Source organism: Cydia strobilella, chromosome 3 (genome assembly GCF_947568885.1).
Source record: "Cydia strobilella chromosome 3, ilCydStro3.1, whole genome shotgun sequence".
Classification (NCBI taxonomy): Eukaryota; Metazoa; Arthropoda; class Insecta; order Lepidoptera; family Tortricidae; genus Cydia; species Cydia strobilella.
The window spans coordinates 6,288,293-6,352,287 of record NC_086043.1 but is presented as its reverse complement, the minus strand read 5'-3'; the positions used below and the strand labels follow the sequence as shown (position 1 = coordinate 6,352,287).

Here is a 63,995-nt window from a genome sequence, read left to right as displayed (position 1 = left end):
TAACATACTTTCTGTGCATCTCGCTCGTACTGGCATATTAGTGCGAGCGAGATACAAAGTAAGTTACGCAGACGTTAGCGAATATGTCAGTTTGACACTGATAAGTCAGTCGTGGTAAGAAGGCTACTAATCAATTGTGCGGATTTTTTCAATATTATCGAGTACCTACATATATGTATGCTTTTATATCTAAGTCTTACAGAGTTCTAATCTGTACCTGTGCAAGACTGTGTACCAACCTGCACCGGTACCATGGTCGCGTTTTAGTCACTTGTCATATCATGCGTCACTTTCGCACTTACGTACTTGTTAGAGCGTAACAGGTATGATGACAAATGATAGACAGTCGTCTATCTTAGCCCCGCTGGAGGCGAACCCAAACTTACATTTAGGTGTCAAAATGATATTATGACATAATGTGCCCTTAGACATCAAACGGAGACCAATTCACATAATTAAAATTAATTAATGTCTGGGTGATTATTTAAGTACTAATTTCTCCATTAGGACGATTAATACACACGTGATTTCTCGTTTCCCATTCGTTATAAACACTTCTCCATTTAAAGCCCTCTTTCTCTTGAATTGCGATATATGTACTCAACGTTTGTTGTCGTGTGTAATTTATGTGTTTTATTGCTATAATTTTTAGCAAACCTCCATAGGGTTAACCATTTACCTAATCACACTGCCTTTCAGTTAGTTCTGTAGAAACTGGACACCACCGCCATGCTACGCCGGCTATTTTACCGCCCTCGCTTCTCAGATTAATTATTTTGTCGCTCAATAAAGACTAATAAACGTTTCTAGAACCTTCCGTGGATAAACGCCCGATAAAATTAGAAGTTGCAGCTAGTCTCAGCCCTGGAACAATGTAATTTTCATAATCTTAAATTAAATTTGAAATTCCTTAAATCCTGTTAGGTGAATCAAATATTAAAATCCGTTAGGCGTAATACTGATTATAATAACAGAATATAAATTTGAACTGAATAGGCGATATTACTGCAAATGTTCTGCCACCAGAGTGCAGCACTAGCCTTTTTAGTAAACCATAGAGTAACTTATACATACTGTATACATACTGTGTAAGTTACTCTATCAGTCCGCCGCCGGACGATATCAGCCTGACAGTTAAGGGGCCAACTGACTATCAGTCCGCCGGACTATATCGGCCTGTCAGTTGTTCGGAACTGTCAAATTTTTGTTCTAACTGACAGGCCGATATCGTCCGGCGGACTGATGGCGGCGGTCTCTCTAAACAAAAAGTTGACAGTTCCGAACAACTGACAGGCTGATATCGTCTGGCCAAAGATAGATATCTCCGTAATAGATGGATACAGTCTAAGGAAGAAACGTGCCTCGAAAATCACGAAAATTTGATTCTCGATCAGATGGCGCCACTACCTTTGGCCTACTCTCCTATAGAGGGCGTTGACGGTTTCGTTTGTTATTTAACAATTTTAACGCATATCAGTGAAATAACATGGGTAAAAATCATAAAAATAATTAATGCAAATAAAAAAAAATCATTTATCCATATTTAAATAAATTTTATCATATTTTTATAAATCTTCATTTTTAGTTTAAAAGTGTGTCGATAGATGGCAGTGAATTTACTGTGGTTACAAAATTTACTATGACAGTACCGCTCTATCCTATTATATCCTCTTTGGTCTGGCGGACTGATAATCAGTGGGCACCTTTACTCATGCATACTCGTCATTAAGTGACAAATTAGTTATCCAGCGATAAACCATAAAAATCCGTCCGCCTTATTCCGGGTGGTTGGTCTGACGCTACTTGCTCCGTCAGCGTTGCGAATAATAGAATCATCCCTAGAACCCCTAGCCCATTCCAGGAGTTTCTGTAAGGAGGGAAAAGGGGAGGGGGCATAAGAGCTGTAACAAGCCCGGAACTGAGGAGTGCGATAGGCGACAGATAAGAGGGGTTTTATAGACTTCTCACCTCCGGTAGCGGGCTTTAAAACTTTGCTTGTTATATTACATGTCGGCGGCAGATCGCAAAATCGGGCATATCGAGATATTCCTAGGCGTATCATGAAAGGCCGCCATTTCATGATCTGACTAACGACTACCAATCGTTTAAACCTCAACGTTTGACGATTTGCCTGGCAACGTTTAGGCATATCAAATAAGTAGGGTGTGATATTCCTAGGCAGATCATGAAACGCCGGCATTTCATGATCTGGCTAGCAACCACCAGCCATATCGTGCAAACTTCAAGGTGTGATATTCCAAGGCAGCTCAAGAAACACCGCCATTTCATGACCTGCCTAGCGAGCACCAGCCATGTCATGCAAACCTCAAGGTGTGATATTCCTAGGCAGATTGTGAAACGCCGGCATTTCATGATCTGACTAGCGACCGCCAGTCATATCGTGCAAACTTCAACATTTAGGCATATCGAATAAGTAGGGTGTCCTAAATTTTGGCAAATAAAAACCATGATAAGAATGAGATAAAACATTTAATGAAATAAGCAATTACCAACTACATATTCTAATACTTGTGGAGCTGACGCTCATAAGCTTTTGTAAATTCGCTTTCCTTATTATTTTCTTCATAACTCATCATCATTCAACAGATTCATTATCTTGTGACGCCGACATCCTTTGCGCGGTTTCAAGGAGTAAAGTAAACGGCTGATGCACGGCTGACATTGCGTACAGCGGACGCAGTGCCACATAGAATGCAGCGCCACCAGTGGCAAAAAATGCAATTATTTTACGATGCGCCGGTATGAAGCTAGGAATTTCGACGAATACATTGCTCCTAGCGATCTGCCGCCTCTTTTAATAAGGCGGATCGTGGTATGCCTGGGTTAATCTTAGTCAGAGCATAAAATGGCGGCTTTTCATGATATGCCTAGGAATATCACGATCTAAATATTATTCTATGATGCAACCGGTTTGAAGCTAGGAATATCAACGTATACATTGGCCTGATCGATTTGCCGCCTCTTTTATAAGGCAGATCATGATATACCTGGGTTAATCTTAGGCAGATCATGAAATGGCGGCGTTTCATGATGCCGAGGAATATCTCGATATGCCCAATTTAACTATTAGTGGAGTCATTATAAAGTTTAAGTTACATTAAATGCACACTCAAATTTTTCTACATGGGTGAATTCTATATCATATTGAATATCCGTTTGTAAAGTAACAACTTGATATCAGTTCCCGTTTTTGAGAAATAAAACTTTTTTTTAAATCTTTTATACTACTTAAACAATAATTCCCACATAAGATATTTTTCGTAGAATGGGTTATGAAGCTTATACGACTACACGGTCAAAATATCTCTCGACAACAATGTAAATTATAGATTTATTGAAGCAAATTATTATTTTGTAAGTTTTTCATGACCGAGGAACTCCCACACCGAGAGAAAAGTTTACTATGGTGGTTATGAAGTAGTTGTATCGATCATGTTTACAAATCTCCCGAGTCACTACTATATTTGTAGAATAGCAGCAAGATTTTGGAAACAAACAGCAAATAATGTTCTGCACAATTAATGGACATTTCTAGTTTTTTGCCAGTAACTGCACAAGTTATGGAAGAATAACATATTCATTTATCTCTCGATAATTAAATCAATTTCCAGCATAAAAAATTAAAAAAGTATGCGGTATTTCCAGGCATTCACAGAGGCCAATTTGAACTTTATTTAAGATATCAATAATATATCATTTTGTTATCATTCGCCCGACCGTCTCGCTCGCACCAAAACATATTTTAACTGGTACAAGCGAAACGCACACGCAAATTAAAAAAAATGACATCTTTAATAACAAAATTCGAATTAGCCTCAAGGTATATTAGGTAAGTATACCTTATGGCTTATGGCATTGCGTTAAGGTTCAATAGTTCAATGCATTAAGTGTCTGTCTTTATATGAAAAACGATAGCTGTCAAATTTTTATATCTATTCACAAAACGTTTAGAATACTGGATGCTGTGTCAGATATATATAGACCCTTGAAGTCTTACAACTATCTATTATGCTTGATCTGAATCTTACTGGTTAGTAAGGACCGTCCACTTAGTTATACTTCGAATAGCCGCCCCGACAAATTATAAAGCTAATTTCAAATTTAAATTTTGACAATTCACGAGAAGAGTAACGTAACGTCAAACGATATGTTTGTCCCTTTTCAACGATCCTGTCATCCGATGCTTTTAGTAGCGGGAGCTGTGAGAGTGAAAAGACGCAAATGTCAGCAATTCTTACCGCTTGGTATTTGTCAGCGAGCACATCGCGACATGAAACCAGTATGAACTTGGCCCTCGATTACGTATAATTGTAAGGAAACTTGGGATCAAGTTATATTAGTCTATGGTCTAACAGTTGAGAATAAGACGTGCTCTGAATATACAGTAGGGTGTCCCGACGTTGTATGAAAAAAAAAAACTTTTGTCGTATACTAATGCAAGAGGTGTCAAAAGTTGCGTAAATTTACAAACATTACGAAAAATTAAAAAAAAATTGAATTACGTGTTATCTTGAGGGCTCTACCAGCCTTTGAATATTTATTATTTTTTCGATTTCGCAGAAATATACCGTACGTCTAAAATAATACAAAATAATGGTCAAAGGGGTATTGGATTGTCAAAAGTAACAGAAATAAACTAAAATAAACAAAATGGCTCATCAATGACAAACCCTTAGAATTTAGACTAATGTTTGTGTCCAGAATGTGGCATTTCTGCACGAGACAGCAACTTGTTTCTGATTAAGCCATCTCTAGAAGTAGCGTCTGTTACACTTTGTGAGACCTCTGTTACCACTTTAATACATCTTTCTACAGATTTTGTGTGACAAGAAAAGTCAAACTGCTTAAGTAAACTTATCTTTCGTCATGATCTTAAGATCCTCGTTAGAGACATGTCGAAGAAATAGTGGTGCTGAAACATTACACTCGCCATATAATAATATCGGTGTAAACAGTAACAGAAAAGTTTATTTTAGGTGGTCTAAATATCCTGCGTTTAGTGCCATTTTGCAATGCAAGGTCCCGAATGTGATATCTTTCTAGTGAGTAGTAAGTTTTCTGCATGGGCAAAAAAGAATTTCTCTCGATAAAAGAATGAATCCACAACAAATCTCAGATTTTCGAAAAAAAAATCGAGAATAAATAACTATTTGAAACATTTGTTTGGATCCATCTATAAAAGACGGATATTTCTTTATTAGGAACTAAATAGGTGCGTATACTTTAACCGAGAAGTTGACAAGCAATTTCAATTCTTCGGATGGATTAAGAGTAGTAAGAGATTCAAATGAAGTGCATTTACAAGCAGCAACATCAAAAAGCTTCACAGATGATTAAACATAACTTTAAAATTGCTTTTAAAACTATCATTTTGATTAATTTTGGGATATCTTTTCAAATTTTGGTATTTTACGAAATAGTGTTTCAGTAATTGAATAACTCGATCCTTAGTGACAGTTGGAACCGAAGCTTTGGTCCAAATATTATGGATCTCTTCAGAAACAATCGCATATACATCTGAATTTGATGAATCTTTTCCATTACAGTTCGATTTCAGGTTATTTTTGACAAACAAAATAAATCGAATGACGTCCTTTATGGTTGGTAACTGTCGCGCATCAAGTTCTTTGATCGATCCCAATATAGCACATTTAGTGCCACTACGTTTTGAACTTATACTTATAAATCGAAACTAATAAACACAACTGTACTTTTATAACATAAATAATAACTTCGACAGAAAGAAAACACTCGCGAGTCAAGTCATAAACGTACTAGCCAAAAGTTGAAATTTGAGGGTAGTTTTAAGTTAAAACGTAACAAATGCTAATGCAATGGTAACATTTCATTTCACGCAAATCATAATATCAAGTATGTTATACAACTAAATAAAACAAAAGGTTATTTGTTTTGAAAAATTAGCTAAAGATTAAACATTTTATATAGAATAAAAAATGCAATTTTTTCAAAACTTTGAACGTCTGTAGAACCCTAATGCCGTACTTGTATACCATTTTTAAGTATATTTTTGTAATCTACATTTAATTACGCAACTTTTGAGAGGTCTTGCGTTAGTGAAAACTAAAAAAAAAAATTCGGGACACCCTAATATACAGTGTGGAAATTTTTTATGGGCCCTGAAGGGAAAGTGCCTTAAAACCTTAAGTTAGCTCATTTTATTTTAAAAAAGAAACAAAACTGCATTCAAAGGTTTTTTGAAATTCGCTTGTCTCGCCTGGGAATCGAACGGACTAAAAATTCCAAACAATAAACACTCCCTATTTTATTCTACTAGTCGATACAGTTAATGTTAATGATAACATTTCTTCAAGAAACATTAGGTCTTACACTCGTCTGTCGTACAAAATTTCCATAAAATCGAATATTTAGTACTCAAGAATATTTTTAGACAAGCAAAATTGAAAAAAAAAAATTAAAATCTTTGAATGCAGTTTAGTTTCTTTTTAAAAATAAAAGAATGTCTCCTTTAAGTAAAATGAGCTAACTTAAGGTTTTCAGAGAATTTCCCTCCAGGGCCCATTAATTTGATTATTAAATTATAGTGGTAAGTAAGCGCATTGAGTATGCACTTTTGTCTCAGGCGATGCCGCTTGGCACGATTGATTGTTCCTTAGGGCAAACAAAACTGATTCAGCCCGGTAGCCACGAGATCGTAACGCCCCGCCCCCCAAAAGGGGGGTTAAAGGGTCGGCTCCCCAAGTCCAATCTATGCTATATTTCTTCCTGTTATTAGCAACTAGGGCAACTTATATATCATTTTTGTATAATTTAGGAACGAGGAATTCATTTTTGAAATAATTATTAAACCTTTCCATACAAAAAAAATGTTGTTTACAAAAAAAATGTAATTTTTTGTGACAATTTTCCCTGTTACAATTACAGTGTGGCGATTTGCACTAAATAAAAAAATGGACAATGTAGCCCATTTATTGTTCATTCTGGAAAATATCACTTTAAAGGAATAGCTGCCGAAACGCCTGTCAAAAAAGAGGCGTTTTTTCTTACTAAGCGGCGTTTTAAGTTTCCAAAGTTTTTATTCCTTACTTGTTGTTTTTATTCCTCACTTGTTGTTTTTATTATTTTTTCGCAACTGTGTTAAAAAACGTCGTTCGATACACGTGCGGAAATGTCTTGATGAGTTGAGTCTTGCCAAGATACCTATCTCGGTACTCGTGAAGTAATGACATACTTTCCGCACTAGCATCGAAATGTACTATTTATTTCATTTGGGCATTGCGTCATTTCATCTCATAACCCTACTACCCATTGAATTGAATGACCTTTTTCACGTTTTCTGCAGCAATGCAGTCGACTGCAGCAATATTGAAGCGCGATATTGCTGTCGACTGCTACGGCAGTAGCCGTAAATGTCAAAATCAAATTTCCAGTCTGGATTTTGACGTTCATTTAAAATAAATAATCAAAGGGGATCATCGATTTTGGGCCCGGAGGACAAACCATCGCGTATATTATGGTTTACTACACAGACGGTTACAGTAATTATAAACGCATTTTATTACGGAAAAAGATATAATATTGGGTGTAAATGAAACGGGAATGTATTATACAATAAAATAAATTACATCTATTATTCATTTCCGTAAATCACACCATCATCTTTATTAGCATAGCATAGCTTAACGCTCAATTTCGCACATACCGTGAGGTTTTCACTAAGGAGTTTAAAATTCTCTGCACTAAACTTTATGGTTGGTAGAAAAGTCTGTATTCTAATTTGGCACTAACTGCCACTGTCTGTCATTGCTATGTCATAGCCTCATAGCTGACATACGTGAGATATATGCCGCAATGTATGCATTGCGCGTTTTATCGGAGCTTTGTCTGAGGTGTGTTAAGTAAGCGCGCAATCAAAATTAAACATGCGTAAACAATCGTTACGCGTACCGATGAAACTGGGTAAGTTAGTCATGGGAGAATTAACGGTCGACCGCATCGCGAACTCTCGGCTGTTCAAGCGGACCGATCGTCTACCGCGAACATTGAAGTGAGACGGAGATATGGAAGTCGATCAAACGTTCTCTACAGTCAATCAGTACCCGTCAGTTAGTGTCTGCGTGGGTAATTTAAATAGCTTGGACGTCGTAATAATTATGGTTGTATTCCATACAATATTACATATACGTGAGAATTTTTTTGTTATTACACTAACATAAGTAAGAGATTTATGAAGGTGAAACAAAAGTCGAGTGTCCATTTTCTATAAGCAACAAAAAAAATTTCGAAACAAAAATGGTTAATAGTAATTAAACGGATTCATTTACGTTAGAGATTTTTTTGTAGAATATAGTAAATATAAAGAGCTTAATTAACATGTAATTTTTATGTACACATTAGTTGTTATTTTTATGTAAAAAAAATTTTTAATAAAGAAAGTTATTGGGGGCAGGTTTCTGTGTCAAGCTGGAAGAAAATATAAATACTTAATGAGTATATGCTTGAGAACAGCATATTAGAAAATCTCTAGTGTGGGAATTGATGTTTTGGTTTATTTTTCTATTTTAGTAATAATTTGGATTTATAAAAAAAATTGACATGTTTTGTGGAGATTTTTTTCAAAATATATTATTTGTAACATAGGTAATCACATCTCAAAAAATCTCTGATGTGAGAATTAATGTAGATTTCTCATACATTTTGAACTGTGCTGACCGGCCTATATCTCCCGCCGACATACATATATACGTAAAATTCATTAATTTCAAGTTAGCGAAGGGATTTATATCTCGTTACCTCGTGTAATCATGTTATATTGGATAAGTTTAAGTGTTACGGTAATCTTATAAAGCTCGTCCATTTAAATCCTCGCCTATAAAACGGATATGTTAAATATATCTATACATTTTATAAAACAAAGTCCCCCGCCGCGTCTGTCTGTATGTCTGCATGTTTGCGATATACATCGTCATACATTGCCTTCTGTTACCTAATCGTGATGCATAAAAAAAAAAGTTGAGTAGAAGCTTCCTTCTATTTAGTATAGTACCATACCTATAATAGTAGTTTAAGTTTAGTGTAGTTTGTATAAATATTCCATATTTGAATTTGTAATTATTACACACTAACAGGTCAATTCGAACGTACACTGACATTGGAACGATATCTAGATGATGTCACTTAGTTGTCGTGCATTTCGCTCACGTCAATACAAGTACCGCGGACAAGTACGAACGAAATCCACGATTAATAAATAACATCATTTTAGACATCATTCTGATGTCAGTGTACGTTTGAATTGGCCTGTAGGAGGTCCATTAAAATTTTACAATTTGTTATGGCGTTTTATTATAATTACAATGTTTATTCACCCGGACACCCGGATTCTGGTACGGAATGACATCCTTTGGGCTGCGTAGATCGTCAACTTGGGGACCAGTGATTCAGATGTTGAAACCAAGCGATCTATCTTCTGACCAGTGTGCGGATATTGTTAGTGTTGCGTGTCGTGCCGTAGACAATAAATATTAAACAGAAACGGGTAGATAAATTTATTTGTCTACCTCGAATATTTATATAAACTAATGTCGGGTAGAAAGTGTTGTTTACCAATATCTCAATTGACATTTAGCTGGGACATTAGCCTTCCGTGCCCTTGTGCAACCTAGCAGAAAAGTCGGAACAAAAGGTAAAATAATGAAATTTAATCGCGTTAGACCCGTTAATGACATTAATTACCTGTACTTAATATTTTATAAGTATATAATGTAATGTATGTAATTTTTATAAGTATAGTAGGTAACGATTCTAACAAACGGGACATTTTCCTTAGCCTACCTATTTTCTTTAATAACCTCTAAATTATTTATTTTAAATATATATTCGACGAGTCCTAATTTGATATGTTACGTGATATACCTAATTATACGTACAGGATGTCCCATAAGTGACACCACACAATGACACTGGAGGTAGACCAGCCAAGAGGACCCAAACCAATTTAGCATGTCCCCAGTAAAAGTGGCACGGTTTTTATTTTATTGCCAAATTAAGGTTTTTCATTAATTTTGACCGTTTTTAACATTCTTAGTGCCAGTGTGCACTCGGAAAGGTCTCGAAGTAAGTTTTTTTATGTGTTTGGCATCATGAATAGTTAATTAAGATAAGAGAAGAGATATTTTATCGATAAACAATGTAGAATGCAAAAAACTACCGGTTTAATCTTGAATTAAATTTACAGCGAAACATTAATTTCGACTTTGACCACCTGTCGTGAAAAAAATAACAGAAAATGAGCAAATAACGTCAAGCTATTGAGCATGTTATGCAGATTCAAAAATGGCATGATACATGTACGTTTCCGCAATAAAGTAGGAATTATGATCATCTTTCGAATGCCTCATAATAAATAAGTTAAAACTAGGAAATCTGCAATCCGTTGCTATACTTAGTATTTAAAAATAACGATTTATGTTAAGATATCTTATTCTGGATACAGAAATAAAAAACCGGCCAAGTGCGAGTCGGACTCGCGTTCCAAGGGTTCCGTACATTACACAATTTAAACAACGTATTTTTTATGTGAAATGTCTTTAATAAACCCTTAGGGGTCGGATCAAAAATAAGTAATTAAGTCCGACTCACGCTTGACTGCACATTTCTAATAGATTTTCCTGTAATCTATAGGTCTATTTTGTGTATTTTTTTCAAAATTTTTGACCCAGTAGTTTCGGAGATAAAGGGGGGGGAATAGTAATTTTTTTGCCTATTTTCTTAAATAACTTCTAAACTCTTTATCTTAAAATTATTAAAAAAATATTAGTGTATTAGGCCTGAAATAAAAAAATTACAATTTAATTTAGTTAATTAAATTAATTAAATTGTAATTTTTTTATTTCAGGCCTAATACACCCATATGTGTTAGTAACTTACATAGCTAATAAAAATAATGTTAGTGCTATTACAAAACAAATTAACATGCAAATTAACTAATGACTAGGAGCTAACTTAGGGCTAGGAAACACCGGATGAGCCTTATAAATCTAACATATCACCACAAATTATCATCATTTTTGACTAGAAAATGCAACAAATAATTAAAACTCAACACAATACAATTCAAATTAAATAATTAAATTAAAAATTCAATAAATAAAATTCAATAATAATTAAAATTACAATTATTACAATTAAAATTACAAGTATTCACATTTGTCAAATTTTATAAATTAAAAACACAAAGAATATTCAATAGATAATAAATGCTAATTAAGACAACGCAATCCGGAGTGTGTTATCAGTTATAATTTACAAAGCTGGAGTGCATATTAATCCAGCTTTGGAGCATCGGTGAATCCCATCTCTCGGCAAACACTCTTAGGATGCTATTTGGACTCTCCTTCAGCCTACCGAGCAAGGAGGCACAGCGCTTCCTCATGATCGCATGGAAGCCATCCACGCCTGCCTCCGCAAACATGCCCGACGCACTGCACCTCCGTCCAAGTCCAATTAACACCCTAAAAGCGTTAAGCTCTTAAACGATTGTATATTTTGGTACATAGTGTATTAGTGAAATATATTATAATATTTTATTGGCTTTCGTTTAATACCCCACACGTGTATGTGCAATGCATAGTTTGGGTGCAAAATGCAATATTCTCAACGAGGCGGGAGTCATTTTGATGACGTCATTTCGCTGAAGTAGATGGCCAGCGCCGCTGTCTCTCGGCAGTTTTGGAGACCCAGTACCATGCCCAGCAACATACTAAAAGTTGAAAGCGGTTTCCGGATCTGAACTATTTCTTCGACCGTTTCCCATAAGGCACAGTACTAATATGCACGCTTGGCAGTCTTAGCACCGTCTTGTAAAATTTGAAAAATGACGGCCCGCCGAGTTACAAAATCTTACAGACAGGTCATGACATTATTCAAATTTGGCAGTAAAACTGTTTAACAATATCTTGAACATATGAGCATCAGCAAAAATTCAAGAAAAGTTAAGGTCACGGTCTCCGAAAGTAGAAAAAAATTACTTTGAAAATGTGGGTACGTCATACCGACAAAAATGTACAAAAACAGCTGTTTTGCGTAATGGGATTTATGGGGGACTAATCATATGTCACTTAAAATAGAAATTTATGGCAAGGTACTCGTAACTATTATTTTGAGAACACCAATGGTCCAACGGACGAGAATGTGAAATATGTCGAGCATACGGTTTCCTAAAAAAGTTTTCCTAAGGAAGATAAAATTTTAACTTAAAAAAAAATGCCAACATTTGTGTTTTCGACACTGATGGCTTTAAAGTACCACAGCTTCCGTTAAAACTCTCGCATTTGAGTTACATTCTCTAACATACTAAAGTCTTTTTTGTGTAAGGCGTGACAAAAATCATAAAGATTTTTATCGATCCCTTCTTCTGAAGCTATTGGGTTATTACCGGGTCGATGATGAAAACTATACTTGTACCATTTGTTACAAACGTAATAATAACCAATTTACAATAAATATTCCAAGACGTCTTCACTATAACTTCTCCGTACTCGGACTGGCGACTAGTCACATGCATACCTGCCTTTTTGCCGCCTTAATGCGATGGACCGACGAAGTCAAAGCTCTCACCGGGTCACCTTTAAATCTGTGCGTGCGGAATGCAGTAAATAGAGAAGCATGGCGGGAAACTACGAAAAAAACCGTACAACGACCTCAATGACCACGACTGCTCTGACAAGAGTATCCGACTGAGAAGAAGAAGAAGAAGACCCGCCTTTTTATAGCAATTCAAAATAGCGGAAACCAGTGATAAGTAAGTTAATTGACACTCTTTTATAAGCAAATCATAAATAAAAGTTAGAATGATCAAAATATGAGTTATTAATAAATAATGATTCTTATAGCTATTATTGTAATTTAAAATAAAAATACAATCATATTACAATGTATGGGCTTTTATTTATTTATTTATTTAATCTTTATTGCACAAAAGAAAACCTTACAGTACAAAAGGCGGACTTAATGCCATAAGGCATTCTCTACCAGTCAACCTTAAGGCTAAGCAGAGAAATTGTGGGCGGTGCTACAAATACAACAGCAAAAATAAAATAAAAATAACATATAATCACATATATACAAATATAATATACATATATACTATATATAATATATATATAAATAACGACGAGACGGCTTTTGTTAGTTGTCGCCAAATATCGTTCTACATACCTTAAATTTTTTGTCCAGCGTTTTTTGATAATCTTCACTCACTTCGTACTACACAATGTCACAATTGTATTTATTTATATTTTCATTTTATATTTATGGGAGGCATTTTTTTTGTCAAAAAGTAAATTTCACCAAAGTTAAAAGGCATGTAGGTATTTAACAGATCACCAGGGGCCCGTTTATCAAAAGCTTGTAGCTTGTAATACAAGTGGAAGTCCCTTTCTAACAAAAGCTGTCAAAAAAGGACTTCCGCTTGTATTACAAGCTACAAGCTTTTGATAAACGGGCCCCAGGGTTAGTAAAATTTAACACCAAAAAAATCGTGTTTACCACCAAAAGTAATGAACGATCACCAAAAATAGAACTATTTAATGTGAAATGATTACCAAATTTGTACCATTTTTTTATCCTTTTAAAACAAATAACACCAAAATAATCATTATTAACCCAAAAATAGTAAATTATCACCAAAATTAAAACATTTTAATGTGAAATTATAACCAAATTTTTTAATTTTGCTATTCTACTAAAGCAAATGACTCCTAAATTGATCATTGTAAACCCAAAAATAATAAATACCCACATTTCTTGTAGCATTTCGTTTCTATAAGGGTCTCAGTTCTAACCTAACCTACTTATCTGGTAGCAGTGACACGACAATCGACAAGATGAATTTATCAAAAACATCAAGGAGGAAGACCAAGGAGAGCGTACATGCATCAAATAAAGGAAAAACTCAACGTCGTGTCGTATCAGGCTGTCAAAGAGAAGGCAGAGGACCGCCATACATGGAAATTGCTCCACCGACAAGAGTCATACCAGGCCTATGGAACTCTCCGCGCGAGCTCGGATTTATACCTACGAATCGCGTCCCCTTCACGGTACCAAGCCAGTTGGTTGCCACACGCGCTAAGGCACGCACGTCACCGCGCGCTCGAATACGCCAGAGATCATACGAAAGAAATGTCTTCGCAACAAAAAAATAGGTCAGCTTGTAGTGTGAGTGGATGCAGGAATACAAAAAAAAACGTTTTTTACTCTTCCGACAAATAAAGAAAAGTAGGTAGACATTATCAATATAGGTACTTAAACCTACTGTTATTATTTTTACGTAATTTACAATCTACGGAGGTACTATTAAATTGTTTTAAAGATGTTGGTAATGTTTTTTATGACACATTTATAGTTAAATAGTTATCTAGCTAAGATACCTAAGTATTTAAAAGAAGCATCGGCAACCCTAGCGTTGTGTCGGCGCGCACGGTGCGGGGAGCGGCGCGTTGAAGGACACTCCATTGTATTTTTGTGTAGGTATCAAAACGGTATGTATTTGCGTTTTCTTTGAGAGATAAGTATCTGTTCGTAAGAACTATTATATAATCTGTGGTCTTAATTGATAACCACAAATTATTAAGGGAAAAGTGCTGCTTGAAAATGTACATTCATTTAAAAGATTTACCTCATCATGCGTGGCCGGGTTTCATCGTGTACAGTCTTTAGAAGGTTGTAGAACGCGTTAAGTATACGCACACACAAGCTAAGGAATATTCGTACCGGCGTACATTTGTATGTATATCTACTTTAACACACACCTTGTACGATGTCGCATTCTGCAACTACATAATTCTACGAAGGCTAATCTATCTATAAATATAGTTTTCAGCGCGTAGCAGTGGTCATTGATCAATTATGTCGAACTGTTTCGTAGCAGATGGCGAGCCAATGGTTATCGACGGTTTGGGTCGTGAGGCAGCGTGGGTCAGGCAGTGAGGTGCGTGAGGCCAGTTAGACCGCGGCCGTATACAGCCCGGCTGGCGCGCACAACGTGCACAACGCGCCACTACCTCGCGTGCTACCCGCGTCGCCGGACCTACACGATAATAATACATACCGGCAGTTGCGGAAATGTGCAAACATGTGGTACTCGTTCCTATGATGACCGTCGATTCACGTACGTATTTTTAATTTATTAATTTCATTGTGATATTTTGAAGGTTTGTCATGTCATGTATGTATATCATGTGTTTCCGCACTCATTTCAATTGTTTTCATTTCTTGATAGTTTAAATTGCACTGTTAGCACAGTTGCATAATTTAAATACCTACTCGAACAATTGATTACTTGTTGAGACTATAAAGTTTTATTTTCGTGAAAGTTTTGCTACATGGTCATAATAAATGCATGCACAGGTAATAGGTACAATAAAAGTAACCTAATCTCAGAAACTTTTTTTAAGTAAATCCACATTTACTTACATAGGAATTAAATAGCACAGTGTTAGTGTGTGTCCAATCACTCCTTATAATATTTACAAAATAGCACAAAATCTTATAAACATTGGTGTGGCAAATGCATCAGTGTCAGTGCAGCTCATCGAGTGTTCATAACTATGGCATTGTGTCGAGTATTGTTTTACATTTTCGGTTTTTTCTTTACATATATGATGATTTTCGTGAAATGTGAGTACAACGTAAATCAATGATTCCACTTTATTTTATGACATTAATTTAATATTTTTATTGTAATATCATTAATCATATTTGTCTTTGGTTACCGCGATAGTTACTCATGAAATAAAACTGAATACGGATTTTATCGCGTATATTGAATTTATAATACATCCCGACGTTTCGAACCCTTTACACGAAACGTCGGGATGTATTATTAATTCAATATACGCGATATAATCCGTTTTAATAATTGTATTTAATTATATCCTTAATAATTAAAAAAATAATCTTCAGAAATATAAGTTTATGGCCTAGAAATACGGAAAATAAAACACTAATTTATTAGGTACATGTATATCTTTGTGAAACCAAACTGAGCTTAGCTTAACTTAGCAGAATTTCTGTAAGAATTCATAATAACATACACTCTAAATACAGGTGCATGTTATTGACGTGTGTTGTTTCAGCTGATCAGAATAATATTTGGATTATAAAAAATCATAAATGCGTTAGGTACTTTCCAATAAAATTTACACTTTTTTGTTAAATAAAACTATAATATTACTTTGCTAGTTAATCCGCGAAATAATAAAGTGCTAATCAAATTCATTGTTGACCCGTTATACATTCTTGAGTATTTTTTGCATGCAATTAATGTTACCACCCGTCCCACTGCGAAAATAAATACGCGAAGAAATATAACAAATTACCACCTCAAACGTACAAAGTACAAAACGTTCTCAAAAGTACAAAGTAGGGTTTTGACTTTTGACAAAGTTGAGTTTTGACTGATTACCATTGATTGACACAATATTATTTCGTTAATTATTCAAGTTTTATGGATATACGCAAAGTAACGCCTGATTATATTAATTACTTTTTTATTATTTTTTTTTACAATACTCATCTCATCAAGATTATCGCCAACGAGAAAAACAGGCCAGGCCTATACTGATTTAAATAAAAGGTTTAGAATTAGATCTAGATTAGGATATGGATCTGAACTGTCAGTGTCAAGTGTCATTTTTAGGGTTTCGTACCTCAAAGGAAAAAACGGAACCCTTATAGGATCACTCGTGCGTCTGTCTGTATGTCCGTCTGTCACAGCCTATTTTTTCCGAAACTACTGGACAAATTAAGTTGAAATTTGGTATACATATGTAAGTTTGTAACCCAAAGACGGACATGTAACGTAAACAAATAAATTTTAAACACGGGGGCCACTTTTAGGGGGTAAATGTGAAAATTAAAAAATAAAGTTTTTCAAACTATAACCTGTTACATATTAAATGAAAGAGCTCATTGTGAGAATCTCAAATATATATTTTTTTATAATTTTAGGAGAAACAGTTTAGAAGTTATTCAAGAAAATAGGCAAAAAATGACCATTCCCCCCTTTATCTCTGAAACTACTGGGTTTAAAATTTTGAAAAAAATACACAAAATAGATCTTTACCTATAGATCACAGGAAAACCTATTAGAAATGTGCAGTTAAGCGTGAGTCGGACTTAATTACTTAGTTTTTGATCCGACCCCTACGGGTTTTTTAAAGACATTTCACTCACATTTCACATAAAAAATACATTTGTTTAAATTGTGTGATGTACTCGCACTTGGCCGGTTTTTTTTCAACTATAATCATCACTTTTGACATCTAATCCACTTAACCTTTTATTAAAATCAGAATACCCCTGTTAGTAAATTCGCCAGTGATTTAATAGTCCATGTAACATGCGCTATGTTTTGCATTAGGTCGCTCACATTCGTAGTTGCGCACTGCGTGTCTGCTGTTGCAGTAACATCATAAGAGTTTTGGGTTTTGGTTATAAGTCCAGTGTAACATCATGTTGTGTCCTAGATCCGAAGATCATGTTACTTGTTTGTCACATAGTTTGGATATATTTTAATAAAGTGTTGACAGCTGACAGATCATAATCCATAACAATCTTATATATCAAACCACTAATAGCACAATCGGATTAGAGCTAACCTCGAAATCTCTGAAATTACATTGACCTTGACAATATAAAATATTTGGAATCATATCAATATAACCGGCAATGTCACGTATGTGTCGTTTTTCCATTCGGCTCTTCAGTAAATTGCCTGCCGATGCGTCTAGGCCGCCAATTGCTTTAAATTAGGAATCCATTTGTTTGTGTTTAAGTGTCGACGGTCATCTAATTGTGCCACAAACAGCTAAAAATGGGTGTAGGGTGGTGATCAGCTGTGATTGATTGTCGGGATGCGGAACGGAGCGGACGAATTAGATTTCATTGGGAGGTTGGGAGCACGCTATTCATACTATTAATGTTTGTTACATGGCGGTGGGGTTACTATGGCTAACAATCCGAATGCCTTGAATGTAAATAATGAATTCCTACCATCGTCGACACTGTTAACTGACATAAGGTGATATGTAAGTGTGTTGCTGTTATAATCGCACTTAAACTATCGTGAGACATATTTCAAAATATTTATCAGTACGGTTTTTACTCACTATTATTTTTAGTCGCTTTTGGCGACATGTTTCGGATTCTTTAAAAAATAATAGTGAGTAAAAACCGTACTGATAAATATTGTGTTGCTGTTAGTACAGTTAGCATTCATAATAGCGAATGAAACAATGCACCACCTAGTATCTATAACATACTAGCAAAGGTATCTGCCACCATGGAATACCTTTCAAAATGGAAAGAAATCTTTACAGCTCGCTTCAAAAGTAATAAACCTATCTGTTACAGTATAATTGTTCGAAATATATATATATGTATCTATTCTATCTTTTATTGTTAAGCTGACAGAGAATGTACGTATAGATACTTTTGTTGCCTAGTTTGACCCGCTACTTTTGGTTCAGACTGTACCTACAAAAGCAATATAACACACTCGTACATAATTGTACGGCTTCTTTCCGAAGAGGTAGCGGATTTAGACTTGTTACAAATCTAGCATACCTATGTTTCACCTTATTAATTTTTATAACTTCTTTATGTATGTGTAGGTACCTATGTAATGTGATAATATCTTCAGTTTAAAGTGCCCTCCTTTTTATTCGAATTTTAGCCACTCTTTACTCTTGTAATTTTTATTTATAGAGTTAGACCAAGAAAAGTGCAACGATTTTGATCTTGGTCGAACTCTAGTCCTCTTTCTTGAATTATGGGGAAGCGACTAACTGAATTCTACTGGCTTATCTAATTTGATCAATTCTGAACCTTAACCGGCACGGAAGACTTAAGAATAATGTAAAAAAATGTTGAGGTATACCTAATTTATATCATTTAACAAGGTTCGCTTTTAGAGCTGTAAGCGTCCATAGACTACGGTAAAGTTTTTGACTTGTTTTTCACACAAAATATATTGAAACGGGTTGTTTCAAAATTGACATCTAAGCGGCGAGCAACAGGAAAGCCATCGCTAAAATCAAAAACTGTCTATTTACTGTCGAAATGTTTCTCTATCTGAAAAACTATTTAATTTGAATAATGTATCAGTAATATATAATCATTGTCAAGAGGGCGCTGTTCATTCACATGTATAGGGTGACGGTTCAGTATAGTATGAAAAAATTAGTTCCAGTGAAATTCCGCAACATGGCGCGTGATCATATATTCCTGGTCAGGCTTTAAAAGCGATAGAGGTAGAGTTAGGCCAAGAAAATTCTGCAGCGATTTTGATAGCACTCGCAGTGCACGTGTTATTTATACGTCATAATTTCATAGAAGTTTGACGTTTAAAATAACAATTGCACTGCATATGCTATCAAAATCGCTGCAGACTTTTCTTGGTCTAACTCTAACCATAAAATTTCTCCGAGATTCGATTGAACCAATAGCCGTCCAGGTATGTAAATAAAATACGAGATTTACGTTCTTAAATACATGGTAACATTGTTAGCCCAGATGGCAGCTGAGCTCAGCAGCTGAGCGTCCCCAGTACGCCGGACATGCGCACTAGGCTTCACGCCCGGTGTCAAAACCACGCGAAAACATCATACATGAAATAAGTAAAAGATTTTATCAGAAATTCTGCTAGTTAATTAATAAGTGTGGCTAATAAGTAGGCAATAATTTATTGCTAGTGTTCAGTGTTGTGTTTAGGTATAAACATGAAGTTGCACAGGTTTGAACTGAGTAAGTTGTATTTGTAGATTTTGAGTTATTATTGTCACCCTTTTGTATTTTTATAGTGACTCGTACATTTCGTTAAAATAAAAGTAGTATTTAGCTAAGTGAAACTACTGATAAAGACTATAAAATGATTGTTAGATACGCGTTCAACGCAGCGGAAAATAATGTTTTTATAGGATTGTATATTTTCACTCCTAGGCTGCGCTGTAAATAATATGATTTCTTTTAAAATTTGTGAAGATTAAACTTTGACCCTTAGATGTGCGAGCCCTCTCGCTTGTGACAATTCAGGAGCTCAAGTTTCGAGGACTCTTCTTCCTTATGTAGGGCAAAGGCTGGACCCTCAGGCAGTTGTTACCAATAATTCTATGAGTAATAATAAGCTAAGGAGTTGGATTCACTTCCTGCAAATCTATTCCCAGTCCACCATAACTTAGATCTTTTTAAATCGAGAGTGAATATACATCTTTTAGGTAAGCATGATCCACCCTAGACTGCATCGGCACTTACCATCAGCTGAGATTGCGGTCAAATGCTTGCCTTTTTGTAATTAAAAAAAATACACCCTTAGTAAGTAAGGCTAAATTTATTTTATCCTAACGGTTATTATATAATTTATCTCGTACCTTACGAAAGACAGCTAATATTTATTTTTTAATATTTACAAGAACATTTATTGGTAACAAAAGTAATGATAAGATCTTATATAAGATCAATGTTTAGAAGACCGTTTATAAGAGAAGATAGTTTATAAGCGTTTTCGTCGCTTTATCTCTTACGTTTACATATACATATACTCCACTTAAAGAAGGTCGGTTAGAGCAGAAGGAGTGAAGCTCTTCCTTTCTGACTGTGTCTAAGCGACGTACCTACACAAATATGAGAGTTCTTGCCCTATGACGGACTTCCCTGCAATCAATTTTACATATATGCCGGTTTTCTCCACATTGACCTTAGGTATTTATATAATTATTATCTGTAAGGTGAATACTATTAGGTGTAGAAACCGCAAAAATATTTCGTGTCATAAACGTGCCCCAACAAAAATCAAGTAATGCTGAATCACAAGCCTTAGATATTAGCACTGTATCGCATCTGTGTCAATACAAACCTTGGACCGAACACCGGACCAACGCCTCAATACTCAAGAAAGTCGGAGTAACCACCAGGCTTTCAACCATATGTCTCCGGAGAGTACTTGAATTCTTCGGACACATAGCCAGGAAGACTGGAGACAACCTGGAAAAGCTTATGGTCACTGGTTCGGTGGCAGGGAAGATAAGGGGCCGCGGTCCAACGCGGTGGTCCGACCGGCGGTCAGGTCATGTAAGTACCTTTCAGCCTCCGCTTGGGACAACGTTTACCTAGAAGTAGTCATGAACTGTCAATCTTGTCAATAAAAAAAAACTTTTTTTGTGGAGTTCTACAACATTGGAAGACTCTCTCTCTCTCTCTCCTTAGCATTATTATTCCCATCTGATTGTGGGGTCTGCTTTCCTTATCTTTTCTCTCCACTTCGCACGATCGGACGTGTCGTCTACTGAAACGTCGCAGGCCCTCATGTCTTTTGCTATGGTATCTGCCCATCTCATCTCCGGTCTTCCTCTTCCTCGAAGACTATCTATATGAATCCAAATTTCCAGGTCCTATATTTTCAACCTAAGTACAAAATTTGGAGAAATTCGGAGTCGAGGATATATCTATGATATCGTCTAGTATCGTCTAGTCAGTCAGCTTCAGTGATAAAGTACCCAGCACATACCTAACTACAAACTTTTATCGGTGCAAATTGTAATTTTTTTACCACAGAAATAATAAATCAAATGATAAAATATAGCTATTTATGCAACAAGTGCGGAAATCATCTTTATGCACGTGTATCATACAATGTTTGACTATGCATTGTGCGAGTAAATAAAAAAACATATCATGGCAAATAAGTTTAATTATTAAAAGGAGTGTTTTAAATCGACACGAGTTGCAAATTACCTATTCGCACGTGTATCGTACAACGTTTTACATATGGCCCTTTAAACTTTCGACATATGCACGAAAAGTGCTCTTTTCCGCACTAGTGCTAGAAAGTAGCACCATACTGTAAAAAAAAATTGAAAACAAAAAGCACTAGTGCGGAAAAGTAGTACTTTCCGCATGATATGGCTCCGTAGGAAACGCACTTTTCGAGCACATGCATTGTAAATACGTTTATAGATCTGATGGAATGTAATAGGGCCTAGGGGCTAGTGCCACGTGAACTAACGTGTCCATTGTGTTTTTTACTTAATCGGTAAATTCTTTGATGCATCAAAAATATTTCAATAGGTACCCGCAATTATTTACTACTCAATGCATTTGAACACAATCAGCATGCTGAGTTCCAAGTAACGACAGATTAACTTTTTATGACATGGCGTAGATAAGCGTATACTGGAAGCCAATTCAAATTTTAAAAATCAATATTATTATGTTCTTCATATTTGCTCACTGTTAAATGCGAAATGTATTTCGCGTTATTCTGCCAACCTATACCATTTCTCATATAGCCTTACCTACCTACCTACTTGGATCCATACCAACAAACACAGGGCTAAGCCAAGTGCGAGTTGGACTTGCGCACGAAGGGTTCCGGACCTTTTTTTTATACCACGTCGGTGGCAATCAAGCATACGGCCCGCCTGATGGTAAGCAGTTACCGTAGCCTATTGACGCCTGCAACACCAGAGATATTACACGCGCGTTGCCGACCCTTTAAAAACCTGTACACTCCTTTTTTGAAGAACCAAAAACAGAATAAAATGAATATTTAAGTGGCGCTCCCACACAACAAACGTGATTTTTTGCCATTTTTTGCGCAATAGCTTACAGTATGGGGATACTGTAAGCTATTGCGCAAAAAATGGCAAAAAATCACGTTTGTTGTGTGGGAGCGCCACTTAAATATTCATTTTATTCTGTTTTTAGTATTTGTTATTATAGCGGCAACAGAAATGTATTATCTGTGAAAATGTCAACTGTCTAGCTATCACGGTTCATGAGATACGTCGTGGTGATAGACAGACGGACAGCGGAGTCTTAGTAATAGGGTGCCGTTTTTACCCTTTGAGTACGGAACCTCTAAAAAGCGATAAGACTTTCTTTAAATCCGCTTTCTGAACCTACGGCACCATAAGTAATCCTTAGTTGATTGGTGGACGTCCACGCCGGACGTCCTTGGAAACATGGTCATCCTTCACTCATTGTTACAATAAAACGGACGTAAATAAATAACCAGTACAGATTGTACATGCCGTTTTATCTTATCGCATCGAATCTCCGTGTTTATAGCATTCATGATCGCTGTACCATAAACTTGGTCATGTCTAAAACAATTCAACATAATATTATATACATATCTTAAAAGCCTGTTGAATAAAATACTACCATTGTTATCTGTTACAAATATAAAGGTTTAAGTTTGAGATTTGTTGCATTTCGTTTTCATATTTCAGAGTCCTGTATTCTATTAATAATGCCAGTCGTGAACTAGCGACATAATACTAAATAAAGTAAATTACGTCAAATTCACTCAATAAAAATCAAATCAAAAATATCTCAAACCAACCTGGACATACTAGTATTTTGCATTAACTTAAAAACCGGCGTTAGATGCTATTAACTTAAAAACCGGCACCATTGTTATACCTAACTCACGTTGCTGACGACACAGCCCGAGGGATGCAATTTTTTGCAACAAAAAATAAAACAATAACCAACAATAAAATAATAAAACAATATCGTATAAAACAGCAATAAGAGGAAAATTGGACTAATAGTTAAGGCCGTTCCATCGGTTTGCCGCTGTCACTGTCACATTTCGCAAGAAAGAACGGGAAAGATCATGCGCGCCAAGTGTCAATTTTGATCGAATCTTGTCGATTTTTATTTATTTTAAAAACGTTACCCTACAATTACGAAATTCGAAAGCTATGAAATTATTATTTAAGTTAAGATTGTTTTTTCTTCTTTTTTTGTTTATGGTATCACATAATAAATAACCGAGTAAAGTGGGATTAAAAGTCCGAGTTAGATGTTACTTTGGGAATTAATTGTATCGAGCGAAGTGTCATAATTCGTGTATCGGAAGCTATGATATTAAAGATAATATAGTCAAGAACTACATATATTTTTTCCACGTCTACGAATATCAACTCCTCTTAGAAAAACAGGATCATATAAGAAGATTTTTCGCCTTCTGGCTCAGGGAACCGCCTTAATGAATTATTACTGTCTTCCATGATATTGTTCTGTCATAAATAATCACTTATGACAAAACAATATCATGCAAAAATTCATTAATAATTAACTACATACTTAGATTTTTCTCTTGCTAAGCCATTGAATGGATTATACACATATTTAGGTTTGATTTAGTCATTATGTTGCTTTCCTAAAGTTAAGAAGATTGGTAATACTACTGTCCACAAATTTAGTACAGCCCAAAATATGTCGGGACCAGATTCATTCAATATAAGTTAAAACTGTGCCATTCTTGTGATTAGGTTGCCACGCGGATCCCAGGCTGCCGTGAGCCACCGTGGCAAAATACCACAATCGGACAACGCTATGGCGATGATGATTTCCTATGTCGAACTTCAATCTTGTCTACACAATAAATAGAATCCAAACGTACTACATACGACGATCATATATCACAAGCGAATGGAAACCAGCTGATCAATAATTTCAATGACAAGCCAATTACAGTTGAGACCTTATCAATATTGCATACTTATGCAGGCTTGATTGCTTTAACTGTCTTCCAAACTGTAATTCACAACAAAAAATAGGTACCGAAGATCGAAATCATTAAACAGACATCAAAGTTCATTGACATTTGTTGGCTTGGTTGTTTGGACTTTAACATTACTCTCGTCTCGTACTGTTATAAAAATCGAATATTAAGGTACCTCTTCAGTTCTAGCAATACATACTTACAGAATAGATTTCAGTTTAGTTATCGGTGCACACGCAGGTGGCCCAATTGACAAGAGTTAGCGGCCATCTGTCATGGGGGCTCGTCGTCGCAAGCGTCAATTAATCGCTGATTTAAGCATTGACCCCCACTTGAACTGCCTGCTTCTGTCAGCGATGCGTTCGTTTCATTCTAGACCTTGCAGCGAAGCACTATGTACAGTCGATGTCAGATATGTTTCCATTTTTCGCCTTATTCCAAAGGAATATGGTGAAAAAGTGTAAACATATCTTTGACATCAACTGTACAATGTACGCCGCCAACTACTATGAAACCGCGTACACTTAGAAAATACTTTATACTTAAAATATTTCTTCTTGTATAGGAATTTCACTTCTACATCATTGTTAGGGTTCTATGCCTCAAAAAGAAATAAGAAACCCTTATAGGATCACTCGAATGCCGCAAATTAACATAAAACTTGCCACTCTTAAACGTATCTGTTATAGACACTGATCCATTTTGGGGATTTTATTCCTAATTGTTCATTTGGGGGAGTCCCATGCTCAAGTTATCATAGAAACACATATCCCTGTTTCAAAGAAGATAATTACCCGCAAAAGCTTTTACCAAGCCATTCACTTTTATGTTTACCACCTATTATTGCAGTTGACTCAGCTCGAAATGATACCTGTCGGAATGTCTGGCGGTGGTCAAATTTCGATGACTATTTAAACTATTATGGTTGAAAATATTTCAACTGCATCTACTCGTGTCAATGTATAAAAGGAAACAGTATTGTATTGCAACAGCCTAGAAGAATAATAGGCATTTTTTTTGGCAAGATAAGTACTTAGGCCGATTTGTGGTATTTTATTTTTTTGATTTTCTGATTAGCAAATATTAGAAAATTGTGGCTTTATGCTTCATGTGCATAAGGACTTTTCTATCAGACCCTTTTCTAATATTCTTCCCTTCTCATGCTTGACAGGGCTTGGACTATGAATAAATAAAACACCTAATTGTAAAATACAAATTGGTCTCAAACAAAACTCTAGAAGTACCTACCTAATCTTAATTGATAGAATACAAACAAAATTGATTTGGCGGCATCCTCTAAATTATTTGCTTGTTCTAGGTACCCATACATTCTACCTTTTCGTTTATTGTCAGACAATAATACCACTCAATGGTTGTTGTGACTGCTGGAGTTGCGAGCATCGATAAGTTACGGCAATCACTTACTATCATGGCACATCGTATGTTTGTTTACAGCTGAATTGAAAATTGCTATAATAACTGTTTTAATTGTTGAAGTTCACAAGCGTAGTAAAAGTGACATTGACACCAGTGGCCTAAAGCAACTAGTACCTACGTCTTTTATGCTTTGATGACGGAGTAAAACGTAAACATAAGTAGGCAATTTAAGCAAACAATGTATTGCATACATTCCACGACTCTTCTCTTTCCGGACTCTACGTAGTACAGATCTAGACCATTTTAAGGTTGTCCTTAAATGAAGTTATAGTAGATTGTTATCCAAGGGATGAAATGGTGCCTTGCACCCGAGTCAAACACTCTACTTTTCATTTACGTTTACTACTTTAATACGATGAAAGTAAAATGTATGTGCATTTAGTAAAACACGACTAAATAAATATAAACTTCAATAGTCTTGAGGGTACTTTCAATTAACAATTTAGGCAAAAGTGTCTTTATTTATGGAATGGGGAGTTAATTATCAGAATGGAAATTGTACAACAAATCAATTAAAAACCAAATTTTAATTGCTTATCGTAAAAAATAAGCAAAATATCGGCCAAGTGCGAGTCGGACAAGCGTTTTAAGGGTTCCGTACATCACTCAATAACAACACCACGTTTCACGTAAACCATTGCGGCTGTCCCCCTAAAACAGCCTAACCGCATTTTTGTTTTAGGTCCAACTCACGCTTGACTGTATATTTCTAATATGTTTTCTTAACAGCTTTAGGTAAAGAACTATTTTGTGTATTTTTTTCAAAATTTTAGACCCATGCAGTAGTTTAATAGATAAAGGGTGGCATGGTCATGTTTTGCATACTTTCTTGAATAACTTCTAAACTGTTTATCTTAAAATTATAAAAAAATGTGAGATTCTCACAATAAGCCCTTTCATTTGATATATGACACGATAGTTTGCAAAACTTTGTGTTTTAATTTTCTCTACCTACATAATAATTTTATTCACATGTTATTTGAGTAGAGTAACTATTTGAATAAATCTTTGGAAAGTTAACTTCAACCACACAATCTCGCTCGAAAAATTGTGCTGCAATCAGGCAGCCGGGACCTCCTAAGGGGCTGGACCAATTTTAATATAAGTTTTTTAGTATTTGAAGGGGTCACTAAATGGTTAGATTTACTTTTCAGGTTGGTCAAGCGGAATTCAAGATTTTATAAAAAAAACTAATTTGGTATTAGGCCCCAAAAATCTGATGGCAATTCGCCCGCAAAAATAATGGAATGGGAAAGTAATGTTAACACAACTTATAATATTCGTTAGACTAATCAATTCAATAATATCTTGTAATATGTAACGTTAATATCGTATGTAAATTAATACAATTATATTAATTTATTTTGTATGTACCAGATGCGTGTTATGATGATTCGATGGTGTTATGAATGCTGTTCGGTTATATTCGAAGGTTAATAGATAGATAGATTTTTATGCATAGTATTCACTCCATACATTAGTTTTGTTACCAAAACGACTGTTATTTTCGTAGTCGACATCTATAGGTAATTAATTACCTCTTTACGATTTTTTCTTTCGTTTTACCTTCTGTAACTCAAAACCTCTGACGAAAACTCGTTAGCACGAACTTTTTCCTATTTCCCTTGATATTTATGCTATCGAGGTGGTTTTACTGTACTGCATTTGTATTTTACATAATTATTTCAATTTGATGAATTAATTTTCTTTTTGCAAGTTGTATAACGTTATTGTACTAAAATAAAGTAATGTCATTTATCGCCATATTCCACCTTTTACAATGTAACTTCATGTATCTTACTTATTCAAAAACGATACAAGTGCTCAATCGAATTCTAATCGCGGTTCGATAGTACAAATCGATGAATTTATCTTATTTTAAATCCTTCAAATACCTAATTGGTAATCGGATGTCATGGTATTCTAAAAAACTAGTGAGCCGTGACAAAATGCCGGGACTGGTTAGGAAGGTACCTGCTTTCATTAGCTTTTAGATTAAGATAGTTTACCTACTTATATAGGACCGATACAATTCACTAGATATTTAAGTATGTGCTGTATGTAAATTTACTTAAAAACGTATTGAACATGGCCGTATACCTACCCAACTGTTCGTTTAAATTGAACTCTTATCAAAGAATTAACACACTTGCATTCAGTGAATGCGAAGAGAGCGGTTATCAGTAACGAGGAAGGCATCAATTCTGATTGATGTGTCGCTGAAAAAGACCATTGTTGTTCGATTGAGACGTCTAGATCTTGCCCGTGTACAGTCGCCATCAGATATATCGGAGCGCCTCTATTGTCAAGGCGCTAAAGTGCGTGTTCAGATATTTTAGAGCACCTCGACCGCTCTGATGGGGACTTTACTACGAGTAACATTCTTAACTGACCAACGATGGGCCTTATATCATTGCAATAAGGTTTACTATTTGGAAGTTAACAGTGTGAACGATGGTACACTAATTGGTGAACGTAATCGAGACGAAGTCTTTATTCAGTCCAGTGTAAACTGATCTCGATATGGGTATCTGTAGGTACCTATTCTGTTAGCGACAATAATTAAGGGGATCCCATGCCCCAATGACCTTCGATTTGAATCCCTTAGTTTTCTAATGTTATTTGTAGCTTATCATATTAACAGCAACGGATTTTAGCAATATAGTATCAAAGTTCATTGTTTTCGAAATATTTGGCATCAAAGTTGAACATTTTTAGGCCAAAAAACTGGTTTTCTGGCCATAACTTAAAGTTAATTAGTTTAAAATTAAAACCTTAGACAAATTTTTAGAGACGTCTAAGACGAACCCAAATATGTAGATTTCGTATAAGTAAGATCTTTCACAGCAATCGAGATACGAAAAAAGTGTTTTTTTAGACAATGTTTAAAACAATCATAAATAAATAAGTATTCATTTTTTTCACAATCCGGTAGACAAAAATGGAGATAAAAGATTGGATAACCGATAGCCGCTTGTCTTATAATTCTATATGTAATGCAAAAGTAGGAGATACGATTCTAAAACTTGTCAAAAATCGATGAAAACCTCAGGTAGCCCCTTAAAACCCTGTATAGGTATATACATTCAAAATACCATAAATGCAAAAAAAATCTAATTCCATCTACATTGTAGTTATTTATTTTACAATTCTCGTGGTTATGTTACGACTTGTTTTACTATTTGGAAGTTAACAGTGTGAACGATGGTACACTAATTGGTGAACGTAATCGAGACGAAGTCTTTATTCAGTCCAGTGTAAACTGATCTCGATATGGGTATCTGTAGGTACCTATTCTGTTAGCGACAATAATTAAGGGGATCCCATGCCCCAATGACCTTCGATTTGAATCCCTTAGTTTTCTAATGTTATTTGTAGCTTATCATATTAACAGCAACGGATTTTAGCAATATAGTATCCCATATTTACTTCAAAGTTCATTGTTTTCGAAATATTTGGCATCAAAGTTGAACATTTTTAGGCCAAAAAACTGGTTTTCTGGCCATAACTTAAAGTTAATTAGTTTAAAATTAAAACCTTAGACAAATTTTTAGAGACGTCTAAGACGAACCCAAATATGTAGATTTCGTATAAGTAAGATCTTTCACAGCAATCGAGATACGAAAAAAGTGTTTTTTTAGACAATGTTTAAAACAATCATAAATAAATAAGTATTCATTTTTTTCACAATCCGGTAGACAAAAATGGAGATAAAAGATTGGATAACCGATAGCCGCTTGTCTTATAATTCTATATGTAATGCAAAAGTAGGAGATACGATTCTAAAACTTGTCAAAAATCGATGAAAACCTCAGGTAGCCCCTTAAAACCCTGTATAGGTATATACATTCAAAATACCATAAATGCAAAAAAAATCTAATTCCATCTACATTGTAGTTATTTATTTTACAATTCTCGTGGTTATGTTACGACTTGTTTTACTGAGGCAAAGCAACCCAGACGGTCATGTTATACCTATATACAGTCGTATATCTAAATACCTCACAATACCGACGCTTAATTAGCCCGAGAGATTGCGTGCAAAATGTTTGAACTCTCATGACGATCTGTCGCATGTCTGGGTCGTGGTCACCAAATTATGTTCGGGACATTTCACTAATCAATGGTAGTGCGTGTTTTGCTATAGCTATAAGTAAATATTGGGTTCAATTCTACAATTTGTTACTGCCACGATGTGTAATGGTATGGTTATGTAATTGTATTCAGTTTAACCTTTCGAGACCCGTCAGCTCCCTGGCGAGCCAGCTATATGTACCCTATTAAGTATAATTGTCGCCATATTGTATGTTATTGTATGTTGCCATATTTGTCCGAGTCTCGAAAGGTTAATACCGAAGACCGGGTAAGCCTAGTCGATACTTACCCTGTCTACGCGGCTGACAAATGTTATGTCACGTGAGCCCATTTGCATTCTATTTGAAATAGGTATGTCAAATGACAAATACTTATAGTTATTGTGGTGTTTAGATTTACATCCGTTAATCTAACCACTCTTGGATTAATTATATTATAAATAAAACAATTTATTATTGTTCCACACAGTGCGCTCGAAACACCGCTCCGCCATGACAGTCTGACTAGTGTTGCCAACGCATCTGATTGATTTATTTATTTATGAACACCACATCTCTTCCCTTTTAACAAATTTGAAATTGTAGAACAATTCATAAAATGAACCGTTTACTAAATAACAAAAAGTAAACTCGCACTACACACATTTCTAATCAGCATCTTAGCTTTAACCAAATGAGTGGTAACAATTAAAATAATGCATTTAGAAACAATGACAAAACTAATAAATCACCACACACTTTTTATTAACTCGGTGTTCACCTATGAATGACAACACCTAATGATAATATCAAGAAGTCGAACTCCAGTTACCAATAATATTACAGCTTTCCACATAGTCTTAGAAACCTTATTTCTTGTAAATACCCTTTAGTGTACAATCATTATGTTTACAATATGATCACGACTATATATTACCTAGCCAGCTTTGGATGCTTAATATGTTAACAACAATGAGTGATGTTAGACTAGAAATATGTACCACTGGTTAGTAGCACAACATATATTCTTACTTGAGTCTAGATTAGTCCTTAATGTAGGTAGTTAAAGTAGACCATATACTGATACATCAATGACATGTAACATTCACTGTAGCAATACTGATACATCTATGACCTGTACATCCAGTATAACAATGATTGTTCCATAAATATCTTGTTCGCAGTGTATCCTCTTTTGTAGAGATACCTATGATATTTATAATCTATTACCTCTCCTTTCTTTTAAATGAAATTGTAAGTACTTTTGTTACAATCTGCATCTATTCATTTCAGTGTATACTTGCAATTATATCATACATAATAAAATCTGTTAAAGTTTGTCAAGGACTGTCACATTTCAAACATAGACAGAGAATCATACTATCCTTGTCTTACACTAGCACCAGCACACAAAAGAAAAGGATGAGTATTGTTCCTATTTATTGCCAATTTGGTTTGACCAACTATAGATAAATCTATTAACCCTCTATAGATAAATACATGAAGCATATATATGTTTAATAACCTTTCATACTTACAATATTTTTTGTAGTTGAAACTACCTATATGAGCCAATGTGCACATTTTCAACATTCTACATCTACACCATAATTTTAATCAGTAATCAGTCATTAATTTCTTTCATTGGTACATATGATGGTACATAATAAATAATAGTTATGACCCTGTAAGGGCACTGAAAATTAAAATCCTTGGTAACTAAAAGTTTTAGTTTATGCTATATATATTAGTATAGTTACCCTTTTGCTACCGCTATTAGGTATTAAAACAGATTATCTTTATTTATAACATGTCAGTATCAATTAATTACAATAATTAGTGACAAACATCTAAACATATTTCACATAGATTTGAATCCCCATATCACGCACATTTTGTCTACAAGTAAGTAAATATAAGGATACATACGCCACGCAGGTGGCGCTGTAATCGTTACAATGCACTTAATTGTCATAAACAATTAAGATATTTGAAATCGCTTCACATTTTACTATTTTTATTCTGTGTTGGTACTGTTGGTATCTAAATACTTACATAAAATACATAATACATATGTATTTCAAAACAACAGAAACCAAATTATGGCGACAAAACGTCGTGGCTAACTTGCGTTATTTGCTTGATGGAGGATTCAGTGCAATATTTGTAACCACCAGAAAAACTCCACCGACCATCGCCAGGAATTTGCACCCCAAATGGACTGTTTAGCACGTAGTCAGTTTTCAGCCGCATTGGTTGGTTGTGAACTTCCTGTAAGAGAAATCCAGACGATGCATCTGTCATTACGCTATGGGTGTGTTTTATACCCCTTTGGGAAGGTACATAAGTGGTATATAAACAATTCAAGCAGTTGTCTGTGTTGTGAGCCGTTAATCAAGTTGATTGACATGTAATAATTTGATGTTGTCTTTCTTGCGTAAATACATAATGGACTTGTGGTATGGACTAGTATAAGCAGTATACAGTAGTATTTAGGTATTTATTTGTTCTGTTACAGGTATACATTTCAGGCCATTAATAAGGCATAAGCGTCAACAATTTAACGCAAAAATGAACCCTATAACTTGAAATAAAGTTCAAAATCAGGTGGAAAATATATACCCTCTGCCTTAAAACGTAATACTCCATTGCTATTTATAATGTACACATTTCATGAAATATTGAGTTTTAATGTCATAGGATACCTTGTTCCTGAAAATTCTTGCTGAAAATTTCAAGGAAGCAATCTACCATAAATTTGTTTAAGAAACATCATAGGTAACATTGACACTAATAAGTACATTATTCTAATCCCTCCTATAAGGTGATTGTATATCCTTGGACCTAATGTATTTATTATTTAACCTTTTTGACGCCATGTCAAACACAAAAGCTGTCACTCGGACGTCACGTCACCGAAGTGTCAAAACTGAAATTGAACTTGATGCACATGCACGTAGCTCTCTGTTGCGCTGTGGTCTGTGATGGATGAATCCGTCTTTGCGCATTGTACCTGCGGTGCCGATATATCGGTCATTGGCGTCCAAAAGGTTAATACACAGTAAGAGACATTGCCAGCTTGCCTAACAAATGCAGGCCGCACAATGCACAAGATTAAGATATGGTTTAAGACTGGAAGGTTTTAAGATATGGATACCAATATGTGCCCGTCGAATTTAATTTCAATTTCGATGAGGTGGTCTAAATCACTGCCACTCAAGAGTTGACAATTTCGACATGATCACTAGTAAGGTTAAATCAAAACTCCATTACGATTTTCTTTTTACTTGCACTTACCCTATTCCACTGACATTTAGAAATATATATGGCTCGTAACATACCACAGGTGCTGACATCATTATACCTCACGCAGCCAAGTCAGTCTCCATTCCTGGTCACTGATATTTTCCCTGACAATGTTGAACAACACCCACAGACGTTGCAAACAACAATTTTACTGAAGTTGCTGTTCTCAATGTGTTAATTAGGACATATTGTGACTTATCAATATAACTTAACATTTGCATTAACACCCAGTATAATTATTTTGCTCTGTAGTTTTGTAAAATCTGGTGATGCCCAAGAAACCTGAAAACTCATATTAATTGTTAGTACACATTCCTAGAGTAAATCTACTCCGGGACATTGTTGTATTCTCTACTAAAGCCTTGTCTGTCAGACCTCTCTTTCAGTTTTTCTTTTATTTTATTTTTTATTTTTTCTAACATGTATATGTTAACATTGTTAACACTAAAACGGCTTTCCCTTCCAGGAATAAGCTCCTGCAATGTGAATCATTTTATAACAGGTGTCTTAAAAGACTTCTTTAGTGCCTCCATTGTAAAATTTGATAAGAACTAATAAAGTTAATATAAGATATATAATCTAAGTCAACTTGTTGACATTTGTTGTTGCTCATAACTTGTCTACCATAAGACAAAATTTAATTGAATAGGCTAGATGACAAATGTTGATTTCAATGATAAGTATCACTTGTTCCGGTATATCTTGAGAATCAAATGTTTGTATGAGACTCGTCCTGTTAAAACTTAAAACAATCCACAAGTCAGAAATGTTGGTCACGGTCAGACAAAATTTCTCAATACAGGAACTACTTATATGCGAGATCCAATTCCAGTAAAAGCCATCTTGATGTACAGGAAACAAGAAAATTGCTATTTAAATATTTACAGTTTGTATAACAAATAACTATATACATCTACTTTTCAATAAAATGCAGGGAATCATTTGAACAGATGCTGCTAAAATTTGGGTTTATTGAATGGACAAGTCATGAACTTTTGAGAGCTTATTTTGTTTCAGACGTCTTGTATGTATATTACTGATTACAATATTAATTCTTATAAATCTCATTTTAAAATTTAAAATGCAATGTACTATTATGCAGCATAGCACTAGAAAGAGAGAAATGGAAAGAGTTGGGGGAGGCCTTTGCCAACAAAAGGCATACAGACAACCCTATTATAATAAATAATTAAGATGTAATATACAAAGATAACAAGTGAAACCATGTAATTGTCTGAAACAAAGGCTATTTTTATTTTATTATTATGCAGCATACAATAAGGAATCGAACACACAATCTCTTCTTTTCATTTTGAAATTTGAAAACAAAATAACCTTGTGTAAGTGTGATACTTTGGAGTTCTTGTATTTCCATACATTATTAGATAATCCAAATCATTGTGATAAATTGCTCATTTATCTACTTCACTAGACAGTGTATTATTGATTCAACATAATGTCATCTTGCCAATTTACCTTGTAATAAAACATTTAGATTAGACTCCATTTGCAATCCACAGACGCCTCCGGGTTACACCCATTAAGGCATTAGAAAAAGCACAATAGTAATTGTGATCTGTCAAAATGAAGATACAAAATACTAGTCCTTTTGTAATTCTGAGCAACTAGGGGATAATTTATTTGTTTATTATGTCTTTATATGTGGAAATACCACCAAGCATTTACTTTTCCTTTAAATTACCCTGTACATGCAGGTCATATTCCAGTTTTCATAATTTTTTATTAGATAAGTACTCATGGTACATAGATTTTATGAATAACTAACAAGTACAATAAAATTCATTTTCATCAATTTATCGCTTTATTCGTTCCCATCCATTTTGTGGGGTGTATGATGTATTATTTGACAACTCGGACGTACGAGTTTACATCATTTTCGGCCGCAGCCAGTAGTCATTTGACATTTTAGCGATTTCTTCCCATCATTTTATGGAGTTTATGGCTTTACTAGGACTTTACAACTCGGCCGTACGAGTAACCTACACCATACATCCGGCATCAGCCTACACCAACTTGTTGGTATTTTCGTTATTTGGGTTTATGGCTTTACTAGGACTTTACAACTCGGCCGTACGAGTAACCTACACCATACATCCGGCATCAGCCTAAACCAACTTGTTGGTATTTTCGTTATTTGGGTTTATGGCTTTACTAGGACTTTACAACTCGGCCGTACGAGTAACCTACACCATACATCCGGCATCAGCCTAAACCAACTTGTTGGTATTTTCGTTATTTACGACATGAATATACATTCATTTACTGCAATCGTTTGTCTATCACAAGACAAGATTGAATTGAATTGTACTTATTTAGTTAGAATTTCGATACCATTATTGCCGCTGCAATTGTTGGTAAACATGGCGCCTTATTTATTTCTGCACGCTTATTTCTCACATTTCGTGTTTACTTACAGTTTTCTGATTTACCTCGTCGCCACTTGTGGTGTTTAGATTTACATCCGTTAATCTAACCACTCTTGGATTAATTATATTATAAATAAAACAATTTATTATTGTTCCACACAGTGCGCTCGAAACACCGCTCCGCCATGACAGTCTGACTAGTGTTGCCAACGCATCTGATTGATTTATTTATTTATGAACACCACAGTTATATATGTTTAATCAGCCAACCGGTGGGCACCCAAATACAACCAAAAACCTCCTTGATTTGCATGGCTGAAACTATTATTCTTTGTACGGCTATAATACATAACAGTACCTAATGAGCAATTGTACTTAATAAAGTCTTAAGTGCAAGCAACTGTGCTAAATAAATCTTTTGTAAAGTCCAAGCCTATGGGCTTACCCCGTTTCTCATTTGTTTTCCTAGTTTTAGTCCGAATCCTGCACGGAAATCTTGCTACAAATAGACCACGTACTTCCCGAGAGGTTAATTGAGTAGTTTTCTTTGAAGTTTATCGCTATTAAGTAATGACGTTATTGCATAATTAATTAATAGTTATGTTTGTTATCGTTTTATGACGATGACGTGACTAGGTAGTTCCAGAAAATATTATTTTCAAGAAAAGGTATCTAAATCAATATTATTCAATAAATATTTCTTACCACCATTGACTAAATGGATGAGGAAAACACGATTATAACTTTAATTCAAAATAATGATAATGAAAGTATAATAAGGTATATTTTATTTTTATTGATTTGGTTACGTTTCCTCTCTGGGTTAAGTAATAGGTATGTATAACAAAATGTGACAAAATTTCAACATCAAGCTAAAAAATGTAAAAAATACGGAGCTATATTTTCTGACTTTGGTAAGCTATATGTATTTTTGTTTTAGATTAGTAGGGGTAGGTATAACACGCGATTAAACTTCAAAACAAATAGGTACCTAATTAAAAATATATGTTCTAGTTTTAATTTTGTAGTGGGTATGTTTTTCATATTCCTAATAAAACGTAACAAAAACGAAAAGTACTTAAATGTCAAATTCTTCCTATAAATTTTATATTGATGATTGTTGATTGGCCAAGAGGGGATTTTTGTAGTTACTAGAACGTGTCACATTAAGATATGAGTGATATCTTGCTACCCGTGGAGTATACCTTAACTACAAGTTCGAAACACATTATCTGTCAGTTTTCTTAACTGCCCACCAACCAACGGACCATAACCAGCTAAAAGTGGTAAAGGTAGACTCCACGGATAGCAAGATATCACTCGTATCTTAATCCTACACGCTCGAGTAACTACAAAAATTCCTTCCTGGGCTTCCCTACCAATGACAATTTTCAATATTCACTTATACCCAATAGTATATTCCTAAAGGGGCCCACTGACTATCAGTCCGTCGAACGATATCGGCCTGTCGGTTGTTCGGAACTGTCAAATTTTTGTTCTAACTGGCCCCTTTATGTTACCTATTGGTATTAAAACCATTTGATAGCCGAACCGAAGAGTATCTATCGTTAATTTGACACAGCTGACACTTGAACTTAACAGTACTTACTAAATCGATACCAGTGACTGAACGTACTTCAAATGAAATGATGACTTTAATTGAACATTATTGAAGCTAATTTGTTCATAATGTTTCTATTATATAGTTTCTTATTATAACGTGTTATTGTTTTTCATTGCCGTTGGGGCATTTCATTTAAAAAAGTTTATCGTAATTTTATTATTCAAGAGCAACGATTGCATGCTATGTACAGTACGCCTTGCTTTTATGATTAGATGGAAAAGGGATATAGCATTTATATAGTAGGTAGGTATTTAGCTAGGTAATACGTACTAGTAACTACCTACAGAACACAATAATTGCGAAATGCATCGAAGCTATAGTGTGTGTTTTAGTTTTTAAGATATAATGTATAATATGTAGGTATGCTAGTTCTAAGATATTTGTCTATGGGCCAATAGTTGCCTGTACATAAAGATATTTCATTTCATTTATTATAATTTTTGGTATCTACTAGTATCTACAGTGTAGAAAAAAAAAAATTGTTAGTAATTTATTCTAAATCGAAATATTATTTAGATATTATCTTGTGGCGGGCTTGCCAAGGGGTTCAAGGCGTTAGCCCGAGGGCTTCGTCACTTTTTCTTTAATATATGACATCTATTTAAGTATATAAATTATTATGAAACAACATGCCGTATATCTCTACTGGCTTTTGACATCTATGCAATTAATACACGAGTGACGTAACCCCAGTTCGTTTGATAGCAGCAATGCAGAAGAAGACGTGCAAGCCGGCCATGCTAGGCCGCGTGTGGTCGGCGAGTCGGCGCGCGCTCAGCCTAGAGCACACTCCTGCGCATCAGTTCAGCTGCTGTCAGTGGCAGACGCAGCAGCGGCCGCCGGTCGCCTACCTTATATACAGGTACTTATAGATACAGTGAACTTCGATGAAGAGGTCTGAAGACGTTCAAGCCTGTACGCTTGGCCATATGGAGCTGGTGCATGCTGAGCCCTGAGTAATCTTTCGCCCATCTGGCGGACACACTTCAGCTGGCTGTCAGTGGTTGTATCTAGCGCATGCCAGTCGCCAATTTCATGTTATATGCTTATAAGTACAATCAAAACAAAAGATCAAGACGCCAAAGGGAAGCCTGTGATATTATCTTCATAGGTACACCGCTTCGAAAGGTGACTGATTTTAAATATAATAAACTACACACAAAACCATAACAATTTATACAACTAAAATTGATAGGTGAAAACTGCATGAAAATCCGTTGAGTAGGTACAGGTAGTTAGGGTTCCATAACCAAAGGGTAAAAACGGGACCCTATTACTAAGACTTCGCTGTCTGTCTCGTCTGTCTGTATGTATGTCTCTGTTTGTCTGTCTGTCTGTCCGTCTGTCACCAGGCCATATCTCATGAATCATGAACCGTGATAGCTAGACAGTTGAAATTTTCACAGATAATGTATTTCTGTTGCCGCTATAACAACAAATACTAAAAACAATAAAATAAATATTTAAGGGGGGCTCCCATACAAAAAACGTAGTTTTTATAGATAATGGTACGGAACCCTTCTTGCGCGAGTCCGACTCGCACTTGGCCGGTTTTTGAGTTTATGACAGATGCGGTGGGGGACTTTATTTTTAAAGGTGTAGTGATAATTCAGGTAACTCTCAATTCTCGAAGTCGAACTTCTTCTGCAAACAGATAATAGTCACAAAAAAAATGCGTCAGTCAATATTTATTAAGAGTAAGTTCAGACCACTAAAAATTTAAAAGCTTCTGTTAAGGGACCCACCCATTACCACAGTCCGCCGCGCCGGACGATATCAGCCTGTCAGTTAAAACAAAAATTTGACAGTTCCGAACAACTGACAGGCTGACATCGTCCGGCGGACTGGTAATGGGTGGGCTCCTTTACATAATGTAAAGGGCTTTTAACGAAATAAGCAGTAGAATCCAAGTGTACACTGTAAATTATAAACGAATCTTTAACTCCCCATGACACTTACCTACAGCCCACATATGACATATTTCTACGTCAGGTCACCCTCAGGTTGAAGTTGTATCGTAAATTTTTAAGCGTAGGTATTTCAGTTGGAGGACGTCCATGACGTGTGTATATGTGACTTTTCAATCAAAAGGTATCACTTTGTCGCTTACCATAAGGACGAAATTTGATTGTACCTTTATACGAATAACCTATCAGAGCGTCCTTATGGCAATCGACAATGTGGTACCTTTTGCTGGAAAATGACACATATGGTGACGTAAATTAATAAGGGGTTAAGGCATAGACCTAGCATTACATAGATCAGCAGTACGCGTGCGCCCGTGAGGGACGGAACATACGCAATGCGACAATAATATGATTGGTCGATTAGATTTGTGGCCCACCATAAACCATACAAATTTACGGTGGGGAATAAAAAAAAATGCGACAAGAACAAACAATGACAGCGCTTTCTCTGCTACTCCTACTGAAAGATACATAAGACTATCCCGTTCGGTCATTTCCCCCCATCCCTCATGCCCGATCCAGTTATATTAGATTCATGGGTTAAGGGGTCAAATAAACTACCTACTTATTTGAAATGTTTCCGGATATTAACAATATACCTACTTACTATTCATTAAAATCCTATATTGTTATCTGACGTCTTCCTCGTATACAAACTTCCGTGCACGGGTTAGGTTTTTCTGTAGTAGGTACAATTACGAGCTGCAAAATTGCATGGACACATTATTAAAGGAATTCATTCATGGAGTGGCTATGCGCTTTTACTGCTGGGTGTACATTTAATTTTATTTCATTTATATAAGAAGTATTATTGAAAGTTATCCAAATTTACAATTGTATGTATGAGGAAACTATTACATTGAAAATTCGTAACTTTAAGTCGATAACAGGGACTTTTGGCAACCATTATAATGATTTAGGAAGCTTTAGGAAGTCTCGAAGCACTGCAACCGCTCTCCTAGATGTTGTAGATGATATTTTGGCTGCACAAGCTGCTGGCGAGGCTACATTACTGGTCCTGCTTGATTTCTCACGCGCATTTGACACCATTGATACCTCTCTCCTCCTATCTAAAATGGCTTTCTACGGGTTTGACAATTTATCATTGAAGTGGTTTCATAGTTATCTCAGCGGTCGTAAACAGTATGTTAAAATTTGTGATGATGATGGCACAGAGATGGTTTCTAGAACCCTGCCGGTCACCAGAGGTGTTCCTCAAGGCTCGATCTTGGGACCCATCCTGTTTAGCTTATATAGTGCAGATGTCATCAATCACATAAAACACTGCAACTATTATATATATGCGGATGATATACAGTTGTATGCATCGTTTAAAGTAAATGATACCAGTGTGGCTGTACAGAACCTAAATGACGATTTAAATAACATAAAACAGGTGGTGTGGCCAAAATATTCTACACTTGAACCCATCAAAATCAAAATTCATGTTGCTAGGCACACGGAAGCAAATTGATAAAGTTGCAGCACTTGATCCTGTAGTTTCTATAAAAGGTGCCCCTCTAGAAAGAGTCGTTGAGACTCGAAACCTGGGTCTTGTGATGGATGAATGTCTAAGGTTCGAAAAACATATTTCTGAAACTATGCGTAACTACTTCTATCGGCTTAAAGTGCTGTACGGGATTCGCGAGTGTTTATCTGTTGATATGCGCATCAAATTATCTGATACCCTTATTCTGTCGAAATTAAATTATGCTGATGTAGTGTTTGGCGAGTGTTTACTAGCTAAGACAAAGAAGGTACTGCAGCGAGTACAAAACGCATGTGCACGGTTTTGTTTCCCTGTCCCACGACGAGCACATGTTTCACCGTTTTTAAACCAGCACGATCTCCTAAATATGAATTCACGTAGACATCTGCACTTTTCCACATTGTTGTTTGGAGTCATAAAAAATAAAGAACCCTCGTACCTATATGACAAGCTTAACTTCTCTCAGTGCGCCATAAGACACGCATCACGACTCACTTTTCCTCCACACCGCACGGTTGACTTCCGTGGCAGCTTTCGTTTCGCTGCCACCAAGTGTTGGAATGATTTGCCACCACCAGTACGTAATTCGAAAACCGTGTCCATCTTTAAAATTCACCTCTGTAAATTCATACTGGCTAAGCAAAAATGCAACACTTAGGCAACCGTGCACACTCAGTCACTCACACACAAATCGCATACACACTTACATACATACATACACACGAACATTCATAAGACTTAGGTATAGGCTTACGTAGAAGGACTCCTTCATTCAATATAACTCCACACACAAGCACGCACGCACGCACGCACGCACGCACGCACGCACGCACACACACACACACACACACACACACACACACACACACACACACACACACACACACGCACGCACACAAATAAGTATGTACTTACACACATACACACGAACATTCATAAGACTTAGGTATAGGCTTACGTAGAAGGACTCCTTCATTCAATATAACTCCACACACACACACGCACGCACGCACGCACGCACGCGCGCGCACACACACACACACACACACACACACACACACACGCACGCACGCACGCACGCACGCACGCACGCACACACACAAATAAGTATGTACTTACACAAAATCATGCAATTTCCACTTTTGTTATTTTTAATCTTCTTATCTTACTTAATATAAGTACTTTTTGTTCATTTATTTTTATTATCTAGGTACTCGTAACATAACGGATGAGCAGGATCTCCTGCCACAGGTATTGTATACCTACTAGGAGATCTTTACATTCTATTCTTTACCATTGTAAAATAACGTGTATATTTTAACAGAAATAAACATTTTTCATTTTCAGGCTAATTTTAATTAAGTAATTTGATTGTTATTTGTTATTTGTATTTAAGCTTTCCCTTATTTATTTTTTACATTGTGTTCACTAATCCATCTACTGGGCCTTACTGAAAATCAGCATCGTGGAGTGTGCCATATTGGCTCACACCGTGACATCAAGCTGAGTTAGGAGTTAGGACCATTTAGCGCAACCTCGTCCTGTGTAATTATTTCTAGTTTTAGTCGTATGTTATGTTGTGCTAATAAATGCTTTTTCTTTCTTTCTCTTTCATTTAATGATTAGTGTAAAAGCCCATTTTCTTCTTCTTATCGTTATAGCCATGACACCCATGACATTGATTTACCATGTGACGTAAATCACCATTTTGATTAATTCACGACTCATGTCACATTCGTTTTCCATAACTGATTTAAAGCCTATCATCCGAGCATATAGAGAATTAGTTGTAATTTTTTTTAAGGAAAATGTATGACAGCCATAATATTAAACCCATGGCGTATAACACACTGTCACAGTGTAGGTAATTAAGATTAGATAAGTAGGCGATTACTGCCAACAGTCAGTCTCAGTTTATTCAATTCGTAATCCAGTTTTTTATGCGTTCCAGACACTATCGGTATCTTTATTTCGATTCAAATTTCATGTCATTTCATTATATTCCAACACAACATTGTCAATAATAATGTCATTACTTAATGATAATTGGCTCGTATTAATCTAAATCGTTTTCCTTAGATGACCTTTGTGAAGTTAAGATGAGTTGCGATTTCTTCAAGCGAATGAATAAGTGAATTATTATGTGCGTCAATCATAAATTGGTGATTTGATTTAAGAGCCTGAAAACGAATAAAACGTTTTTAATTAAGTTTACGTAATGCAGTGATTATTAAGCTAGTTTTGGTAAATTAAGAAGTTCCATACTAAAATTTGTAAATTTTGGTAAAGTAGTGATAAAATGGGTACCTAATATTTCCTCATTTCTTCCCTTCTGCTACTCCAAGTTTTTTTTAAATACTTTTATGTACCTACATATGGCGACTGTAAATACCATTAATATCGCCTTCCTCAGATGGATTCTGTTCATCGGTGTGGTATCGGTTGGCATCGCGAGCTTCGCCTGCCAACAATTACCAAAGCAATACGAGGGAAAAGTTGAGCTAAAGTACATGAAGTGGTTCATATACTTCACCAACTGGGGGTTCATGGTGATCGCCCTGCAGTCGGGCCTGGCCCTGGCGGTCGTGCATCGGTACAGAGCGGAGCGGACACTCAATCTGTGTAAGTGTTGCAAATCCTTATTTCAATTTGAAATCTTCCTTTAAAACCTAATCGGCCTCGTTCTTTGTCTTTATTTAGATTTATGTCCAATTCTATTTATCTCTGACAGTAGAGTTACTCCATTTATTACATAATAGATATTACAGTATTACAGTAACTGTACAAAAATACTAAACTAAATTAATAAATAGATTAAATCCAAAATAGGCCCCTGAGGCCTTGTTGTACTAAGGATGCTGGCGGCATTTTCTAGTTATATCGCAATACGATACGTTGTGCGAGGAAGCCGCCAGCTCTTCGGTCACCAGTCTTAGGTACGTTTGGTATGTCAACCAGACGCTTCGCGATTTCTGCAAAAACTCTAAGCGCTAGGACCTCATGGACCTAGAGTTGAAATCTGAAGTTGTACGTAGTTTTTTTTATCCTCGTTGTTGCAAGAGTTGAATTATTTCTAAAGTTATGACTGTATTTATATTTGTATATTCTTATTAATTTTACCTACAGCATAGCTACAGCTAATGGCTATCAAATTAGGCTCCCAAACAGCGTCATAGAATTTGTCTTACTCTGATTCCGCTAATAATGGAACTAAATAATAGTGCAGCTCGAAACTGGTATAGTATAAGAGCGCTAATCAATTATGGAAAATAAATTTGATTATTACAAATTACTGTTTACGAAAACTCGTAGTTACCACACATATAAGCGATCTTTTTCTTCTTTTCGATGTTTGCAAAAACATTCTAAAAAATTCAACCGCGTTGATACTTTAACCCTACATCGATTCGACACGCCTTACCGGAGCACGATCGATTTAAATAATTAAGCTCAGGGCAACCTACTCTAGCCAACAAAATTGTCAATGTGTCTGATCCCTGTATTTAATCTACTTACTCAACGTATCTTTGGCTTTATAGCAGCTGAAATCGCTTCATATTGCGAAATCTGTGCAGGGAAGTCCAGTAAGTGCATTATTTGCACGTAACAGAACTCCCAGGTTATTAGGTATTATTTACCAAAGCGGCATTCATCAAGAATCCCACCATAGCGTGACAAGTGAATAATCGTGCCCCCTACTCTTAATCTTTATAGAGCAATGTCAAGACTCGCGTGGGTTCCTAATTAGAGGTCTTAACGCTTCCCGCAACCGTCATGCGAATTGCAATTAATGGGACTAAATCGGCGCAGTGTCGTAAAAATAAAAACAATTTACTGACGACACTTTTAAGGGGCCCACTGACTATCAGTCCGCCGGACGATATCGGCCTGTCAGTTGTTCGGAACTGTCAAATTTTTTTTCTAACTGATAGGCTGATATCGTCCGGCGGACTGATAGTCAGTGGGCCCCTTTAGTTTCAATTCTGTGCACGTGAATTAGTTATTTCGCTGGTCGCGTAATTCATCAATGGCTTCAATTCATTTGTTTACAATTTGTTTCAATTGTTGTGTTTCTAGGATTGGACTAATTTCGGCAAAGTTGCTATGACATGACTAATAATGTTGTGTCATTGAAAGTAGTTCTACGAATTGATTAGTTTTATTCGTGGACTAAATTGGTACTAAATCTATAGTTGTCTAGGGGATTGCAAAGTTTTAATGAAAACAAGCAAGCTTTTACTTATAAGGATTTTTGTACACGCTATTACAAATGACGAGCAAGTAATGTCATTCAAGTTTCATATATGATTAGATTAGATTAGATGATTTATTTCATGAAAGACAATTACATTATAAGTTTGCATTAATGTCAAAAATATGAGAATTTCTATCATGATCGTCAAAATAAAAATGAACATATTAACAATACTAATGAAATAAAATTATATGTTTGACCATTGGCTATTATATATATGACTATTGGCTATTTAATTAATACACTTGACGTTAGACATTTGTCTAAGTCATCTGGCAAAGAGCAAAGATAACTTATGTCTAGTTTAACTGTTTTGAGTAAATTACACTTTTGTCTAAAACCCCTTAAAATTCAAATAAAAATTTTAACTGCGTATACTCGAATGGCCATACTTCAAACTTGCGATAAGCTCAAGTTCCATGAATGACGAAATCAATATTCATACAATCATAGAGTAACTTATACTAGAGCGGTACTGTCATAGTAAATTTTGTAACCCCAGTAAATTCACTGCAATCTGTCGACACACTTTAAAACTAAAATTGAAGATTTGTAAAAATACGATAAAATGTATTTAAATATAGATAAATGTTTTTTTTTATTTGCATTAATTATTTTGATGATTTAGACCCATGTTCTTTCACTGATATGCGTTAAAATTGTTAAATAATAAACGAAACCGTCAACGCCATCTATACGACTGTAGGCCAAAACTAGTAGCGCCCTCTGAACGAGAATCAAGTTTTCTTGATTTTCGAGGCACGTTTTTTCCTTAGACTGTATCCATCTATTACGGAGTTATATCTATCTTTGATACAATGTATATATCATATATATTCTGACGTCAGCATTTACCATAGAAACCGAGACAGAAACGTCAACAATAATCACCCCACCTGTTATCGTATCGATTTTCATATCCGTTAGTAACAGAGTGGGGCCACGCGGTTTGGCCATTCCACGCACGTGGAAATGAGGTGTGCACTGAATGCACCCTGAAACGATATGATGTATAGACTACGATCTTTTCGTTATTGATTTTGATACCTGTAGTACCAAATTGCTTGTTGAAAACCTTTTTAGACTGCAGTAGGTAATACGGGTGACACCTACAGCTGATACGAGCAAAGCAAGTGATTTGCGGTTGCCTGTCACGCCGGTGGATGGTCACGTCTCGTCATTGCGCTACCGCCAATCAAGTACCTAAATAATTTCGTTGCACGTTTATCAGGCATTCGTTGCAGACGTTGTACCTACTTAGTTGTCATTGTATACCAATTGTTAAAATTCTATCAAATTTAAACACGATTAATACCAGCGACTGGTGTTATTTTAATAACCTCTTACTTAGTAGCTCCAAGTTCGATATCGAGTGTTTAGAGTCAAACCAAGATAAGTTGGCGGCGATTTTAATAGCATAGACTGTGCAAGTAATTTATACGTCATCATTTCATAGAATTAAGTTTTACGTATAAAATAACACTCACAATCTGTGCTATTAACATCGCTCCCAACTTAGCTTCGTCTGACTCTTTACACAGAACTTTAATTTTAAACAGAACAATGACTGCCAAACGCCGGTGTAGTGGACCGGCTACCGCCGACGGAGACCGCGGCGGCTGATTGATACAATTTCGCGTCAATGAGGCCCGACTCCGCTCGGCTGCGGTTTTAATTATCCTCATTGGTTCCTCATTCCTGCCTTCGGCCCCATTCTTCACCTTGCGCCTTTAACGACACATGTCCTAAATAACCAACCAATGCAAAATCGATAGATTCTTAACTTTCAAAACATATTTATGACGTAGTTAGCGACGACAAGCAAGTGATTGCTTGGCACGAACCAACAGAATCTCAATTTTCAATTACGAATTTGCAATTGCGAACTGTCCACCTTGCAGAACATGCCTGCGTAGCATTATAACGTATTGGAATAACATTATCTACTCACTAAGGTGGACCTGTAAACGTTTTATCTCGTTTCATAGTTGTTATGCTACGAACGTTAGGGTCAAGGTATCAGGTAGAACGTACTATTTTATTAAGGCAAAATGTATGCAAAAGATCCTGCTGAGTAAATCGATTATGATACTATATTGGTAGTCAGTTTGTTTATTGTTTTCGTAGTTTAATATAACATATGGTACATTATATGACGGTATGAATAATACCTACGTGTTAACGTGTCTACCTCCAATATTTTGCGCATTGAGTTGACTTTGTTACAGTTATAAATGATAAATAGATTTGCGAGTGGAAATTTTTGTAGAACGAATTACTTAGGTATTATTGAATCATTTTCGATTTCGACGAACAATTAAATTCAGAACTCAAGTCACGAGTTGACCAAACTACCTATTACAGTTTGATGAGATAGTTCAATGTACGCTTCGAGTTTTAGGAATGGCCACAAAAACAAAGTGCTACATTATTTAAACCGGACAAATGTTTTTATGATACTATCTTTTACCGTTAGATAATACTCAACCGCATGTACTACGCAGAAAAAAATAAGCCACTATGAGGTTATTATGGACTGTATGGAAGCCAGGCTTTAGAACACACGGACATGTACTGATGATGGTAATAATAACTATTAAGATTAGACTTAGATAGTTTGGAATTAAGCATGGAACACCAGTTTTAAGATTGTATTTTTTATGGTTCCAGCGTGGGAGGGTACATCGAGCGGACGGCGACCACGGACGCCTCTCCTATGCCGAAGCTACTGGCTGGCGCACACTGTGGCCACAGACCTCGCCTTCGTCATCACGCTCGTCTACTGGACGCTAGTCTATGACCCGAGTAAGTCTGGATACAATGTGTTAGACCTACGCTACTGGCTGGCACACACTATCGCAACGTACCTTACCATCAACGTGTAACTCGTTTATTGACTGTGTATATTCATTATAATTACCAGCCTTCCAGTAATACGTATAAGCAGAGCTTGGAGCTTGGGATCTTGCATTTCAGGGACCACTGAGGGAACTTTGAGCGAGTTGTTAGAATGTACGCAGTAAAATTCAGGTCCCTTGACGTTAAGACGTTGACATTATTCTCAGAAAATAAGTAATAAGAACAAGCATGACCCCGAAAAATTTAACCTATTAAACTCTTTTTTCTCGACTTTCAGAAATGCATGAAATAAATGCGCTAAATCTTCTAGTCCATGGCGGCAACTCCGTAGTCATGTTGGTAGAATTGGCAGTGACGGCGCACCCCGTGCGAGCAGCCCATGCGCTCTATGGCGCCGGGGCAGGCCTGGCCTACGGGCTCTTTAGCGCAGTCTACTGGGCTGTCGGGGGCACAGATCGGGCTGGTCTCACTGCCATATATCCCGCGCTGGATTGGAATAAACCTGGTGAGACTATTATTTCTAAATTTGATTATGATGCAATTCAGTTACTAAATATGTCGTTCATAATCATAATCATAATATCGTTTATTGCACCATGGTAAAAAGTTGTTACAAAAAAAAATACAGAGTATATAAGTATCACATGGACCCCAGAAGGGTGTTGCAAACATTTTCTTAAGCTAAGTATATAATAAATAACTTTTTGTCAGCTAAGTATTAATAAGTTTACTTACGTACTAACTTTGGAACATAAACAAGCCTTATAATTGCGGTACATCAAAATTATATTAATTACTTATGAAAAATATCATCTAGGAATTCTGTGGCTGAGTAGTATGCCTTTTCTGCAAGGAATGATTTCAACTTTTTTTCGTATGTCGCGTCTCTTTCCTCTGCTTTTATATGGTTTGGGATGTGATTATAATATTCTATTGCTGCATAATGAGGGCTTTTCCGATATATTTCTAGATTTGGGACAGGTTGCTCAAGCTTATATTTTAGTCTTTTGTTTGGTAGCTCTCTGAATAAGTTAATATTTTTCCTTACATACATGCCCAATTCAAAAATATATATAGATGGTAGAGTAAGTATGCCAAGTTTAATAAAATGAGGTTTGCAACTATCCCTATTTTGAATTCCCATTAATACACGAATGCATTTTTTTTGCATCACAAATAAGTCGTGTGCATCAGTACTGTTACCCCATGTTAAGATCCCATATCGTAACCATGAATTTGCAAAGGCGTAGTAGGCAGTTGTTAAATTTGTGGTTTTGCGAAGCGTAAAAAGTCCATATAGAAACTGGGATATCTTAGTTTTAGTGTATATTATGTGTTTTTTAAAATTAATATTGTTATCAAGGGTAATACCTAAGAGTTTGAAATTATCTACTTCCTCAATATCTGTTTTGTTAAGTGACAGTTTTAATTGTAATGGTGTTCTTTGATATGGATAAAATTGCATTAATTTGGTTTAATTGAGTTTATTGTGAGATTATGGTCGCGCATCCACTGGTTAATATTATTTAAGGTATGAGCGAGCTTTACGTTGTAGTTTTCATTTCTATTAAAACTAAAAAGGAGGGAGACGTCATCTGCAAATAATGTACATTTGGCATCCATTTCTTTCGGTAGGTCATTAACATATAGCAGAAATAAAAGACAGCCTAAAACACTGCCCTTTGGGATTGAGCCTTTTGTTTCTGTAATGTCAGACCGAACTGTTTCTAATTCATGACTGGATGGATTTAGGTAGTCTATCTGAACAAGCTGCGTTCGATACTTTCTGAATTGTTGTCTACGCATAATATAAATAATCTGAATGGACCACTGAATATAATTATACTGTACCCCAAATAATTATAATGCCGTCTAGTTTGTATGAAATCTGCAAATATGTAATTATAAAGTAATAAGTTTGAATACGGGACCCGCATAAATAACACGTCGTTTCTGTTTATCTGTGATATGAATTATGTAATATTTATTTGTAAATGACAGCTGGTTTACAGTTCTGGATAAGCAATTTTGACCAAAAGTAGGTGACGAAATATCACAATTATATATTACCTTTTCTTCAGACCGTAGCATAGGCTGATAAATTGGGCTGGTCTACTTTATCTATCTAAGATTTAAGTTCTAATTTCATCTTTCTTGTTCCTCCCTCATAGTTTAAGGCCTCCCCATACTAACGTCTTTTGAGCGTCGGCGGCTGACTAGCTATGGAAAATGGCGTCTTTTCGATGTTACGCCAACGTTGCGTCGAGCAGCAGCCATAAAGTTGACTAGACACCGACGCTTGGGAGACGCTAGTGTGGGGTGGCCCTTATAGTTTAGCTTAGTTTATTTCATAGGTACCTCTAATAACAAATTGCAGTACAAATTATTCTACGTTAATCTATATGAATTTATATTATGTTCGCCAATAATTCTTAATTCATAGTCTCTTTAGGAAATAGATAAGGATCCACTTCATCCAATTAAATAAGGCAAAACCAAAATATTTTTTAAACCAAGTTTTGTGGGTGCCAATGGCCCATTTTTTTCATTTAAGATTTAACCTTAAAATTAAGAAGAAAAGACTAAAACCTGATATTCTTCTATTACAGGCTCAGCATTCGGGTTCGTAGCGCTGTGCGCCGTGGTGATGGTGATGGCGCACGCACTCGCGACGTGCGGGGCGGCGCTGCGCGGGCGCCTGTCCGCGCGCTTGCGCGTTGGACGCCAGCAGCAGCAAGATCGGCAGGCGTTGCCGGCCTACTGAGGATAGGATAAGATACGCTTAGAATAAGTAGTTTATGGAAAACAAGTATCTAAGCATTGAGTTTTAGGTTACACGGGCAGGCCCGTGATGCCTATCAACACTGGCTTCTTGAGTACCTAGGTATTGAATTCATTTTACAATTTATAAATTCAAGTCCTAATACATATAGATTCCCAACTAGCGGGTCCCAACAGTTAAATGAATGTTTCTAGTGCTTGATAGGTATTTGCCGTAAATTTCTAAGTTTACAAAAATGGTCATTATCTATTTGCCCTCGTACGTTATGTTGTTTACCTACACAACCACCATCATAATATCGGTATAATCATCACTACCACCAAAAATTTACGATGAATTGCCAGTATAAGCGATAATAATAGGGGGTATTACTGCAATGTTCTGCCACCAGAGTGCAGCACTAGCCCCTTTAGTAAACCATAGAGTAACTTATATAATGTCGTCACCCTTATTACCTAGACAATAGAGTCCAAGTAAGTAAATTAATTGCTGCAGGGTAGATGTTCGCGCACCGCCGCGCGGGCAAGCGAAGCGCGGCGAATGGTTTGCCGCGCTCGCCCGGCGGTGGACTCTATTGCCAAGGCAATAAGGGTGCATGACGACATTTTGCCTAAAATACCAATATCACAGTTCTGCAATGGAATTCCACTTGGTGCCCAATGTGCCCATATAATGAAATATAGTAGATATAAAGACCTATTAAATGAGATCTCTCAACTGTTGATTTTTGGACCATTTTGACGCATAGTCCTTTAGAATTACGTTTTCTATTGGCACATGGCTAGTTCCCCGGGTCATTGAACAATGTGCGTCAACCACTGGGTAAAAAATGCTAGATAGCTTGACCTGACTTCTCAGACCACGCAAAATAAAACAGGATAAAGGTCGGAATTTAACAGAGTACAATTTAGAAATAATAATTATTTCAGCAATCAATGCACTGCCATTTGCATCTGAAAGTTCTAAAAAATGATGGGTCTCATGTAGTGCCTAAGTAGATTAATACTCGTAGAAGTAGTTGTCAGTAGACAATTTGAACAGTCCTAATTATAGCGTTGGATCAATTTACATTACTTTCTTGACTTCATGAGTATATCGCTTGAGTTAGCCACCAACTCGATTAAATTTGTCCACATATCTTCATATCTAATATGTTATAGGTATACTGGACAAAACACATGTATTTATTTTTAACAATTCACAGAATTTTGACAGGTTTTAATTTTATTTCGGTCTAAATACTAGTGGGAAGATAGCGCCTGTTGAAAACGTATTCTGTGCTAGCGAGTTAGCCCTAGTTATGACGGTTTCATTATTCTCAGGAGTTTAGGATGGTCCTTTTTTATTCCGTCAATATAAGCTACGTGTTTTAACGTTAGTTGAAAGCATTTATGAAAAAGCTTGTTAAGTTTAGAAAATCGCTGTCACCTGTAGGTGCTCACGGTTTGTTTAGAGATTCGATTCGAGGTGATATTTTAAGATTTGTCGCTGTTAGTATATTATATCACATTAGGAGCAAAGAATTATTCATTGTGTGTTAAGTGTAAGAAAAAATCGCACACCCGAAGTAGATGTCGAGCTGCGGCGTCATATGTTTTATGGTAACATATCAACAGGGCGCGTAGCCAACGTGCCAATAGTTAACGCTGCGTAGCGTATCGCAGTCATCTCTCTGTATAACTCTTCCCCACTAGTGCGACAGACATTTCGTTCCCTACGGAGCATTGCACGTTGGCTACGCACCTCGGTATAATAGCCACTGAATAATGTACATATAGTCCTCCACATCGATTTTGATGACGGCGACCACAGCAATCAAGGGTTTTTCCTCTTAGGAGCTCTTATGTGGCTGGCCAGGCCAAACTTCGCATAATGTATGGAGCTGTCCAACCCCATTTACATAAGCTGTCAAATCAAAGCAAGAATTTGACATAGACGTTTGTTACACGTCATACAATTAATGAATCTTTTATATTAGTGCAGGTAGCAACGTTTTAATAATTGTTAACATTATTACCGTACAAACGCCAAACACAAATGCGTAAGTAATTCGTTCAAACATTGGTGTTAAGAAAGCATTATGTGTTTGATTTTGCGCCACTTATGTATCTAGATTAGGTACAGTCACGCTCAGTGATTGTTATGCCATTTGTTAGGGTTCAAGCTAAATTGGACATTCCATAGCGTATGTATGGAACAACCAATTTAGCTAGGACCCTAAATAGCATAACAATCTCTGAGCGTGATGGTACATGGGCGTCAAATTCTGTTTCATTCTATATAACATAACAAACACTGCACTGCCTATTGTTTTATACACATGATAAAGATGGAACACAATTAATGTGGGTTGGGGTAAGATTGAAAGCGTTTTTCATGAGGGGTAAGACAAAAGAAAAACCCTTTCAATCTTCGCCCAACGCACCTTACTTAGTTTTTCTCAGTGATGCAAGTCTCTCAAATGAAGTTACTCAGTGATTTAGATTTATTATTAAAAAATACAAGTATTTTATTAAATTAATTATATATTATGTAATGTAATGATTCGTCTATATTTTTATAAATAATATAAGAAACAGTAGTTTTCATGTTGAAATCTGGAGGTTATAGTTTCATTTTCATTAAATCAATTTGGTCTCATACCAAAAACTTTATAAATAAATAGTAAATAATATGAATGGTATTATTTAGACAAATAATAAATTTGTGATAAAATGTGATTAGCTAATTAGCTAGCTTACCCGAAACTTTAGGTTAGGTGGAAATTCCTTTAAATGTGTGGTAAAGCCAAATGGTTAAAAAAATTACACCAAATAAGTACCTACTTATGGAATTTTTCGTGGTAATCTAGCGAAATTTGCACTTTGGGTTATAGAACCTTGTTCTTATAGAACGATTGTATTGTTTATGCATTTGTGTATACCTACTCGTAAGCCTTTGCCATAAGACAGCTAATAAAGTCATTTATCTAATTATTTATTTTACTCATAAAGTAGCTAGTTTATTTAGGAATGGTTAAAACTCACGGTTTCAAAGCACTTTGTACAGTCATCAGCCAAAATGGTCAAATATATCGGAAATCATACTTATTTAAATAATAAAAAAGGTGTATTACGAAATATTTGGCTATTTGGCCATCACTATTTGTTCGATGACTGACATACCTAATTCGGAAGTCCTTCAGGGATAAACAAACGCGCCTAGAAGTAGGTACAGTGATTTAACACGTGAGTTGAACTGTTATTAATAACATAAGATGAATGAATTGTTCCTAGCCATCGCTTGCATAAGCAATCCTGTGACCATATGTGAGCAATAATGTGAAGCAATAGTTAGATGTTTAAGTTATGGTATCTCTCGTGGTTTAAAATAAATAGGTACCTTTTTTAATAAATAAATATGTGAACATTGAGAGCAACAGTTACTCTGGATTTTGTAGGTACCTATGAAACATCGAATGCTCATTAAGTTGTCTTATAGTTACCTAGGCAAATGATTGTGTCCTATTATTATTAAGAAAATTATGGTGATCATAATAAATAAAAAATACGTATGTAATTTAGCAAAAAGTTTTTTATTTAACTGTTACTTGTCGTTATAGTTACTATATGAAATAATCATTGCCTTTCTTACGAGGTAGAAATAGATTTATATTTCTATTTAATGTTTATTGTCCATGGCACGACACGCAACATTAACAATATCCGCACACTGGTCCGAAGATAGATCCCTTGGTTTCAAGATCTTAATGATTTGAATCACTGGTCCCCAATTTGACGATAATCTACCCGTTTCTGTTTAATGTTTATTGTCCACGGCACGACACGCAACACTAACAATACAATATCCGCACACTGGTCCGAAGATAGATCCCTTGGTTTCAAAATCTGTAAAATAATGAAATTTAATCGCGTTAGACCCGTTAATGACATTAATTATATCTTATAAGATTACGTGTGTTTCTGACAATCAGCGCCACTTCTCCCTCCACCGACTTCGCACCTTGCCAATAGTCTTGAATGAAGGTTAGTGGACTACCTATGCATCTCATAAACGCCATCTTGTGGAACACCTCATAAGCGTATACGAAGCGCCATCTATACCGGAACCTATATTATAATATGTTCTTGGTTTTCTGCCTTTTTTCTTTTGCCAGCTAGCTCACCTGGCGCCAAGTTAGCTTTGTCGGCCGACATTTTTGCACATTAGCAAAGGCCATCGCCCTAGCCAGCTCATGTGTTCTAAATATAGACTAATCGAAAACAAAGGCAATCCAGTATATCTGAGACTTCGTAATCTCTAACAGTTATTCATAATCAGAGAGCGCGCTATGCTGGTTGCCTGTGCGTAAGACTCTTCGGCGTTCGATAAGTGTAATAACATGTTAGGTTAATGACCTAGACTACTCTCATTGCCCAAAACGATTTTAGGTTTTTAGACATGTAATACTAAAACCTTAAGCGTAAAATTGTAGCGCCTGTCAGAAAAAATATAGAAAAAAAGAAATTTGTGTTGTGTGTTTTTGCGAATGTTTAGTGCAAGGCGTTTAAAGGGCAGTTTGTTTAGTAGGAATTAAAACAAAACATTGCGGCTATCGGAACCGTATATTTTTATACTGCTTAGTATTTCGTGTGTTGGTATTTGGAGCAGTGTTTAAATCGCAAGAATAACCACGCTGCTAAATTTGGTAAGTGGATAAAATAAAATAATTGCGCAATTGATTTAAGTTTTTAGTGTTTAGTACTTTTAGTGTTTAGGAGTTGGTATTGGCCTGGTATTGGCACATATTAAGGGAGGTTGTGACTCATATTACTACGTACTATACAAGTTTAGTTTGTCATTATTTATACAACGTATATTTGTTATATAACCGCAAATTAAAACGAGAGGAAGGTTTAAGTGCCATGAATCAATTTTTAAAGACAATTTTAATTTAGTTTTAATTATCAGACCGTAATTTATTTTACATTTTTTTAGCGGCAATATACCTATTGCTCACCATTTTTGCACATAATCTTTATTTGTGTCAGTTATGATGTTGCGTCAGTAAGCGCGACGTTTTGAAAAAAAAAAAAACATATTACTACTTAACTTTAATTACCTATAGGTACAACAGTCATTGGTTAAAAAATTTAAAATTACGAACATTACTTACTATTCATATTATTGAACCTTACGATTTATAGGTACTCTTCTACTAATTTGAATTCATCTTATACCTATCTTTAAAAAAAAAAATCGTGCGTGTCCTCTGTCTTCTATAAAAGTTACCTGCAAATAGATCAGACGGTAAAACCAGTTGTACCTACTTAAATATATTTTTAATGCGTGAAACCTCATCAGACTGGTTTTATACTTTGTTTCTTCCACGCATAAACAAATTGATTTTTATTTTATAATTACCTACAGCTACAGTTGGGTTGTTCGTCTTTATTGTACGGATTACAATAAAACAATACTTAAAATCCGTATCGGCACAGATTACGCTGAAGGAATTGCAGGAATCAAGAATAACATTTTATTAATTCCAGTTCATGTTAGGCTAACGTGGGTTTCGATTACTGCCCGACCTATTCCTAGCAGTAGGTCGTATATGTACTTACATGTTGAAATTTATATACTGTATGTCCTTATATGTCTCTCCATTAGAAATATAGTAATGACGAAACTCAAAAATCAAAAAGTGTCGTCCCCTCAACGCAACTTTGCAACTATGTCATCAAAATCATGAAAACGAAATCTGAGATAATCTCTACAACAATTACCTACCTACCTAGTACTAACTCACTTCTAACGATTACTGCTATAAGTCATAGAATAATGAGTTTAACGGCTATGCTTTTGATTTTTACGCAAAAAACGTCGCAAGCATCATCGATGAGTGAAGCGTGCGGTGTCGACCGTCCTCGAGCCGAAAAGTAATAACTCTTTATATATTTCTTTGATTTACGGCCTTTAGGTTTAGGGCGCGTGAGGTATCACCAAAGATGAGCGAACGATAAAAACTGCTAACAGTGTTAATATCTAAACGTAGTTTAGTTCCTTGTTGTTAACTCTTTGATGCACTTAACAAAAAAAATCAGGGAGACCGAGCTTTGCTCGGAAAACATATCAAAACTCAAAAATGCGCCTTTTGCCCAGAGATAAGACCTAGCTAGATCGATTTTCACCCCCGAAAACCCCCATATATAAATATATTTACATATATACAAGAATTGCTCGTTTGAAGGTAATAAGATTACTGGGTTTTCCGCCTATGGTCAAAGGTGCGATTCGTCAAATAATAAATACAACACCTGCGCAATCATAAGTGCTACAAAACAGTCATATCTTCAGCGGGACTCTCATATATATGTCTACTGAGTGGTAGACATATATATGAAAGTGACACACCGAGGTGGTATTATTAAAAAAGTTAAGTACTTGTCAGAACGTTTTTAATGGTCGATTCATAAAATACCATCTAATTAATAGTGAGCTATGAGTGTTTCGATACAGCTAAGGAAGCATTGGAAATGGCACTTGTCCCGTTGGTATGCTTACGTGAAACTGCTCGGGGTTGTCATGAGATATAGTGCTCAGGCTTTTTATGTACCACCAGTCTTCCCATTGACTCGTCTCTTACATCACCTTGAGCTAGCGCGCAGGGTGCTCCCGCGCAGACCGCGCAGCATCCGCGATCAGTCGCGCGCCACTTCGCGCATGTGTGGTGCGCATCATAAACAAATCATGCTTGAGTAAAGTAACGGCTAATTAGTGCATAATTTAAGTGTTGTGTGTGTAATAGAAGGTACCTGGAAAATACAGAATATTTTCAAAAATACAATTCAATAACGTTGATTTTGAAAAAATCAATGTTAAGCGCTTTTATTTCTGTGAGCATTTTATTATTATTAAGATAAGATAAGAGAGAAAATAAATACATCACATGTACAAATTGATTACAGACATACCTAACTTAAATATGTAAGCAATGCGAATTATACAAAAATCAGTGTTAGGTACTTTTTATATAGGATTTTTTTTTATGTACAATAAATATTAAATATTAATTTATATTGTAATATTTTAGGGATTTTAAAAATAATTAACCATACTATAAAGTAGACTAGAAAAGGAACAAATTGTATTAAAAAATAAGTGAATTGCTCTGGAGTCTTATATTCACAGCAGCAAGTTATTAAAATAAAATATATGTAATTGTAAGTTTTTCCAATTCCTCTACAGTCTACATAACATAACCCGCACCGCCGATTCTTTGTTGACCTATAGCCAGCTCAAAATAAACGAGCCTCGATCTATTTGTAGGCCTACTTATGCAAATAATACCGAATAAGTTGGCATTACCGTGTAGCAATATTTTCGTCTATAATTGTAACTCTGTCTATAGGGATAATACACACTCATAATTATGAAAGTAGTTAAAGATCACAAATAAATAACTAATTTTCAGGCAATTAAATCGCATAGACACATTTCCTTACATTCTTACATACATACATACAATAATTACTCTGAAAAACTAAGATACCGATACCGAGAGACTCCCCTAGAGATAATTTGCATTCCTGATTATTATATTCACAAGTTTGTCGGTGCTTATGAATATTATGTAGCTATAAATTTGTGTTTTGCATGTCGTTTACAGCCAATAAACACTCATTGTATGAATTTCCTAAATGTTTCTGAAATGTAATTTTAGCAATGACGTCAGAAATTCTTGCATTGATAGTTTACTAATTCAGTCTAATTTACTTAAACTCTTCTCCACCGCTCTTGACAAAAATACCTACAGTACAAACTCTATATACACAAGGGATCGGACGTTTTTTGACGCTGTAGAGTTTTCGTTGTATAGAGAGAAATTAATATTAAAGTAAAGCAACTATAGCTAACAAATGTTGAAGTTATAGGGAGTGAATTGTTATATCAAGTGACGTTATATGGAGTTTACACTTTATTTTGACCGATTTGTACAGTAAGTTCAAATAATTTCTAAGAGTCATCTACTATAATACCTATTGAGTTTAATGACACTATCAAATGATATTTTTTTCGTATTGAATAGGATACCGTGTATTTGTCAAATATTTCTGAAACTCATTTTCTAATATTTATTTTGATTTTCAAAGTGTATATTATGTACTTGTGCACCACACACAGTGCATACAACCTCGTTTGCATCCTTCTAATAAATGACTATATGACTTGACCACCCATGAATGTATAGGATTCCTTCCTACCTTTTGTTGTGAGGTTAACCAACGCAGATTATTTTGTTATAACCCAATTTAAATAAATTAGGTCACGTAAAAAAAAGATTAATCTTATAAACATCAATCATCAAACATCAAGTCACTCGATGAGTCACTTCATTCGAAGATATAAACTTATATTAACCATGTATGTACATTCATAGTATAAGTCATGGATTAAAATATTATCTATAAATGTACATGGTTAATATATATTTTTATCTGATGAATGAAGTGACTAAATATAATTATGATCTTTAAAGGAATGGGCTAGCTAAAGCTAAAACAATAATTCATATAACCCAAGACCGTCAAGAAAAGCGCTAAGAAAAAAAAAGAAAGAAAGAAAAAGAGCGTCAAGTCTAGCACTGCAGTTTGCAGACAGTCAATACTTACACACTGGCGTAAGTAGACTAATGATAATGACACTTTTTGTTTATCGCACCTCTATCGCGACAACATTCTTACAACACATGATAATATTTTACAAATTTAGGGCGAATATACCACAGAATAAGTGACACTACTACATACTAGTTGGCCGTTATCGCTTCGAATGCGGTTACATTAGGATTGCCAAAGTGCTATGAATTGAAACAAATAAAAATTATTTAATAGTAGATTGTTAACAAAGGGATGAAAGGCACTCATTCCTGCCGAGGTATTTTGGCGCTCGAAGGCAGTGAGAGCGCCAATAGTCTAAGGCAGAAATGATGCCTTTCACCCGAGTTAAACACTACTTTTCGTTTCGAATACGAGGAAAGGAAAATGCATGTGTTTTTTGAAAAACATGACTAAGTAGGTATACATTTTTATAGTATTTCTTGAGGGTACTTTCAATTAAAAATTCAGACAAAAGTATCGTTATTTATGAAATGGAGAGTCAAGTATCAGAATGGAAATTGTATAACAAATCCATTTAAACTCCCTTATTGTAAAAAAATTAAAAAATCGTACTTCGAACGTAAAATGTTCTAGTGCAGATACGTATCATTTTCTGCACACCTTTTAGAACAACAATGATCCTCTTTCAGAGCATGAGAAATGAAAAATATCTTGAATTATTGTTTCTTGTTTGTTATGACCGACAAAGTTTGTAGCAATGTTTGGTTGGTAAATTTAGGGTTGGCATAGTTGCGTTAAGGGATCTCTATACCCAATGCCAGCTAAAAGAGTAAATGTCAGTAAGTACCTACTATGAACCTTTATTGATAATCTTACTAGATTTTTCAAAACAGTTCCTTGAATTTAACTACGTTGCACCGAAATCGCTACATTTACGGTATCTAACACCGAGTGGTTATGACAAAGAATTGCTCACTTAGTACCTATTCGGTTTTTTTTTAATGTATTTTGATTTAAATGTTATTATTACAAATACGACCGCATGGAGATTCGCGTTGTGCGAGTCCTAAAAATTATTATAATTATAATTATTGCCTTGTTATAATTATGCAAATCGAACTTTTGACCTCTTACAAAGTAAGCAGGTTAATTACCCCAGAGCTGATTATTCAATCAATCATACCGATAAGGTGTCAATTAGTTCGAACTTGCCTTATTCCTGTATCCATTACGCCTTCTTTTAGTTCTTTCTTACGCGTAAAGGTAAACTAAAGAACCTAGTCGACGTCACACAAAAGCGTAGCCAACACGTAGAATTTAAGTAAGAACCATCACAACCTATTTACCAACAAGTTAGAATTTAGGTTAGAACCATCACAACACATTTTAACGCTCAAATGTTAGAATACAAGCGAGGAATTATTATTGCGCAACATAACTTCCGCCTAATTGCAAGGGACTATCCGAATGATAACAGTATTGAGTAGTATTATTTAACGGACCCTGAAACGCGCGGATGTGAAACGCTCGGCGCATCCTCGCGACCGCTCTGAGGCCGGCCGTTTCCCTTCGTTTTCTACAAGGACCTTCAATAGCATGAATTTATATAATTAGACCATGCACATGTTTAAACCTTGAGCCGATTAGGCAGTTAGGCTTCATACTTTGGGGATGCGGGGACTCAGCGCGATTGCACTTTTTAGGTACATATGGCTCAAACGTGAAATATGAATTGAAGACCTTTTTTACGACTTTGGCAGATTCTTTATATTTTATTAGATAATTAACATAGTTTTGCTGGGTTCAATGGTGCCACATCACATCGTGGTTACGTGTTAGCAGTGTTAGATTATAAAATTAGCTGTATTTTTTTTAAGTGATTACCATAAACACCCGGATATACTATCGGTTCAACACGTGGTCGTTTATTCTAGTGTTTGAGGGAATATTAGCAACTCATGCAAAATGGCATGATCTATAGAAATTGCTTCCTGACACGTGCCTGCTGTGGTATAAGGCGATTCACACATTGATTGATGTAGGTACACAAGTATAATGTATACAAATGCCGGTGTGTGCAACGCCCTAAAGATAAAAGTATGACTTTTGTTCTAAGGTAGTACAGTATAGTGTATATAATATAATTCTCTGCTGAAGCAAACCTATGTACCGTTAAAAAAATACAAACTAGTAAACGTTGCATGGCTTTTGGGACTAAAATGGTTTAAACTTTTATATAAAACATATGAATTTTCTGTTCTCTTTTACTTTTATTTATCTGTTTTGGCGTCGTGTTTGTAATCATATATTGAAAGCTAAATCTAACCTTTTTGGATTTTTAACTATGGGGCTATTCATGGTCATATTGGTCATGTTTTCCCATCGCTACAGCAATGACATTGCAAGTACATAAATAATAGCACTTCAATTGCCCATCGCATTAGCAACGGCCCTAATAATAGGCCCGATTAATGACTACGTGCGATTTGTGTAACTTTTATTGTCTGTGGTATCACGTTTACCTATCACATATGTATAGTAACTACATTAAAAGCTCATTCAATAGTACACTTTGATATCATACGGTTAAGGTACACAAATGATTGGGTTTTCGAGTACGGGAGTGGTTCGCTGCACATACCGGCCCTTACGACAGACTCGTGAGAAACAAAAAAAACCGGCATAGTGTCAGAAATCTGAGTAGTGGCAAAACATTGAAAATACTTTGTTTATGGAAAACAATGGCTTAACTGCAACATGTGATTTATGAAATATATATTTGCAATCAAGTACCTATTACCTTATAGATTAAGTTAGACTAGGTATACAAGGTGAGGCCAGTAACAGCTGCTAATAATTGAAATTTGTTTATTAAATACTGGTTATTATTATAAAATTTCGTTTAGGATCATAAGTATTTCTACTGCTAAGGAATAACATAAGAGACCAACCATAGTAAGAAACTATAATGCCGGGGCAACACTAACGGGAAACGGCGGGAAACGCCGTTGATTATCGCGATAATCCCAGTGTGGCCGTATGGAAAACGTTGAATTAACGCAATAATTAAAGCGTTTCCCGGCGTTTCTCGTTAGTGTGGCCCCAGCATAAGAGCCACAAATGCTGAAAGTTTCACGTAGCGGCTCAGGTTCCAATTACGTAGGTGCCCTTTGTGATAAAAAAATTATGTTAATATTTAACTGCACTATACTCGGACAAATAACACTACATATATGTATAGTCAAGTGACACATTATCATATTTTAAAACTATGCTTCGAATGCTGTGTTCAGTATGAAAGAGAGATCTGCTATAATTAAGTAATTGTAACGATGACAATTTAACTGGCATGCTTTTAACTAGCTATACCGCAATTTAATAATACTTAATTGTTTCGATAATTTTACATTTAATCATATAATTCAATGATTTGAGACTTCCGATTTAAAATAAAATATAACCAGTATAAAATAAAACTCACCACCCGATATAGGCAGATAGATTATAGTTTGGTTATAACGTCCTCTATTTGAGCACATGCTGCCAATATTTGGACACCAACAGTTATACCTATGTACGTAACGAAGCCTTGGCCTTGACTTGTACGTACAATGTCCTCTCATAACCATCGAACACTCGTAATGACGTCATGAAAATTAACATCAACGCTCACTGAATGTTGCATAAGGATAATCCATACTAATATTATAAATGCGGAGTGTCTGTCTGTGTCTGTCTGTCTGTCTGTCTATCTGTCTATCAGTGTGTTTACCTCTTCACGCTTAAACCGCTGAACCGATTTAGTTGAAAAGCAGATATGATAAAAATAAGCTACCCAAATTACTAACTCCACGCAGACGAAGTCGCAGGCAAAAGCTAGTAGTAATATATATGTAATACTTCAATCTCATCCGTTTACGCTTAAGTCGACTATTCAAATTGAAACGAGAATTCCAGCAAATTCTTGAGACTGAAATAACCTTTTATTAAGTAGGGTAAGCTGTGGTAGGACAAAACGGGTCAATTTTTTTTCCTTAAAAATTTTAATCGCCAACTTATGTAGGGGAGGTGGGGGTAGGGTACCTATTAAATAAAATTTTAAAAGTTAAAATATATATACAAAAATATACCGGGGGAAGTCCTTCAGTGGCGGACTACTAACCCATTTTAAACCCACCCAAAAAGTATTTAAAAAAATACATCTTTATTTATGAATTACTCAACAAACTTTAGCATCAAAATAAAATAATACAAATGCAACTTCTACATAATTTAATTCAAAAGCGAAAAGTAAACTGGTAAAAAACGAACTCATTCTTTGCAAGAGGCACCTATATAATATATAGCACCGGACAGACTACATTTCGAAGCCCTAGCACCGGATGGTTTGAAAACATTTGACACCGATCGATCACAAATACCTATAATTTTTTGAACATTCTGAAATGTCAAGCACAGGCCTCCTGCGCACATCCATGGCAACTGGAGCACTGTATCCAGTCTTGGTCATAGTCTAAACATACAACGGGCTGCTTCAACCAATGGCTGCTGTTTTTCCTCCTTTTTTAACTTCGCTACGTCACATGAGAGCCGGGGTGAAAAATGTATTCACTGATCATTACTTTCCTGTTATACAATATTC

General features: G+C 35.6%; 1 protein-coding gene across 2 annotated transcripts; it reads left to right on the top strand.

Annotated features, from left to right (window-relative positions):
* Nucleotides 1–14,982: 14,982 nt before the first annotated feature.
* LOC134755786 (protein rolling stone-like) lies at nucleotides 14,983–54,322 on the top strand. Of its 2 annotated transcripts, none has more exons than XM_063692388.1 (6): nucleotides 14,983–15,169; nucleotides 38,095–38,263; nucleotides 43,271–43,479; nucleotides 47,783–47,917; nucleotides 48,249–48,476; nucleotides 50,581–54,322. In XM_063692388.1, exons 1-6 carry the CDS (start codon nucleotides 15,124–15,126, stop codon nucleotides 50,733–50,735), a joined length of 942 nt encoding a protein of 313 aa, XP_063548458.1. In that variant the 5' UTR covers nucleotides 14,983–15,123; the 3' UTR covers nucleotides 50,736–54,322. The 2 variants fall into 2 exon arrangements, with proteins under 2 accessions (XP_063548458.1, XP_063548459.1); XM_063692389.1 differs by having other exon boundaries at nucleotides 14,984–15,169; nucleotides 38,110–38,263.
* Nucleotides 54,323–63,995: the final 9,673 nt, after the last annotated feature.

Bases quoted from the DNA above. Each gene is read 5' to 3' on its own strand.
- LOC134755786 (XM_063692388.1), top strand. From the start codon at position 15,124: ATGTGCAAACATGTGGTACTCGTTCCTATGATGACCGTCGATTCAC. The intron at 47,918-48,248 runs GTAAGTCTGGAT...CTCGACTTTCAG, and splicing joins GACGCTAGTCTATGACCCGA to AAATGCATGAAATAAATGCG. The intron at 48,477-50,580 runs GTGAGACTATTA...CTTCTATTACAG, and splicing joins GCTGGATTGGAATAAACCTG to GCTCAGCATTCGGGTTCGTA.